The sequence below is a fragment of the Pseudophryne corroboree genome, chromosome 4 (genome assembly GCF_028390025.1).
Source record: "Pseudophryne corroboree isolate aPseCor3 chromosome 4, aPseCor3.hap2, whole genome shotgun sequence".
In the NCBI taxonomy this organism is placed as follows: domain Eukaryota; kingdom Metazoa; phylum Chordata; class Amphibia; order Anura; family Myobatrachidae; genus Pseudophryne; species Pseudophryne corroboree.
In genome coordinates, this window is record NC_086447.1 from 267,167,268 (window position 1) to 267,228,215 (window position 60,948).

The 60,948-nt window shown below is 48.0% G+C and overlaps 3 pseudogenes; all 3 read right to left on the reverse strand.

The window, feature by feature from the left end:
- Positions 1 to 40,015: 40,015 nt before the first annotated feature.
- On the reverse strand, positions 40,016 to 40,135 carry LOC134912153 (5S ribosomal RNA; annotated as a pseudogene).
- A 3,029-nt stretch (positions 40,136 to 43,164) lies between these two features.
- Positions 43,165 to 43,284, reverse strand: LOC134912211 (5S ribosomal RNA; annotated as a pseudogene).
- Positions 43,285 to 46,312: 3,028 nt separating this feature from the next.
- Positions 46,313 to 46,432, reverse strand: LOC134912331 (5S ribosomal RNA; annotated as a pseudogene).
- Between the last annotated feature and the right edge of the window lie 14,516 nt (positions 46,433 to 60,948).

Below are 60,948 nucleotides of genomic sequence, written 5' to 3' on the forward strand. Positions count from 1 at the left end.
GCGTGACACTGCAGTGCCACTCCTAGATGGGCCAGGTGTTTGTGTCGGCCACTAGGGCCGCTTAGCTTAGTCACACAGCTACCTCATTGCGCCTCTTTTTTTCTTTGCGTCATGTGCTGTTTGGGGAGTATTTTTTTGAAGGGCCATCCTGCGTGACACTGCAGTGCCACTCCTAGATAGGCCAGGTGTTTGTGTCGGCCACTAGGGTCGCTTAGCTTAGTCACACAGCTACCTCATTGCGCCTCTTTTTTTCTTTGCGTCATGTGCTGTTTGGGGAGTATTTTTTTGAAGGGCCATCCTGCGTGACACTGCAGTGCCACTCCTAGATGGGCCAGGTGTTTGTGTCGGCCACTAGGGTCGCTTAGCTTAGTCACACAGCTACCTCATTGCGCCTCTTTTTTTCTTTGCATAATGTGCTGTTTGGGGAGTATTTTTTTGAAGGGCCATCCTGCCTGACACTGCAGTGCCACTCCTAGATGGACCAGGTGTTTGTGTCGGCCACTTTTGTTGCTTAGCTTAGCCATCCAGCGACCTCGGTGCAAATTTTAGGACTAAAAACAATATTGTGAGGTGTGAGGTGTTCAGAATAGACTGGAAATGAGTGGAAATTATGGTTATTGAGGTTAATAATACTATGGGATCAAAATGACCCCCAAATTCTATGATTTAAGCTGTTTTTTAGGGTTTTTTGAAAAAAACACCCGAATCCGACAAAAAAAATTCGGTGAGGTTTTGCCAAAACGCGTTCGAACCCAAAACACGGCCGCGGAACCGAACACAAAACCAAAACACAAAACCCGAAAAATTTCCGGTGCACATCATTAATAAATACAGGTATAAGGTAGTTACAACATGTTAATTTACACCCAGTAATAACAGTTGGTGCCGACAGGGTCACCCACATACTACTGTGTTTCCCATACAGTGTTTAATTTTGACAAACATACAACTACCGACCAGCCGACACTGCATCTACCGAATCAAGTATCCACAGGCGTCGGCGATGCCGACAGTGATCCCCACAGCTGGTTGTGTCGACAAGTACCCACAGGCGTTGGTGATGCCGACAGTGATCCCCACAGCTGGTTGTGTCGACATATGTGGACTAAAATGCTATAGTGGGTATATCTGACAGGGAACACACAGAGATATATGCACAACACAATGATTACATGCCCATTTCTAAAATAGTGCTATATTTCCATCTATATAGCACTCAAACACTGTGCCCCCCCCTCGTTTGCACTGTATACATTGCTTTTGGCGGGGACATTGAGAAAATGGCGCTGAATCCTGTTGTGAGGGCTAAGCCCCGCCCCTTCTCGGCGCGCTTCAGCCCCTCTTTTAATAAAGCTTTTTATGCTGGCAGGGGTCCGTATACAGTGTCTATGCACTGTATACATGCTTTTCCAGCCTTATTTGAGGTATATATTGCCACCCAGGGCGCCTCCCCCTGCGCCCTGCACCCTTGTAAAGCCGTTGATGTGAGAGCAATGGTGCGCAGCGCGGCCGCTGCTATATACTGGCGGGGTTATCGTACACGGTGCCGAATATGCGTCTTGTGCCAGTGTAGAGACCATCAGTAACTTGCTGCCCAGGGCGCTTCCCCCCAGCGCCCTGCACCCTGTGAGTGCCGTTGGTGTGTGGGAGCATGGAGCGCAGTGCGACCGCTGCGCTGTACCTCCATTACTGAAGTCTTCTGCCGTCACTGAAGTCTTCTGATCTTCACATACTCACGCGGCTTCTTTCTTCTGGCTTCTGTGAGGGGGGTGACGGCGCGGCTCCGGGAACAAGCAGCTAGGCGAACCAAGTGATCGAACCCTCTGGAGCTAATGGTGTCCAGTAGCCTAAGAAGCAGAGCCTTTAACTCACAGAAGTAGGTCTGACTTCTCTCCCCTCAGTCCCACGATGCAGGGAGCCTGTAGCCAGCAGGTCTCTCTGAAAATAAAAAACCTAACAATAAAGTCTTTTAGAGAAACTCAGTAAAACTCCCCTAGTGTGTGTCCAGTCACTCCTGGGCACAGAATCTAACTGAGGTCTGGAGGAGGGGCATGGAGGGAGGAGCCAGTTCACACCCATTCAAAGTCTTATAGTGAGCCCATGTCTCCTGCGGATCCCGTCTATACCCCATGGTCCTTACGGAGTCCCCAGCATCCTCTAGGACGTATGAGAAAATTCTATTTTCTCTTATGTCCTAGAGGATGCTGGGGTCCATTTTAGTACCATGGGGATATACCAAAGCTCCCAGTACGGGTGAGAAAGTGCTACTGTTCCTGCAGAACTGACTGACCAAATCTAAGGTCGTCAGCAGCCAAGGTGTCAAACTTGTAAAACTTAGTGTTTGCCCCTGACCAAGTAGCAGCTCTGCAGATTATGTAATGCCGAGACCCCCCGGGCAGCCGCCCAGGATGAACCGACCTTCCTAGTAGAGTGGGCTTTTACCAAAGTCGGTAACAGCAATCCTGCCGTGGAATGAGCGTGCTAAATGGTACCTCTGATCCAGCGTGCAATAGTCTGCTTTGAAGCAGGACCCCCAATCTTGTTGGGGTCATAGAGGACAAACAAAGATTGTTTTCAATATTCGAGCCGTTCTTGTAACATAAATCTTCAAAGCCCTGACGACATCCAGGGTCTTGGAAACGGCTGAGGTGTCAGAAGCCACTGGCACCACCACTGGTTGGTTGATAAGGAAAGAAGACACCACCGTAGGAAGAAAATGCTGACGTGTTCTCAGTTCAGCCCTATCTTCATGAAATATCAAATAAGGACTCTTGTGAGACAGAGCCCCTAACTCAGACACACGCCTACCTGAAGCCAAGGCTAACAACATGACCACTTTCCAAGTTAAAAACTTCAACTCCACCTCATGTAGAGGCTCAAACCAGTCCGATTTAAGGAACTACAACACTACATTAAGGTCCCATGGCGCCGCAGGAGGCACAAAGGGAGGTTGGATGCACAGATCCCCGTTCACAAACGTCTGTACCCCAGGGAGGGAAGCCAATTATTTCTGAAAGAAAATGGACAAGGCCGAAATTTGGACCTTGATAGACCCTAATCTCAAGCCAGCATACACACCCTCCTGTAGAAATAGGAGAAGCCGTCCCAATTGAAACTATATTGCAGGAGACTTCTTGGATTCACACCAAGATACATATTTTCTCCAAATACGATGGTAATGTTTGGACGTTACCCCTTTCCTGGCAAGAATAAGTGTGGGAATGACTTCAGAAGGAATACCCTTACGGGCTAGGATCTGGCGCTCAACAGCCATGCCGTCAAACGCAGTCGCAGTAAGTCTTGATAAACTAACGGCCCCTGCTGAAGCAGGTCCTCGCGAAGAGGCAGTGGCTGATGATCTTCCAGTAGTAACACCTGAAGATCTGGATACCAGGCCCTCCTTGGCCAGTCAGGGGCAATGAGGATTGCTCGAACCCCTGTTCTTCTGACAAGTTTGAGAACTTTTGGAATTAGTGGAAGTGGAGGGAACAGATACACTGACTGAAACACCCACTGGATCACCAGTGCGTCCACCGCTATTGCTTGTGGGTCTCTCGACCTGGAACAATATTTCTGAAGCTTCTTGTTGAGACGTGAAGCCATCATATCTACTTGAGGAACGCCCCAACGACTTGCTACCTCTGCAAAGACTTCTGGGTGGAGGCCCCATTCTCCTGGATGGAGATCGTGTCTGCTCAGGAAGTCTGCTTCCCAGTTGTCCACTCCCGGAATGAAAATCGCCGACAGAGCTTTTGCATGTCTTTCTGCCCAGAGGAGTATCTTTGTCACCTCTGCCATTGCCGCTCTGCTTTTTGTTCCGCCTTGACGGTTTATGTACGCTACAGCTGTTACATTGTCTGACTGAATCTGAATGGGCCGACCTTGCAGAAGGTATGCCGCTTGATGAAGGCTGTTGTACACAGCTCTCAATTCCAGAATGTTGATGTGAAGAAGAGTTTCCTGACTTGACCATCTTCCTTGGAAGCTTTCCCCTTGCGTGACTGCTCCCAAACCTTGGAGACTTGCATCCGTGGTCACCAGGATCCAGTTCTGAATCCCGAACCTGCATCCCTCTAGGAGGTGAGAAATTTGTAACCACCACAGGAGCGAAACTCTGGCTTTCGCCGACAAGATTATACTTTGATGCATGTGGATATGCGACCCGGACCACTTGTCCAGTAGGTCCCACTGGAAACCCTGGCATGGAATCGCCCATATTGTAGCGCCTCGCAAGCTGCTACCATTTTTCAGCAGGCGAATGCACTGGTGAATCAATATTTTTCATGGTCTCAAAATTTGTATGACCATGCTCTGGAGCCTTTTCCACCGGTAGAAATACTCTCTGTACCTCGGTGTCCAGTATCGTTCCCAGAAATGATAACCTCATTGTTGGTTCCAACTGTGATTTTGGAAAGTTGATGATCCAACCGGGCTGTTGAAGCACTGTCAGGGACAATGTTATGTTCTGGAGTAACTTGTCCCTGGATCTCGCTTTTATGAGGAGATCGTCCAAGTATGGAATTATGTTGACTCCTTGTTTGTGAAGGAGAACCATCATCTCCGCCATCACCTTGGTGAATATTCTTGGAGCCGTGGAGAGCCCGAACGGTAATGTTTGGAATTGGTAATGACAATCCTGAACCGCTAACCTCAGGTATGCTTGATGTGGTAAATGGGGGCATGCAAGTAAACATCCTTGATGTCCACTGACACCAGAAATTCCTTTTCTTCCAAGATGGAGATCACCGCTCTCAGGGACTCCATCTTGATCTTGAACCTTTTCAAATAAAGATTCAGAGATTTTAGATTTAAAATCGGTCTGACCGAGCCATCCGGCTTTGGCGACACAAACAGGCTTGAATAAAAACCTTGGTTCTTTTGTTTGGCAGGAACCAAGGAAATTACCTTGTCTTGGCATAATTTTTGTATTGCGTTCAGGACATTTGCGGGGTCCTGAGCAGAAACTGGCAAGGCTGATTTGAAAAATCGGCATGGGGGAAGGTCTTGAAATTCCAACCTGTAACCTTGGGATACTATCTGTAATATCCAAGGATCCAAATCTGAGTGAAACCAGACCTGGCTGAAAAATAGTAGACGTGCCCCCACCCGATCGCACTCCCGCAGGGGAGCCCCAGCGTCATGTTGTGGCTTTTGCAGAAGTAGTTGCGGACTTCTGCTCTTGGGAGCCTGATGGTGTTGTAGATTTCCTACCCCTCCATCTACCTCTTCCTGCGAAGAAGGGGGTACTCTTTGCCTTTTTGTACTTGTTGGGCTGAAAGGACTGCATAGTATGAGAATGATATACTTTTTTAGGCGGCGCAGCTGCTGACGGCAGAAAAACTGACTTGCCCGATGTACTAGTTGATATCATGGCATCCAGCTTCTCACCAAAGAGGGCTTCTCCATTGTAAGGGAGCGCCTCAATATTTCTTTTGGATTCTGCATCAGCATTCCATTGGCAAATCCAGAGTGCCCTGCGGGCTGAAATCACCATAGCAGAGACCCTTGAACCCAGTAAGCCAACGTCCTTCATAGCCTCCACCAAGTAACCTGCAGAATCTTTGATATGACCTAGAATTAGAAGCATATCATCCTTATCGACAGTGTCAATATTAACAATCAAGTTGTCTGCCCATTTTTCCACTGCGTTACCTACCAACGCAGAAGCAATTGTGGGCCTGAGTAACGTACCAGTAGCTACATATATAGACTTTAAAGTTGTCTCTAGCTTGCGGTCAGCATGATCTTTTAAGGAAGCTGACCCTGGGGCAGGCAATACGATTTTCTTCGACAGCCTCGAGACTGATGTGTCTACCATTGGGGGTGACTCCCACTCACGCCTGTCCTCTTCAGGGAAAGGGTACGCTACCAGCAACCTTCTAGGAATAGCAAACTTCTTTTCCGGGTTAGCCCAGGATTCCTCAAAGAATGCGTTTAAGTCCTTAGATGGAGGAAAAGTCACCACCTGTTTTTTATTTAATTTAAAATAATCTTTTTCCCCAGGTGCAGGTGTTGTATCAGTAAACTCTAACACCTCCTTTATGGCGACTATCATACCTTGAATGCTCTTAGCCAGTTTGGGGTCTACCCCTCTCAAATCCCCAGTGTCGACTTCAGCGTCGGAATCTGTGTCAGTGTCCCTTTGCATAATTTGGGCCAGAGACCTTTTCTGGGAACTGGAGGGGTCCCGAGTGGATGACGTGGAGGAATCAGCAAACAATGCATCTTCCACAGACTGTCTCCAATACTTTGTCTGCTGTACAGACTTAGAGAATTTCTTTGCCAGTTTAGACATATCACTCTGCAACTTTCTCACCCACACAGGCACTCTTGTGCCTCCAAAATGGGTTCCTCTGGGGAAGAACTTTCTCTAGACATGTTACACGCATGTACAGTCACACCACTCACACTCAGGGGAGCTATTGGGGACAGCTCTAACCTAATGTCTGTCAGAGGGACCCAGAGGGATTTGCCAGTCCACACCACGCGCCCTATATGTATTGCATACAAGAAAGATATATAATTAAAATTATATATATATACATACATACACACACACACACACACACACACACACACACACACAACACAGCGCTTTATATCCAATTTGAAGTCCGCAGACCTCAATACATTATGTGCTCCCCTCCCTCTATAACACCCTGGTACTTGTATCAGCTATGTGAGGAGAAGCAGCGTTCAGGATCAGCGCTCCGGCGTCTCTATGAGGAGAAAATGGCGCCAATTGAGTGTGACTAACAAATCTGAGGAGAAGCCCCGCCCCCTGTAATGGCGCCGTTCAGCCACAGCGATACAATATTTATACTGGCAGGGGTATGTACACCCACGGCTCCCTTGTGTGTACTTTAGTGCCAGTGAGAGTAAGGATTTAACCATGTCCCTCAGAGCGCGCACCCCCCCCCCCACGTGCTCTGCACCCTGTGCTGAGAGACATGTTTGTGCGCAGCATCCCGCGCTGCGCTGGTACCTTTATGCCACCATGATGACCGAAGAACCCCTCTCTGCAGGTCTCCGGTAAATACTCACCAGCCTTCTGACTTCTGGCTCGGTTAGGGGGTGGCGGCAGTGCTGTGGGAGTGAGAAACGGCCCTGCAGCCAGGCAAGGGCTGTGTTCAGTACCCTTCAAGAGCTAATGGTGTCCCGTCAGCGGAAGCAGAGCCATTGAACTAATGGAGAAGTTGGTTCCTACTTCCCCCCCTAAGTCCCACGAAGCAGGGAATCTGTTGCCAGCAGATTTCCTGATTAAAAAAAAAACCTAACAAAGTCTTTTTCAGCAAAACTCAGTAGAGCTTCACTAATGTGCAGCCAGTCTCCCGGGCACATTTTCTAAACTGAGGTCTGGAGGAGGGCATAGAGAGAGGAGCCAGCTCACACTGTTGAAAAGTCTTAAAGTGCCAGAGGCTCCTGCAGAACCGTCTGTACCCCATGGTACTAAAATGGACCCCAGCATCCTCTAGGACGTAAGATAAAAGAATTTACTGGTAGGTAATTAAAATCCTATTTTCTCTTACGTCCTAGAGGATACTGGGGTCCATTTAGTACCATGGGGATGTACCAAAGCTCCCAAACTAGGTGGGAGAGTGCTGTGGTTCCCGCAGAACTGATTGACCAAACTGAAGGTCCTCAGAGGCCAAAGTATCGTGCTTGTAGAACTTACCAAACGTGTTCGAACCTGACAAGTAGCTGCTCGGCAGAGCTGTAAAGCTGAGACACCCTGGGCAGCAGCCCAGGAAGTACCCACCAACCTAGTAGAGTGGGCCTGTACAGATTTTGGAAATGGCAAACTTGCCATGGAAAAAGCATGCTGGATAGTAAATCTGATCCAGCATGCAATAGTCTGCTCTGAAGCAGGACACCCAATCTTATTGGGATCATAAAGAACAAACAGCAAGTCCGTCTTACTGTGATGAGCTGTTCTTTTCACATACACCTTCAAAGCTCTCACAACATCCAAAAGACTTTGAAGTAGCAGAGGTGTCGGTGACAAGCTGGACCACAATAGGTTGGTTGATGTGAAACGCAGACACCACCTTAGGCAGAAAATAAGTTCAGCTGTGTCCTCATGTAAAATTAAATAGGGGCTTTTGTGAGATAAAGACCCCAGCTCCGACACACGTCTTCCTGAAGCCAAGGCCAACAGTGTGACGGTTTATTACGCAAGATATTTTACGACCACCTCCTGCTCAAACCAGTCTGATTGGAGGAAATGCAGCACCACATCGAGATCCCAAGGTTCCGTGGGAGGCACAAAGGGAGGATGGACGTGCACAACACCTTTCAAGAACATCTGGACCTCAGGGAGAGAAGATAATTGTTTCCGAAAGAAAATGGACAAGGCCGAAATCTGGACTTTTATGGAGCCCAGACGTAGGCCCACATCCACTCCTGCTTGTAGAAAAAACAGAAACCATCCTAGATGGAATTCCACCGCAGAAAATTTTCTGCTCTTACACCAGGAGACGCATTTCTTCCAAATACAATGGTAATGCTTAGATGTTACCCCCTTCCTGGCTTGGATCATAGTCGGGATAACCTTGTTAGGGATCCCTCTCCTGGCTAGAATCAGCCGTTCAACTTCCATGCCATCAAACGTAGCCGCGGTAATTCCTGATAGACGAACGGGCCCTGTTGCAGAAGAGCCTCGCGAAGAGGTAGAGGCCACGGATCTTCGAGGAGCATGTACACCATGGAGTCATCAGGGCGTCTACCGCCACCGCCTATGGGTCTCTCGACCTGGAAGAATACCGCCTGAACTTCTTGTTGAGACGAGAGGCCATCATGTCGATCTGTGGATATCCCCATCGACTTGTCAAGCACCTGAACACTTCCGGGTGAAGGCCCCACTCCCTCGGGTGTAGGTCGTGTCTGCTGATGAAGTCTGCTTCCCAGTTGTCTACTCCAGGAATGAAGACCGCTGACAACACCACAGGGTTTCTCTCTGCCCAGAGGAGAATTCTTGACACCTCTGACATTGCTGCTCTGCTTTTCGTTCCGCCCTGTCGGTTTATGTACATTACTGCCGTCACATTGTCCAACTGGACCTGAATGGCCCGATCTTGAAGATGTGAGACCTGCAGAAGGGCGTTGTATATGGCCCTAAGTTCCAGAATGTTGATTGGAAGGACGACTTCCTGACTGGACCATCTTCCCTGAAACTGCATCCCCTGAGCGACTGCTCCCCAACCTCTGAGGCTTGCATCTGTGGTTAGCAGAATTCAGTTCTGAATTCCAGAACCTCTGACCCTCAACAAGGTGAGAAGACTTTAGCCACCACAGAAGGAAGATCCTTGCTTTTGGCGACACACGGATCCTCTGGTGCATGTGAAGATGCGATCCGGACCATTTGTCCATCAGATTGAGCAGGAAGGGTCTTGCATGAAACCTTCTGTATTGAAGAGCCTTGTAAGAGGCCACCATTTTCCCCAGAAGGTGAATGCATAAATGCACCGATATCCATGTTGGCTTCAGGACATCCCGAACCATCGACTAGATTACTACTGCCTTTTCCAATGGAAGGAACACCTTCTGCGACTCCGTATCCAGTATCATTCCCAGGAATGGGAGCCTCCATGTTGGCTCTAGGTGAGATTTCGGAAGGTTCAGAATCCACCCATCATCCTGGAGAAGTTTGGTTGAGAGCAATGCTGTCCAGCAACCTTTCCCTGGATGATGCTTTTATCAGGAGATCGTCCAGGTACGGAATTATGTTCACTCCCTGTTTGCAGAGTAGAAGCATCATATCTGCCATCACATTAGAGAACACCCTCAGTGCCATGGAGAGGCCAAATGGCAGGGCCTGGAACTGGTAGTGACAGTCCAGCAGTGCAAACCATAGATAAGCCTGATGAGGTGGCAAGATCGGAATGTGAAGGTATGCATCCTTGCTATCCAGAGACACTAGGAATTCCCCCTCCTCCAGACCTGAGATCACGCTCTCAGAGACTTTATCTTGAATGTGAACACTAGTAAGTACGGGTTCAAGAACTTGAGGTTCAAAATTGGTCTTTCCGAACCGTCCGGTTTTGGTACTACAAACAAGTTGGAGTAGTACCCCTTGTTTAGCTGATGAGGTGGAGTTTGTACCAGTTTTTGGATGGCATATTGTAAAGTTATACTTGCCTCTTGTGAAACTGGCAAGCCTGATTTGAAGAATCTGTGAGGTGGGAGTTCTTGGAACTCCAGTCTGTAGCCCGGGGAAATAAGATTTATGACCCAGGGATCCTGGCACAAATTTGACCAGATTTGACTGAAGAATTGTAGGACATGCTCCCACCTGATAGCCTTCCAGGCATTGTGGTCCATTGTCACGCTGAAGTCTTTGAGGAAGCAGAGCCTGAGCTCTGTTCCCAAGTACCTGCTGTTGCTGATTTATGTGGTTTACCTCTTGCGCCGCTGGAGGACGTAGAAGCACCTCTGGATTTGCCCTTGAACTTGGCCATCCGAAAGGACTGTAACTTAGAAGCTGAATAAGTCTTCTTGGTTGGGAGGGCTGTGGAAGGAAGATACGTAGACTTACCAGCAGTAGCTGTGGAGATCCATTTCTCTAATTCATCTTCGAACAAGGCCTCTCCTGTGAATGGAAGGCCTCCCCTTTCCAGGAATCCGCGTCAGCAGTCCACTGGCGTAGCCACAAGTCCCTGCGTGCTGCCACTGCCATTACGGTGGTGCGTGCATTAAGCACGCCTATTTCCTTTATGGCTTCCACCATAAAGTTCGCAGATTCCTGTATATGCTGCAGGAGTAAGACAACTTCCCCCTAGATAAGGAATCTAACCCCTCAATTAGGTTACCTGACCATTTAGCAATGGCTTTAGTGATCCACGGATATGCAATAGTGGGTCTTTGGGCCACCCCAGCAGCTGTGTACAATGATTTGAGTGTAGTCTCAATTTTACGATCAGCCGTGTCTTTCAGGGAGGCTGCACCAGGAACAGGCAATAAAATTTTACGTGACAGCGTAGAGACTGATGCGTCCAGTATCGGTGGATTTTCCCATTTTTTCCTATCCTCAGAGGAAAAGGAAAAGATGAGAGCAACCTTTTAGGGATCTGAAACTTCTTATCAGGATTAACCTATGGTTCTTCAAACAGGGTATTCAATTACTTTGATGCAGGAAAAGTGACTGAGGACTTACATTAAAATAAGATTCCTTACACTCCTCTGACACCTTATCAGGAATATGCAGAACAACTCTGATAGCCTCTATAAGAGCCTCTATTCCCTGTGACAGAGCTGCATCCCCCCCCCCCTCCTCCATGTCTGACCTGTCAGCATCAGAGTCAGACTGCAGGATACGGGCCAGAGATTGTTTTTGTGGACAAATGGGAGGGGACTGAGATGCTGTCTTTGGGACTGAGTCTCTGTTCATAAACCCATACACAGTCCGCTTTAAGTATTGCTTCTCTTTCTCATTGCGGGACAATTTTGTACAAAGAGTTGAGATCATTCCCTTAAGAGAATTAATCCATTCCGGTTCAGCCCCGCTAGCCTGTGAACCCCGAGTACCCAGTAGTGAGCCCCCTGGTGAAGAGGAACACTCCGCTGTACAAGAAACACACTCTTTGCCTGACATAATGTAATGTGACAGCACACACACAGGAAAAGGTTAAGCACAATTAACCCACAAAGAGTCATTCAGGGAGACACAGTTGTTTGGAGCCAGCCCACACAGCGCCCTTATCGCTAATGCCAAGCTTAGCCGGGTCGCAGACTAAGTACCCTGATAGGGGACTTAGTACACTAATAGTCGCTCCCCCCCCCCTGCTATGACCCCCTGGTACCGCTGAGGTAATCTGGAGTCACACTGGAGGAGCTGCGTGTCCCTGTACTGTCAGCGCCTGTGTCCACTGCAGAGGGAAAATGGCGTTGGTGAACTGTTGGATCCTCTGATAGTGAAGCCCCGCCCCTTCAATGGCATGCAGTCTTCCCGCATTTTTTGTACTGGCTGAGGAATCTGGTGCTTAAAATGGAGAGAACCGTTTTAAGGCTGTGGTGACAATATGGGTATTGTGTACAGTGTACTGGGACGCAGTTGTGTACTGTGTCCATAGATGCATTCTGCCCCATTAAGATGCCGTGCGTCTCCGTACCCTCATGCCGCCATAATGGCCTGTGCCCTTCTAGCTGGGACACCGGTTCAGTACTCACCACTCTTCAGTCTTCTGGCACTGTTGGGGGTGGCGGCATGCTGCGGGAATGTATGCTCGCCGTGGTTGGGCTTGCGAATAGTTTCCTCAGGAGCTCAGTGTCTTGTCAGCGGGGATCGGGACCATTGACCCTTCATGTCCCACGAAGCAGGCAGGCTGGTGCCAACCAGCCCTGCCTGAAAACATATAAAATAAATGCAGAAAACTCTTCAGGAGCTTCCTTCAGGGTGACCGGCTCCTCCAGGCACATTTTCTAAACTGAGTCTGGTAGGAGGGGCATAGAGGGAGGAGCTAGCCCACACTATCAAATTCTTAAAGTGCCCATGGCTCCTGGTGGACCTGTCTATACCCCATGGAACTAAATGGACCCCAGTATCCCCTAGGACGTAAGAGAAATACTGTTTGTACATGGCTAGGTAATTGGCTGGATAACAGGGTACAACGAGTAGTGGTCAATGGGATGTTCTCCAGCTGGGCACCAGTAGTCATCGGTATACCACAAGGGTCTGTACTTGGCCCGCTACTGTTCAATATATTTATTAATGACCTAGGAATAGGCCTGGGAAGCAAAGTATCAATCTTTGCAGACGATACTAAACTGTGTAAGGTAATTAATTCAGAAATAGATGTGGAGTCTCTACAGAATGACTTATTTAAACAAATCCTGGGCGTCTAAATGGGGAATGAGGTTCAATATTGAAAAATGCAAAGTTATGCATTTTGGGATTAAAAACAAACTTGCATCCTATTCACTGTATGGGGAAAATATAGGGGTAACAGTAGCGGAAAAAGATTTGGAGGTGCATATAAATAATAGGCTCAATAACAGTACACAGTGTCAAAATGCAGCGAAGAAGGCAAGTAAAGTCTTTGTTTGCATAAAACAGGGTATTGAGACAAGGTACGAGGTTTTAATACTGCCACTGTACAAATCATTGGTACGTCCGCACCTGGAATATTGTGTTCAATTCTGGGCACCATATTATAAAAAGGATATTGGGGAACTCGAAAGAGTGCAAAGGCGCGCTACTAAACTGATTAAAGGGTTAGAGATACTAGAGTACGAGGAAAGGCTTATTAGGTAAAATATGTATACAAGAGAAAAGAGGCAACTAAGAGGAGATAACGAGATTTATGGTAAGAACTTACCTTTGTTAAATCTCTTTTTGCAAGGTACACTGGGGTCCACAAGGATTGGGCAATGGGGTGTAGAGTAGGGTCTCGATCCGAGGCACCAACAGGCTCAAAGCTTTGACTGTTCCCAGAATGCACAGCGCAGCCTCCTCTATAACCCCATCTCCCTGCACAGGAGCACAGTTTTTAGTTAACCAGCCCAATGCAGTAGCAGGAAAAGAGACGACAACGGTTAGTAGCCACATACACCACACTCTCACGACAAGAGAAGTGTCAGCTTATTTGGGTGGTATGGCGTTAGCCACTAAGTGGCGTTAGCCGCTAAGTGCGTCAGGGGGGGCGCCTTGTGGAGCCCAGTGTATCTCGCAGAAAGAGATTTAACAAAGGTAAGTTCTTACCATAAATCTCGTTTTCTGCTGCGGGGTACACTGGGCTCCACAAGGATTGGACAATGGGGATGTCCTAAAGCAGTTCCTTATGGGAGGGGACGCACTGTAGCGGGCACAAGAACCCGGCGTCCAAAGGAAGCATCCTGGGAAGCGGCAGTATCGAAGGCATAGAACCTTATGAATGTGTTCCCGGAGGACCACGTAGCCGCCTTGCACAATTGTTCAAGGGTCGCACAACGTTGGGCCGCCCAAGAAGGTCCAACAGACCGAGTAGAATGGGCCGTAATGTGAGCAGGAGCTGATAGACCAGCCTTCACATAAGCATGTGCAATCACCATTCTAATCCATCTGGCCAGGGTCTACTTGTGAGCAGGCCAGCCACGTTTGTGAAATCCAAACAAAACAAAGAGAGAATCAGGTTTCGAACAGAAGCAGTTCTCTTCACGTAGATACGGAGAGCCCGTACCACATCCAAAGACCTCTCTTTGGGAGACAGATCAGGAGAGACAAGGGCCGGAACCACAATCTCCTGATTAAGGTGGAAAGAAAAAACCACCTTAGGTAAATATCCGGCGCGAGTCCTAAGAACCGCCCGGTCACGGTGAAAAATCAGATATGGGGAACTACAAGACAGGGCACCCAGATCCGACACTCTTCTAGCAGAGGCAATAGCCAGCAAGAACACCACCTTAAGGGAAAGCCACTTAAGGTCAGCTGAACACAGGGGTTCAAACGGAGGCTCCTGCAACGCCTCCAAAACCACGACAAGTCCCAAGGAGCCACAGGCGGGACATAGGGAGGTTAGATACACAACACACCCTGAGTGAAAGTATGAACATCAGGTAAAGTCGCAATTTTTCCCTGAAACCACACCGACAAGGCAGAAATATGAACCTTGAGGGAGGCCAGACGCAGGCCTAAATCTAGGCCCTGCTGCAGAAAAGCCCAAAAGTTTGGCTGTACTAAACTTGGAAGCGTCATAATTATTAGATGTGCACCAAACAAAGTAGGAATGCCAGACCCTATAGTAAATCCGAGCAGAAGCCGGTTTCCGGGCCTGCAACATAGTTTTAATGACCTCTTCAGAAAAACCGTTAGCCCTCAAGACGGAAGCTTCAAGAGCCACGCCGTCAAAGACAGTCGGGCTAGGTCCTGGTAGATGCAGGGGCCCTGAACGAGGAGGTCTGGGCGTTGTGGAAGTAGAATTGGACGCTCTGACGATAGGCCCTGCAGGTCTGAGAACCAGTGCCGTCTGGGCCACGCCGGAGCTATGAGAAGCAGATTTCCTTTTTCTTGCTTGAACTTCCGAATTACCCTGGGCAGGAGTGACACCGGAGGGAATACGTACGGCAGCCGAAACCTCCACGGCACCGCCAGCGCATCCACGAATGCTGCTTGAGGATCCCTTGTCCTTGCTACGAAGACCGAAACCTTGTGATTGTGTCGAGATGCCATCAGATCTACATCTGGAAGACCCCACTTTTCCACTAGGAGTTGAAACACTTCTGGATGGAGGCTCCACTCGCTGGCATGCACGTCCTGACGACTGAGAAAGTCCGCTTCCCAATTCAGGACTCCCGGAATGAATATTGCTGATATGGCCAGTAGATGGCGTTCCGCCCAACGTAGAATCCGTGAGACTTCCTTCATTGCTGATCGGCTTCGAGTGCCGCCTTGATGATTTATGTAAGCCACAGTGGTGGCGTTGTCCGACTGTATTTGAACAGGACGGTTCTGAATTAAATGCTGGGCCAGGTTCAACGCATTGAAGACCGCCCGCAATTCCAGAATGTTGATCGAGAGGAGAGACTCCTCCTTGGTCCACCAACTCTGAAGGGAGTGTTGCTCCAGCACCGCGCCCCAACCTCTTAGACTGGCATCTGTTGTCACCAGGACCCAGTTGGATATCCAGAAGGGACGGCCCCTGCACAACTGTTGGTCCCGGAGCCACCAAAGTAGCGACAGACGGACCTCCGGAGTCAATGAGATCATGTGAGACCTGATCCGGTGAGGCAGGCCGTCCCGCTTGGCTAGAATCAGCCTCTGGAGGGGGCGAGAATGGAATTGAGCATACTCCACCATGTCGAATGCTGACACCATGAGGCCCAGCACCTGCATTGCCGAATGTATCGACATCTGCGGACGAGAAAGGAAGCAACGAATCCTGTCCTGAAGCTTCAGGACTTTCTCCTGAGACAAGAACAACCGCTGGTTGTGAGTGTCCAATAGCGCTCCCAGGTGCACCATGCTCTGAGCAGGGACCAGGGAGGATTTCTTTCAGTTGATTAGCCACCCGTGGGCTTGTAGAAACCGGACCGTCATATCCAGATGACACAGGAGAAGTTCTGGGGAATTTGCCAGGATTAACAAGTCGTCCAGGTACGGCAGTATCCTGACCCCTTTACGGCGGAGTACCACCATCATCACCGCCATTACTTTGGTAAAGACTCGCGGAGCCGTTGTCAAACCAAAAGGTAACGCCCGAAACTGGTAAAGAATATTTGCCAATAGCGAAGCTCAGGTATTGCTGATGTGACGCTGCTGTAGGAATATGCAGGTAAGCATCCTGTATATCCAGGGAGACCATGTAGTCCCCAGGTTCCAAGGCCAGAACTATAGAGCGAAGGGTTTCCATACGGAACTTGGAAACCTTCACAAACCTGTTCAATGCCTTGAGGTTGAGAATGGGCCGGGAGAATGGGCCGGTTTCGGGACTAGAAACAGCGGAGAATAGTACCCCCGGCCCCTCTGAGCAAGAGGCACCTGTACTACGACTCCTGTATCCAGGAGGGTCTGTAACACCGAATGCAGAGTGTTTGCCTTTGTCTTGTCCGTCTGTCTGGCAAAATCGATGCGGGGGTCGGTTTTTGAAGGCTATGGCGTAACCTCGAGTGACTACTTCCCGTACCTAGGCATCTGAAATGGTCTTCAACCATTCCTGGGTATACCCTAGAAGCCGGCCCCTCACCCTGGGATCCCCCAGGGGGAGGCCCGCCCCGTCATGCGACAGGCTTATCGGTCTTGGAAGCTGGCTGACGGGCAGCCCAGGCTCTTTTGGGCTTCCGCTTACCAGGTTTGGAAGTGCGGACCTGCTTGTGGTACGCCTGACCTTTTGCTTTACCTGAAGGGCGAAAGGACGTACCTTTAGCCTTCGACACAGAAGGAGCGGTACTTGGCAGACAGGCAGTTTTGGCAGTAGCCAAGTCAGCCACAATCTTATTTAAGTCCTCTCCAAACAGAATATCTCCCTTAAAAGGAAGTACCTCCAGGGTTTTTCTAGTGTCCAGATCCACAGACCAGGATCTCAGCCACAATATCCGGCGAGCCAGGACTGACGTAGAAGAAGCCTTGGCTGCTAGGATACCGGCATCAGAAGCCACCTCTTTAATATAGCGAGAAGCGGTGACAATACATGACAAGCATTATCTAGCATGGTCAGAAGAGATTTCAGCTTCTAACTCCAAGGCCCATGCTTCAATAGCCTCTGCAGCCCATGTTGCTGCAATAGTGGGCCTTTGTGCAGCACCCGTAAGGGTGTAAATCGCTTTCAGACAACCCTCCACACGTTTATCCGTAGGCTCTTTTAGAGACGTGACGGTAGTGACAGGTAGACCTGAGGAAATCACCATCCTAGCCACATGTGAGTCTACTGGAGGAGGTGTTTCCCAATTTTTAGACAGCTCTGGTGCGAGGGTATAGCGAGCCAGCATCTTCTTTTGAGGCACAAACTTCTTACCCGGATTTTCCCAGGGTTCCTGACGTATATCCACTAGGTGGTCAGAGTGAGGTAAAACTTGTTTAACCACTTTCTGACGCTTGAACCTATCTGGTTTCTTAGGAGGGACGGATGGCTCGGGATCATCCGTAATCTGTAAAATTAACTTAATAGCCTCCAAAAGATCAGGAACATCCACATGTGAACTACCCTCTGTCACGATCCGGGTATCTGGACGCCATTTCTTACCTATCAGATGCCTCCTAAGGCTGGCTCAGCGCTCCAGGACCGGATCCCATCTGTTATCCTGATGTGCACATTCCCGCATCCTCTCCTGTCTCTCTGGACGCAGTCACAGCAACGCCTTATACATCTGGCATGGCGTCTCCCGCGGCCTCCGCCGCCGTCCCTGAGCTTCTGCATTTAGAGTGGCGATTACGTCAGCCGCGGCCTCCGCTGTGTCCGCGTGGTCGGATGTGCATCTGTCAGCCTGACGTCTCCTGTCTCTGGTGGCCGGCGCCGCCATTACTGTTTTCCAGACCACATGGATTACAATCCAAACTTCCCTCCAAGTGTCTGCATGGGCGCAGCCATCTTGGATTCTGTCAGCTGATCCTTCCTACCAATCCGTTGTCAGTATTATTAATTTGCATAATTGCCTAGCCAATGCCTTCCTTGCTGCAGGTATAAATAGGTTGTGCCTGAGCAAGGAAGGCGTCAGTGCTTTGGTTGTCAAACCTAGTTCCAGTTTGTCTCTCTCCTGTGATTGTCTTCCAGGTTCCAGCTCCTGTCTCCAGACTTCTGCTATAGAGACCCGCACCAGCATTCCATCTGCGGTGTAGCCTGACTCTCCGATCCATTCTGGACTCACCTGTTTCCAGCTACAACATCACCTGCTTCCAGCTCAGCTTCCAGCAGTGTACAGCTTCTCTTAAAGGGCCGGTGTCCTTTCTGCAGTTTACCACTCTCCACCGGTATTTATTATTTCTCCGCTCTCAAATTCTACATTTCATCTATATTGCATCGCTCTCAAGCTTTACTTATTATTTAACTGGTTCCAGCCAGTATCCACTCCGTGCCAACACCTGTCTGGTTCTAACCAGTACTCACAGCAGCATTTTATCTACAGCAGTCCAGCTTTCCCTGGAACACCAGCTGGTACGACCCTGGGCTTTCCTCATTGCTACAGTTGAGCCTGGTAAGGACTTTCCAACTTGCAGATAATAAGAACTGTCTCATACCACCAGAGCTCTGTGGCCCCTGCCACCCTGTAGTACCCAGGAACTGTATTATTATTTCTCTGCTGATTTTTATGTTTCTTTTTACTGCTACTGTGATGCATGGAGTTTGTCATAAATAAATATCATTGACTTTTACTCAAGTTGTCGTGGTCACGCCTTCGGGCGGTTTCTCTTCATGTTACTTACATGTCCAGGGGCCTGATACAACCTCCCAGGTTCCGGTACATCTCAGCCCCTACAACTGAGGCTGCCTTCCATCAGCTCAGGCCCTCAGTTGTGACAGTAAGCACTGACCTAATGAATCCAGCCGGAGACCAGGATCAAGCGGCCAGGCCGATGCAAGAACTGGCAGCCCGACTTGAACATCAGGAGGCTGCACAGGGCCACATCATCCGCTGTCTCCAGGATCTCTCTACTCGGCTGGATGGGATTCAGACAACTCTCCGTGGATCAGACGCATCTGGGGCGTCAACCACAGTGACTCCAACTATAACCCCACCCACCTTACCCGTTTCTGCTCCACGTCTTCATCTTCCAACGCCAGCAAAATTTGACGGATCTCCAAGATTCTGCAGGGGATTTCTCAACCAGTGTGAGATTCAGTTTGAGCTACAACCTGGCAATTTTCCCAGTGACCGTACAAAAATTGCCTACATCATCTCTCTTCTCAGTGGCTCCGCCCTTGACTGGGCATCACCGTTATGGGAGAGGTCCGACACCCTGCTATCTTCTTACACTGCATTCGTGTCAACATTCAGGCGCATCTTTGACGAGCCAGGCCGGGTAACTTCAGCTTCGTCTGAGATTCTCCGTTTACGCCAGGGATCACGTACTGTAGGACAATATCTTATACAGTTCCAGATCCTGGCATCTGAACTGGCATGGAACGACGAGGCCCTGTATGCTGCATTCTGGCATGGTTTATCCGAGCGTATTAAAGATGAGTTAGCTACCAGAGACTTACCCTCCAAGTTAGATGAGCTAATCTCACTTTGTACGAAAGTTGACTTACGTTTCAGAGAGAGAGAGCAATTGAGCGTGGAAGATCATCTGCTCCAAAATCTTCTGCTCCTCCTCCTCGCCAACTGTCACCAACTAAAGATGAACCCATGCAAATTGGCCGTTCCCGTTTAACTCCTGCTGAGCGCCGAAGACGTCTCTCTGAGTCTCTTTGTCTTTACTGTGCAGCTCCGTCTCACACCATCAATGCCTGTCCCGAACGTCCGGGAAAACTCCAAACCCTAGCTCGCCAAGGAGAGGGCCGGCTAGGAGTAATGATCTCCTCTCCATCTCCTCATGATTGTAATCTCCCAGTCTCGCTTCAAGTTGCTCAACGTTATCGGAACGTCATTGCCCTCTTTGATTCCGGAGCAGCTGGGAATTTTATTACTGAAGCCTATGTTAAACGGTGGTCCCTACCCACCGAGAGACTTCCTTCCTCCTTTTCCTTAACTGCCGTGGATGGCAGTAACATTTTTGATACTGTTATTGCTCTAAGGACTCTACCAGTTCGTCTGAGAGTGGGAGTTCTTCATTCCGAACTTATTTCACTTTTAGTGATTCCAAGAGCCACACATCCTGTGGTCCTGGGCCTTCCATGGCTCCGTCTTCACAATCCTACAATTGATTGGACAACTACGCAAATTCTGGCATGGGGTCCCTCCTGTGCTGAGACATGTTTGTTTAAAGTGTTGCCTGTCTGTTCTTCCTCCCCCAGGTCGTCTGATGTTCCACCTCCTCCATATCAAGATTTCACGGATGTGTTCAGTAAAGCTTCTGCTGATATCCTTCCTCCTCATAGAGAATGGGACTGCCCGATTGATCTCGTTCCAGGGAAGGTTCCACCTCGAGGCCGAACTTATCCGTTGTCTCTGCCTGAGACGCATTCTATGGAGGAATACATTAAAGAGAACCTAGCAAAGGGGTTCATTCGACCTTCTTCTTCTCCAGCCGGCGCAGGCTTCTTTTTTGTAAAAAAGAAAGACGGTGGTCTGCGGCCGTGCATCGACTACAGAGGTTTGAACGACATTACCATCAAGAACCGTTATCCTTTACCCCTGATTACTGAGCTCTTTGACAGAGTTAGCGGAGCTACCATCTTTACAAAGCTGGACTTGAGAGGTGCATACAATCTCATCCGGATCCGTGAGGGTGACGAGTGGAAGACCGCATTTAACACCCGTGACGGACATTATGAGTACCTCGTCATGCCCTTCGGATTGAGCAATGCTCCAGCTGTCTTCCAGCATTTCGTCAATGAGATCTTCAGAGACATTCTATACCGTCATGTCGTGGTCTATCTAGATGATATCCTCATTTTTGCCAACAATTTAGAGGAACATCGTTTTTGGGTAAAGGAGGTTCTGTCCCGTCTCCGTGTCAATCATCTCTATTGCAAATTAGAGAAATGCGTCTTTGAAGTCAACTCCATTCCGTTTCTAGGGTACATTGTGTCCTGTTCCGGACTAGAGATGGATCCTGAGAAACTACAAGCAATCCAGAATTGGCCGGTACCCTTAACCCTCAAAGGGGTCCAGAGGTTCTTAGGGTTCGCCAATTATTACCGAAAGTTTATACGAGACTTTTCCACCATTGTGGCGCCTATTACTGCTTTCACCAAGAAGGGTGCTAACCCGTCCAAGTGGTCTGAAGAAGCCATGCAAGCTTTTCATCTTTTAAAACAGAGGTTCATCTCTGCGCCTGTCCTGAAACAGCCTGACATCGACTCTCCTTTCATCTTAGAGGTGGATGCCTCCTCCGTTGGAGTAGGAGCGGTGTTATCTCAGAGGGCTAAAGATGGCCATTTACATCCTTGCAGTTTCTTCTTACGGAAGTTCTCCCCAGCGGAGCGCAACTATGCCATTGGCGACCAGGAGTTGCTAGCCATCAAGCTCGCTCTAGAGGAATGGAGATATCTGTTGGAGGGAGCTTCTCATTCTATCACCATCCTTACAGACCACAAGAACCTTCTATATCTGAAAGGCGCACAATGTCTCAACCCTCGTCAGGCCAGATGGGCACTTTTCTTTTCCAGGTTCGACTTTAAACTCCAGTTCTGTCCGGGCTCTCAGAATCGCAAGGCCGATGCCCTTTCCCGCTCATGGGAGCAAGAAAATGAGTCAGAGTCTTCAGACAAGCATCCTATTATAAATCCGTTGGCATTCTCCACGGTAGGGATGGACTCTACGCCCCCATCAGGGAAAAGTTTTGTGAAGCCGACACTAAGGAAGAAGCTCTTGCATTGGGCCCATGCTTCCCGCTTTGCCGGACATACAGGTATCCAAAAAACCCTGGAGTTTATCTCTAGGTCCTATTGGTGGCCAACTCTGAAAAAGGACGTTTTGGAGTTTATTGCATCTTGCCCAAAGTGTGCTCAACATAAAGTATCCCGCCAGTCGCCTGCGGGGCAACTGGTTCCACTATCTGTTCCCCGTCGACCATGGACCCATTTGTCGATGGATTTTATTACAGATTTGCCCATGTGCAACAAGTTTAATACCATCTGGGTGGTAGTTGACCGGTTCACCAAGATGGCACACTTCATTCCTCTCACCGGTCTTCCGTCAGCTTCCAAGTTGGCTCAAGTATTCATACAAGAGATCTTTCAACTCCACGGTCTTCCAGAAGAAATTATCTCAGATCGAGGAGTTCAATTCACAGCCAAATTCTGGCGAAGTTTATGTCAAGTCCTCCAAGTCAAGCTAAAGTTTTCCACGGCTTACCATCCTCAGACCAATGGTCAAACTGAGAGGGTGAATCAGGACTTGGAGTCCTTCCTCCGCATCTATGTGTCCTCCTCTCAAGATGACTGGGTTCAATTACTTCCCTGGGCCGAGTTCTGTCATAACAACCAGTATCATTCTTCATCTTCTTCAACACCATTCTTCACCAACTTTGGATTCCACCCTAAAGTCCCTGAGTTCCAACCGCTTCCAGCAACTTCTGTTCCCGCAGTGGATATCACCTTGCATCAGTTTGCCAATATCTGGAAGAGCGTACGATCTGCTCTGCTCAAGGCATCGTTCAGGTACAAGAAGTTTGCGGATAAGAAGCGTCGGGCAGTTCCTGCTCTCAAGGTGGGTGATCGGGTATGGTTATCCACGAAGAATTTGAGGTTAAGAGTTCCCAGTATGAAGTTTGCACCTCGCTACATCGGTCCTTTTAAAATTGATCAAGTCATCAATCCTGTTGCTTACAGACTCCAGTTGCCTCCCTTCTTAAAAATACCCAGGACATTCCATGTTTCCCTGTTGAAACCGCTAATCTTGAATCGGTTTCATTCCTCACTTCCTCCAACTCTGAAAGTCCAAACTCAATGAGGCGTTGAGTATGAAGTAGCCAAGATCCTGGACTCACGTCACCGTTACGGTCAACTTCAGTATCTTATTGACTGGAAGGGTTATGGCCCTGAGGAACGTTCTTGGACCAATGCTTCTGATGTCCATGCTCCTGCCTTGGTCCGGAGATTCCATTCCAAGTTTCCTCAAAAGCCAAAGAAGTGTCCTGGGGCCACTCCTAAAGGGGGGGGTGCTGTCACGATCCGGGTATCTGGACGCCATTTCTTACCTATCAGATGCCTCCTAAGGCTGGCTCAGCGCTCCAGGACCGGATCCCATCTGTTATCCTGATGTGCACATTCCCGCATCCTCTCCTGTCTCTCTGGACGCAGTCACAGCAACGCCTTATACATCTGGCATGGCGTCTCCCGCGGCCTCCGCCGCCGTCCCTGAGCTTCTGCATTTAGAGTGGCGATTACGTCAGCCGCGGCCTCCGCTGTGTCCGCGTGGTCGGATGTGCATCTGTCAGCCTGACGTCTCCTGTCTCTGGTGGCCGGCGCCGCCATTACTGTTTTCCAGACCACATGGATTACAATCCAAACTTCCCTCCAAGTGTCTGCATGGGCGCAGCCATCTTGGATTCTGTCAGCTGATCCTTCCTACCAATCCGTTGTCAGTATTATTAATTTGCATAATTGCCTAGCCAATGCCTTCCTTGCTGCAGATATAAATAGGTTGTGCCTGAGCAAGGAAGGCGTCAGTGCTTTGGTTGTCAAACCTAGTTCCAGTTTGTCTCTCTCCTGTGATTGTCTTCCAGGTTCCAGCTCCTGTCTCCAGACTTCTGCTATAGAGACCCGCACCAGCATTCCATCTGCGGTGTAGCCTGACTCTCCGATCCATTCTGGACTCACCTGTTTCCAGCTACAACATCACCTGCTTCCAGCTCAGCTTCCAGCAGTGTACAGCTTCTCTTAAAGGGCCGGTGTCCTTTCTGCAGTTTACCACTCTCCACCGGTATTTATTATTTCTCCGCTCTCAAATTCTACATTTCATCTATATTGCATCGCTCTCAAGCTTTACTTATTATTTAACTGGTTCCAGCCAGTATCCACTCCGTGCCAACACCTGTCTGGTTCTAACCAGTACTCACAGCAGCATTTTATCTACAGCAGTCCAGCTTTCCCTGGAACACCAGCTGGTACGACCCTGGGCTTTCCTCATTGCTACAGTTGAGCCTGGTAAGGACTTTCCAACTTGCAGATAATAAGAACTGTCTCATACCACCAGAGCTCTGTGGCCCCTGCCACCCTGTAGTACCCAGGAACTGTATTATTATTTCTCTGCTGATTTTTATGTTTCTTTTTACTGCTACTGTGATGCATGGAGTTTGTCATAAATAAATATCATTGACTTTTACTCAAGTTGTCGTGGTCACGCCTTCGGGTGGTTTTTCTTCATGTTACTTACATGTCCAGGGGCCTGATACAACCTCCCAGGTTCCGGTACATCTCAGCCCCTACAACTGAGGCTGCCTTCCATCAGCTCAGGCCCTCAGTTGTGACACCCTCCCCATCAGCAGTATCTGTGTTAAAATCTGTGGGGTCAGTGTAAGTGCCGTCTTCATCAGATGAGGTGTCAGTGACAGCAGTGGATTGTGAGGAGATAAGAGCTCACTTAGAGGACCCCTTGGGCTTGGGCGAGTGAGGGGCAGACTTTTTAGTAGTCAGGGACTGGTTAACTTCTTCAATTGAGCAGTTAAATCATCCGCCCATGGCGGGTTAGCTGCAGGGACTACATACGGTTGTACCGGCATAGGGGGTCCCATAGGGGGTGTTAGTTTATTAACTAGCGTATGTAGAAGCATGGAAAAAGCGGCCCACGGTGGGTCATTATGTACCTCCATTGCCACAGTCCCACTGGGGGGGGTGGGGTGGCAAGGAGCCCCCAGAACCAGAGCCCACAGCTGCTATGTTCTCCTCATAGGGATCTGTGGCTTCAGCAACACCACCAGTGCGTTCAGCCCCAGAACCTTTACCCTAAGAAGCAGACATGATATAACTCGCAGTATCGGTAACACAGTACAATTGGCAGCAGCACAATACCTCTTACCCAAACCCCTGCGCAGTGTAGTCAGCACTAGCAGAGATAAAGGAGAGATATGGTGACTAAATCACAGAGAAAAATACGTATTGATAATGTCGATATTATCTTAGACCGCAAAGCTATACCTCTAAATACACTATTACCGTGGAGCCGCTATGGCCGCTAGACTAAATACACGTGCTACGCATTTTGTACGCTATTTGCATACAGAGTCCTGCACGTGGTACGCACTTGGCGTACACACGCCGCGCTGAGTGTACGGAGTACACACAGCGAGTGCACACACAATTGGTAACCTTTAAACCTTGTTAATGATACAATGTAATAATATGATCACACTTTAAACCCTTAACAACAAAGTACTGCAACGATGTTATACCTTAAACCTTAAGTAGCGCTGACGGTACAAAGTCCCCGCAGTGCGTACACCTTATCAATACTTATACACCTTATACAGATAAATACACTTTAAACCCCTTGCAGGAAAGTGAAGACACCACATTGATTTGTAGTTGCAACCACAGGGTTCTAAGGCCTCAGTGGATTAATTCCAAAAGGTAAAACAATACAAATCATACACTACAGGCTAACAAGTAAATCTAAACAGAATAATGGCTACAGAGAATGTACATACGTGAGAATTTTCGCAAGCGCAACCTGGCTGGGTCCTCCGCTGGTCATACAGATAGCGCTCAGAGTCTTCTGACCGGCCAGGCAACAATGGTCTTTTTATACACAACATGCATACACAATACAATGGTCACTGTAATCTCATTGTCCATTGGACACAGGGATGTGTCTCTACATTACAGAAGAGGTCATAGGTGGATTTGAATAGATGGGCGATGTCTTTCCCCAACTGCTCTTGTGGGTGGTATCCTCTGGATTCCCGCCGCATACATAATTTACAGTAAATACAGTTAATGTTTATATTCTACTTCTGCACATAACTATACGCTGGAACATGCGATCTTTCTCTAACTAACACCGGAATGTTACCCTCAAAATACCCTACAGCTGGATACTAGACATCACCTTCCAACCTTTATCTGACCCTCCCTATCATGCAAAGGCGAATCCCTCTGTCCTGGAACTGTTTAAACTATTAATACTCGCTGACATGGTGAAAGGGAACTATGGGTACAAAATGCACTATTTGGGTTAAATATGTAATGTTCTAATAACCCTCTACGCGCTCACAAACTCCGCCGTAAATACCCATATCACGCGCATGATCGCCGGAGCGATCCTACGCAAATTGCGGATATGTGCATGCACGGTGGACTGAGTGCACGAGCAGCGGGCATGTGCATGGGGTTAGTACAAGGCATATGCATTACAATATTTTTCGACTTTGACAGTATTAAAGTATATCTTTGTGAAAATCCTATATAAATATAAAACCTGTCGCACCAAGCCCCCTCAGGTTATAGAATATAGGGATAGCAAGTTGAGTTAAGGACACGAAATGGACACCACTCAGCGAGCTAATGCACACACACAGATAGTTACATATTGTACAATGCAGAGGTTATTACTAACAATACTACTGAACTGGAATAGCTTATATATAGCTATGTAGTCAATAGATAAAACACTGCACAGTAAGAACTGGATCTATATCACAGGGTAATTGTACTAGAAAACCCTGACTAAATGCACGCTTTCTTAACTAACACTGTCTAAAAAGGCATGTAGAATACTTAAGTGTCATGTAAAGTCACAGCACTGGCAACTAGGCGGCTTTACACAGGAGGATTTGCCCAAGCAGTCCCAGGAACAGTGAAGCTGAGAGATAATGGCGCCCAGACACTGACAGGGAGTGAGGGAGAGACAGATATGCAGCTCCAGGGCGGTAACATTTGCGGGAAATGGCGCCCTGGGGCTGGGGAAGGGGCTTCAGGTCTAAGCCTTATCCTCCTGCTGGCAAAACCACCGGGTACTGTGGGCTACTATTGAAACGGTTTAGAGAGAAAACCTGACCTGCACACATGCCCTGGTGATCTAGTGGGATCACATGTACTGCCACAGTGTCCACCGCCAGCACGCGCGACCCGCCTCCCACTGACCGCGCCGGATCGCAATAAATTATGGGTCCCGCAAGCGGGACCCACTCACCACCTCCCAAAGTGTGGCCACGCGATCCCGGAGAGCCCCCGTCGTGTGTGCCTGACCATGAAGAAAACCGGAGCCTCCTGTTGTAGTTACCCGGCAACCAGGGCTCGGGAGTGTACAGCGCCGCTGGGGAGAGCTGGAGCTGCAGCAGTGAATGTCTCTGACATTTACACACCGCTGCTGCCCTTGTAGTCTTCACTTTTTCTTCAAAAAAAGCTCTTCTTAGGGCTGCCTGGTACAGCCCCTCTGTTATGCGCCTGCTATCTGCGGCACCAACTACAAAACTGAGCTCCTGTGCAGGGAGGCGGGATTATAGAGGCGGCGCTATGCATTCTGGGAACAGTCAAAGCTTTTCAGCCTGTTGGTGCCTCGGATCAAGATCCTACTCTACACCCCTATGTCTATCCTTGTGGAGCCCAGTGTACCCTGCAGCAGAAAATAGGATTTTGGTACTTACCGGTAAATCCTTTTCTCTTAGTCCGTAGAGGATGCTGGGGACTCCAAAAGGACCATGGGGTATAGACGGATCCGCAGGAGCTTGGGCACACTATAAAGACTTAAACTGGGTGTGAACTGGCTCCTCCCTCTATGCCCCTCCTCCAGACCTCAGTTAGAAAACTGTGCCCAGGAGAGATGGACATTTCGAGGAAAGAATTTATTGTTATAACACAGTGAGTGTCCTACCAGCTCACACCTCAAACACACCGTAGAACTTGGCATTCAGTAGAATACCAGCCCACAGCATGAACAAAACACAGCCACATGCTGAGAAAATACGTAACACCAACCGTGTGTTCCACATAAGCAACAATAACACCCCGCATGCCATTGCATGGACAACGGTATCAAACGCCTGACAGAGAAAACCACATCACCAGGGTGTAATCCAAAGCAATAACTGCAGACACAGTACGCACTGGGACGGGCGCCCAGCATCCTCTACGGACTAAGAGAAAAGGATTTACCGGTAAGTACCAAAATCCTATTTTCTCATACGTCCTAGAGGATGCTGGGGACTCCAAAAGGACCATGGGGATTATACCAAAGCTCCAAACCGGGCGGGAGAGTGCGGACGACTCTGCAGCACCGCATGAGCCAACAAAACGGTCCCCAACAATCAGGAAATCAAACTTGTAGAGCATAGCAAAAGCGTTTGAACCCGACCAAGAATCCTCTCGGCAAAGTTGACCTGACGAGACTCCCCGGGCATCCGCCCGAGAGTAAGCCCACCTTCCCAGAAGAATAGACCTCCACCTACTTCGGTGACGGCAATACAGCCGTATAATAATCACGCCAAACCGCATCACAGATTCAGCCTGTAACAGACTGCATAACACAGTCTTCTAAACCACGCTGGGAAACATGCCATAGAACAGAGCTCCTGTTCCTCCACACTGAGCCCGATTGGCGACCTACATACTCAAATCCCCAGCTAGATCAAGGAAATTTGAAACTGCTAATGCCTAAAAATTACCAGCAACAAAAAAGATGGATTTCTGTTAAATCCAGAAACCACTCTAGGTAGAACTACCAACCTAGTACCCAATTCCTCACTAGCCACCTGAAAAATCAAACCAGGCTTTTGTGAGACAAAAAAACACCACTTTCGAAACCGATAAAGCCAATATCATGACCACCTTCCGAAAGAGAAACTTTGTAAAGAAAGGTATTAGGCTTGCCTCCACACCGGCTTGTAAAGTATGGATAAGCCAGACAAAGCTGAAAAACTTCCATAAAAGTCTTTGTGGAAGACACCGAGACATCTAGGTACTCCAACTACGTTGGTAACCCTTTGTCGTTAGTTCTTTCGTAGCCTGAAGAATTGAGGAAATGACTACACCATGAATACTCGTTCGGCTTAGGACATGGCATTCAACCGCCTCGCCGTCAGATGCAGCCACGGTAAGTCATGCTACACTCCCTGATCTTGTTGTAACATTACCTCACGTAGAGAAAGAGGGCCGTAAACTTCTATGAGTAAATCATGAAAACTGGATAGCCAACCCTCACTTCTAGACCGGATTCAAGAGGATCACCGGAACCTTCCAACAACTTCCGCACACCACCATGAGAAAAGTGAAAGTGGAGAAGCCACATAGACCGACTAAAGACACCCACGGTGTCATGAGGATGTCCACTACTATATCTTGAGCGTCCCTTGACCTGGAAAAATCTCCTTGAGGCCTCTCGTTGAAGCGAATCGCCAACATATCCAATTGCAATACTCCTCAAAGACTCGACACGTCTGGGAATGCTTCTCGATGATGACCGAATCTTCTCCGGCTGGATATCACGTCGGCAGAGGAACTCTATTTCCCTGTCATTACCTCCGGAACGAAGGTTGCTAATATAGCGTTTTCCAGACCTCCCCTTCAACCGCAAACTGTGCAACTTCTGCCAATACCGCTTGCTCCATGTTCCGCCCTAGCGGCCTACCTACGCCACTGCTGACAAGTCGTCCGGCAGAACTAACACGGGCAGCCCTAGAAGAAAACGTTCGTCGAAAAATAGCTCTTAATTCCAGAAAGCTTACAGCAGACCAGCTTTTTAACTTGACTATAGGCTCTGGAAATTCGTCCCTTGCAAAGGACTGCTCCCCAGCATCGGGGAGCTGCATGCACGGCTACCAGGGTCTAAAGCTGGATCCCGGACCTTCATTCCTTTAGAAGAAGAGAACCGGCCAGACACCACAGGAGCGATGTCCTGGTGGTTAGGATTATATTCCGGAGCATTTGCAGGTGAACTCCAGACCACGTTCCCAACTGGTCCCCTAAAAACCAATCTAGTAATAGATCTGCTCACTGGAAAAAAACTCTTAGGCCGCAGCCATCTGCTTTATGACGGAAGAAATTGATGAGGTGTCACCCCCAAAACCGATCCGACTCTGGATCCTCAGACCTCTTTCCACAGGAAAAAAACATTGAACCAAAACCAGTCAGCATCTACTCTGAACCCCAATTTCAACATCTGCGTCATTGGGAACAACAGCCAATCCCTGTGTCAAAAACAGTCAGAGAGACCCAATGATTTGTACCTTAATATAGGGACAGCCAGAGACTGTCCTGAACCTGACGCACCACTGTATGGCGTCGCGTACTACCTCCCCTCCCAGAGGGGAGCGGCAAAACTATTAGAAAAACAGTAAGGGAAAACAACTGGAACCCAGAATGTCCTCCTTTATATTCTATGAATAACTCACAGGTCCTAGTCTAATTCTGGACTAACTGAAACTTATCAGACAAGTGGTCACCGGAGTGGGAACCCGCCAGATCGAATCAGCGACCAGTGGTTGAAGTAGTAGAAAAAAAAAGAAAACGACCTCCACTTCTGCGAACCTAACAAGGCTGAAGAACACTTACCTTTTCGCCTTTCACTGTCTGCACAGAAAAGGAAAAACAAGAATGGTATCGAACCGGTTACAAATGACTGCACCCCATAAAAGAATGCATCACCAACCGTCGTGAAGTAGGCTAATTCACGAAATTAGGCTTACCAGAGGAATCCGCCGAGAATTACCAAACAGAGGCCACACCCACAGCTGTACACCTCCCTCCAGCTTTCCCTGGTACATCCTCTGCAATTTTACGGTCACACCTCCTGCTGTCACGTGGCAGCCTGCTGTAATGTTATAATTTAGAACAAACATAGGCAAGGTTACCCACTCTGGGTAGGGTAATACTGTCGGATGCCTACCCAAATACCAAACTTTCTCAAAAGTATACAGTGCAAATAAGGACAAAAAATAGAAATAAAATTTCACTTAGCTGCCTGTGTATGATCTTTTGCGAACGGGCTCTGCGTCGACCAGGAGTTGACTGTCATAATTTTCTCTCCGTGTTGTGAAGAGAATAATATTCGGACTCCTCGAGAGGATCGAAACCAACTCATCACGGCCAATCTAGAGCTTAATCAACAGAGCGGTCAGGACAGGATAAGAATACCATTATTTCAGCATTCATTGATAAACATCCTGCTACACACGATATAACACATATATCCAAAACATGCATATATAAATAAACCCATATCTACCTATATAAACATATAGACGTAACCTATATGCAAGTGGATTGTCCCGACCAGCCAGGTCCCTAGAGACAGTAATGTGTTGGGAATGTGTATGACCATGTACTGACATGTACCCGATGTGGAATTACCTGTAACGTTATGGTGGACAGAAACTTAGTAAATGTCGACAGCAAGGGATAGTAAGCGGGCAAAAATTAATAATAATAATAACAATAATAGCTGGGAACCCCGAGAGGTCTGAGGGAATCATACAAAAACAATTTTGATAAGACTCCCCCCCCAAACACCTGAATACATATATTCATATATATATATATATATATATATAGGTACAATGCAATAACAGCCTGCCAATTCTTTCACCCAGGAAATACCGTTGATGCCGACAGGGCATCACAAACCATTGCGACTTCCCTCCTGTGTTCACTGTTTTAAGCACACACAAAAATAACTTGGCAACACTTAATTCACCGAATCAAGCACCACCGCGTGCCGGCGCAGCCACCAGATTTTTTCACAACCGCTCGTAGCTAAGCCCCCACACCGTCGACATATATCGACTAACCAATAGTGGGTAGACTAACAGGGACAGTGAATGTATGTAGTACAACCAGGATAATGCAACCCATATCCAACATCATGCTATATGACAACCATATAGCAGTATAACCACTGTGCTCCCCCCCCCCCCCCTCCATCTTACTATACAGCAAGTTCTGGGGGGGAATGTGAGGAAAATGGCGCTGACTCGTTCCAAGGACTAAGCTCCGCCTCCTCCCAGCGTTTTTTCACCCCATAAGTGAAACCATCATATACTGGGCCCTTATATAGTGTACATTCACTATAATCATACATATATATATATATATATATATCCTTAAACACTCACGCTCAGGGCGCCCCCTTGCCCCCTGCACCCAAGTAAACCGTTGGTGTGTGGGAGCACCGGAACGGCGCACGACTGCCTTTATGCCCAGCGGTATCGTGCGCGGCGCCGGGGACTAGTCTGCAGCCCAGGGCGCTCCCCTCCGTCCCGGCGCCCTGCACCCCTGGAGCCGGCGTCGGAGGAAGCTGGCGCGTGGCGCACGGGAACATGCTGGCGGGGTCCGGGGCACAGCGCCTCGGCCCCGCCGGACGTTTTACTGTAAAATAAGTTGCCCAGGGCGCTCCCCTCCCCAGCGCCCTGCACCCGGGAGAGCCGGCGGCGGGAAAGAAACGGCGCGCAATGCGCCACGATGAGCTGCCGGGGGACCGGGACCCGGAGTCCCGGCAGCACCAGTTATAAGATAAAATGGCCACAGTAATATGCTGGCCAGGGTGCCCCCCCCCCCAGCGCCCTGCACCCGGGGAAGCTGGCTGCGGGGGGGGGGGGATGTGCTATATGCTGACGGGGGTAGGATCTACAGTGTCCAGGCACCGATCCACTTTTATGTCAGTCCCTAAGGAAAACCCAGTAACCTGCTGCCCAGGGCGCTCCCCCCCAGCGCCCTGCACCCTGAGAATGCGTTGGTGTGTGGGAGCATGGAGTGTAGCACGATCTGTTACCTCCGTTACTGAAGTCTTCTGCAGTCACTGAAGTCTTCTGTTCTTCACATACTCACCCGGCTTCTTTCTTCTGGCTTCTGTGAGGGGTTTGACGGCGTGGCTCCGGGAACAAGCAGCTAGGCGCACCAAGTGATCGAACCCTCTGGAGCTAATGGTGTCCAGTAGCCGAGAAGCAGAGCCTTGAAACTCACAGAAGTAGGTCCTGCTTCTTTCCCCTCACTCCCACGCTGCAGGGAGCCTGTAGCCAGCAGGTCTTCCTGAAAATAAAAAACCTAACAATAAAGTCTTTCAGAGAAACTCAGGAGAGCTCCCCTAGTGTGTGATCCATCACTGCTGGGCACAAAGTCTAACTGAGGTCTGGAGGAGGGGCATAGAGGGAGGAGCCAGTTCACACCCAGTTTAAGTCTTTATAGTGTGCCCAAGCTCCTGCGGATCCGTCTATACCCCATGGTCCTTTTGGAGTCCCCAGCATCCTCTAGGACGTATGAGAAATTATTAATATCTTCATATATGTAAAGGGTCATTATAAGGAGTTAGCAGGGGATTTGTTTATTAATAGAACTCTGTATAGGACACGTGGACACTCATTGAGGTTAGAGGAGAGAAAATTCTGTACAAAACGTAGGAAAGTGTTCTTCACTGTAAGTGCAATAAGGATTTGGAACTCTCTGCTGGAGAAAGTAATAATGGCGGACTCTGTAAATGCATTTAAAAACAGATTGGACAGCTTTCCAGCTGAAAAAATTATCCATGGCTATAGCATTTAATATTTCGACATTAAGTATCTGGGAGTTGTACGAAAATAAGATTTTAAACCTACCGGTAAATCTTTTCCTTCTAGTCCGTAGAGGATGCTGGGGACTCCGTAAGGACCATGGGGGGTATAGACGGGCTCCGCAGGAGACATGGGCACTCTAAAGACTTTAGAATGGGTTTGCACTGGCTCCTCCCTCTATGCCCCTCCTCCAGACCTCAGTTAGACAAACTGTGCCCAGAGGAGATGGACAGTACGAGGAAAGGATTTTGGTTAATCTAAGGGCAAGATTCATACCAGCCCACACCATCCACACCGTAAAACCTGGAATATACGCAACCAGTCAACAGTATGAAAAAAACAGCATCAGCCAACGACTGAACTTAACTGTAACATAACCCTTATGTAAGCAACAACTATATACAAGTCTTGCAGAAATATGTCTGAACTGGGACGGGCGCCCAGCATCCTCTACGGACTAGGAGAAAAAGATTTACCGGTAGGTTTAAAATCTTATTTTCTCTTATGTCCTAGAGGATGCTGGGGACTCCGTAAGGACCATGGGAATTATACCAAAGCTCCAGACCGGGAGGGAGAGTGCGGATGACTCTGCAGCACCGATTGAGCAAACATGAGGTCCTCATCGGCCAGGGTATCAAACTTGTAGAATTTTGCAAAAGTGTTTGAACCCGACCAAGTAGCTGCTCGGCAAAGCTGTAAAGCCGAAACGCCTCGGGCAGCCGCCCAAGAAGAGCCCACCTTCCTAGTGGAATGGGCCTTTACCGAATCTGGTAACGGCAATCCAGCCGTAGAATGAGCTTGCTGAATCGTGTTACAGATCCAGTGAGCAATAGTCTGCTTAGAAGCAGGAGCGCCAACCTTGTTGGCTGCATACAGGATAAACAGTGCCTCTGTTTTCCTAACCCGAGCTGTCCTGGCTACATAAATTTTTAAGGCCCTGACTACATCCAGGGACTTGGAATCCTCCAAGTCATTCGTAGCCACAGGTACCACAATAGGTTGGTTCATGTGAAACGATGAAACCACCTTAGGCAAAAATTGAGGACGAGTCCTTAATTCTGCTCTATCCTCATGGAAAATCAGATAGGGGCTTTTGTGCGACCAAATCGGACACCCGCCTTGCAGATGCCAAGGCCAACAACATGACCACCTTCCAAGTGAGAAATCTTAACTCAACTGTTTGAAGAGGTTCAAACCAGTGAGATTTTAGGAACTGTAACACCACGTTAAGGTCCCATGGTGCCACTGGAGGCACAAAAGGAGGCTATATGTGCAGCACTCCCTTTACAAAAGTCTGGACTTCTGGGAGAGAAGCCAATTCCTTCTGAAAGAAAATTAATAGGGCCGAAATCTGTACCTTAATGGAGCCTAATTTTAGGCCCATATCCACTCCTGTCTGTAGAAAGTGGAGAAAACAGCCCAGATGGAAATCTTCCGTAGGAGCATTCTTGGCTTCACACCAAGATACATACTTTCTCCAGATACGGTGATAATGTTTCGCCGTCACTTCCTTCCTAGCCTTAATCAGAGTAGAGATGACTTCTTCCGGAATGCCTTTCACAGCTAGGATTCGGTGTTCAACCGCAATGCCGTCAAATGTAACCGCGGTAAGTCTAGGAACACGCAGGGCCCCTGTTGCAACAGGTTCTCTCTGAGAAGAAGAGGCCATGGATCTTCTGTGAGCATTTCCTGAAGTTCTGAATACCAGGCCCTTCTAGGCCAATCTGGAACAATGAGTATTGCCTGCACTCTTTTTCGTCTTATGATTCTCAATATCTTTGAGATGAGTGGAAGAGGAGGGAACACATAGACCGACTGAAACACCCACGGTGTCACCAGGGCGTCCACTGCTACTGCCTGAGGGTCCCTTGACCTGGCACAATACCTCCAAAGCTTCTTGTTGAGGCGTGAAGCCATCCTGTCTATTTGAGGAAGTCCCCAATGACTTGTTATCTCTGCAAAAACTTCTTGAAGTCCCCACTCCTGGATGGAGATCGTGTCTGCTGAGGAAGTCTGCTTCCCAGTTGTCCACTCCCGGAATGAAGACTGCTGCCAAAGCGCTTATGTGATTTTCTGCCCAGCGCAGAATCCTGGTGGCTTCCTCCATTGCCACTCTGCTCCTTGTTCCGCCTTGGCGGTTTACATGAGCCACGGCTGTGACGTTGTCTGATTGAATCAGAACCGGTAGGTCGCGAAGAAGATTCTCCGCTTGACGTAGGCCGTTGTATATGGCCCTCAATTCCAGTACGTTGATGTGTAGACAAGCCTCCTGGCTTGACCATGTCCCCTGAAAGTTTCTTCCTTGTGTGACTGCTCCCCAACCTCGGAGGCTCGCGTCCGTGGTCACCAGAACCCAGTCTTGAATGCCGAACCTGCGACCCTCTAGAAGATGAGCACTCTGCGGCCACCACAGGAGAGACACCCTGGCCCTGGTGGACAGGCTTATTTTCTGATGAATTTGGAGATGGGACCCGGACCACTTGTCCAGAAGGTCCCACTGAAACGTCCTTGCATGAAACCTGCCGAAGGGGATGGCCTCGTAGGTCGCCACCATTTTCCCCAGTACTGGAGTGCATTGATGGACCGACACTCTTCGGTTTTAACAGGTCTCTGACCATGTTCTGGAGTTCCTGGGCTTTTTCCGTTGGGAGAAAAACCCTTGTTTTTTTCTGTGTCCAGAATCATGCCTAAGAACGATAGCCGAGTTGTTGGAACCAACTGAGACTTTGGTAGATTTAGAATCCAGCCATGTTGCTGCAGCACTCCCAGGGAGAGCGCCACGCTTTTCCGCAACTGATCTCTCAATCTCGCTTTTATCAGGAGATCGTCCAAGTATGGGATAATTGTGACTCCCTGCCTGTGCAGGAGCACCATCATGTCCGCCATTATTTTGGTGAAAATCCTCGGGCCGTGGAAAGCCCAAACGGCAACGTCTGAAACTGGTAATGACAGTCCTGTACAGCGAATCTCAGGTACGCCTGATGAGGGGGATATATGGGGACATGAAGGTATGCATCCTTTATGTCCTGTGACACCATAAAATCCCCCCCCCCCTTCCAGGCTGGAGATTACTGCCCGGAGCGATTCCATCTTGAATTTGAACTTTTTCAAGTACAGGTTCAGGGATTTTAAATTTAGAATGGGTCTGGCCGAGCCATCCGGTTTCGTGACCACAAATAGGGTTGAATAGTACCCTTTTCCCTGTTGAACCCGGGGAACCTCGACAACCACTTGTTGTTGACACAATTTTTGAATTGCAGCTAAAACTATCTCCCTTTCTGGGGAAGAAGCTGGTAAAGCAGATTTGAAAAACCGGCGAGGAGGCACGTCTTCGAATTCCAGCTTGTAACCCTGGGATACAATTTCCATTGCCCAAGGATCCACGTCTGACTGTACCCAGATGTGGCTGAAGAGTCAAAGACGTGCCCCCACCTGCGCAGACTCCTTCAGTGGAGCCCCAGCGTCATGCGGTGGCTTTAGTAGAAGCCGGGGAGGACTTCTGCTCCTGGGAACTAGCCGTAGCCGGCAGTTTTTTCCCTCTACCCTTACCTCTGGTGAGGAAGGAAGAGCTCTGACCTCTTCTGGACTTATGCCACCGAAAGGACTGCATCTGATATTGCGTCGTTTTCTTTTGCTGTGGGGAAACATAAGGTAAAAAAGTAGATTAACCGCAGTAGCTGTGGAAACCAGGTCAACGAGACCTTCCCCAAATAAATCCTCACCTTTGTAAGGTAAAACTTCCATATGCTTCTTTGAGTCGGCATCACCCATCCATTGGCGGGTCCACAGGGCTCGCCTAGCAGAAATCGCCATGGCGTTGGCTCTTGAACCTAGTAGCCCAACGTCTCTCTGAGCGTCTCTCATATATAAGACTGCATCTTTAATATGACCTAAGGTCAATAAAATGGTATCCCTATCTAGGGTATCAATGTCAGCTGACAAGGTATCTGTCCAAGCTGCTACCGCACTACAAACCCAAGCCGATGCTATTGCCGGTCTGAGCAAAGCACCCGTATGTGTATAAATTGATTTTAAGGTAGTTTCCTGTCTGCGATCAGCAGGATCCTTGAGGGCTGCTGTGTCTGGAGACGGCAGCGCCCCCTTTTTGGACAAGCGCGTTAACGCCTTGTCCACTCTGGGCGAGGATTCCCACCGTAACCTGTCCTGCGCAGGGACAGGATATGCCATAAGAATTCTTTTGGGAATCTGCAGTTTCTTGTCTGGAGTTTCCCAAGCTTGTTCAAATAACGCGTTCAGCTCATGAGATGGGGGAAAGGTTACCTCAGGTTTCTTTTCCTTAAACATGTGTACCCTCGTGTCAGGGACAGAGGGGTCATCTGTGATATGTAAAACATCCTTTATTGCAATAATCATGTAATGATTACTTTTGGCCACCCTTGGGTGTAACCTCGCATCATCGTAGTCGACACTGGAGTCAGAATCTGTGTCGGTATCAGTGTCTGCTACCTGGGACAGGGGACGTTTCTGAGACCCTGAAGGGCCCTGTGACACAGTCAAAGCCATGGATTGACTCCCTGTTCTATCCCTGGACTCTGCTTTGTCCAACCTCTTATGTAATAAAGACACATTTGCATTTAAAACATTCCACATGTCCAACCAATTCGGTGTCGGCGTTACCACAATCATTTGCTCCACCTCCTCCTTAGATGAGCCTTCCGCTTCAGACATGCCGACACACACGTACTGACACCCCCACACACTCAGGGATATATTTATATGGAGACAATTCCCCACTAAGGCCCTTTGGAGAGACAGAGAGAGAGTATGCCAGCACACACCCAGCGCCACCTGACTCTGGAAACAGAATTCCCAGTTAAACAGCGCTTTTATACAAATATATGTATATACACTCACTGCGCCCACTAAATGTGCCCCCCCCCCTCTTTTTTGCCCTCTGTCACCGTGTTCAGCAGGGGAGAGTCCGAGGAGCCAGCTTCTCTGCAGTGTGCTGTGGAGAAAATGGCGCTGGTTAGTGCTGGAGGATCAAGCCCCGCCCCCTCAGCAGCGGGCTTCGGTCCCGCTCAAATTCACAATACTGGCGGGGGATTATTTAATATACTGCCTCCCCAGTATATCTATATACTTTAGCCAGTCCCAAGAGGTTTAATATTGCTGCCCAGGGCGCCCCCCCCCTGCGCCCTGCACCCTTCAGTGCCCGCCCCTGTGACAGGAACTGAGTGCTGCAGGATAATGTCACTTTGCAGCACACGGCTCCTGTCAATGAGGAGAAGCCAACATTTTGGTGTCACCCCCATAGTGATGCCACTGCCCACAACCCCCTCTCTGTGCATCTGGCTGTTGCCTGATGTATGTAGTAAAACATTGTATTAGTACAGAGATGCCTCAGATAATAAACTTGGCTGAGTGAAAACAAAATAGGGTCCTTTTAAAGTGTTACTATGTTAACCCTGGCAGCTCCCCTGTGACTATATCGATGTTTACAGAGTGTAGGTTGACCCATTAGCAGATTAGGAATGGAAAAAGGTGCAATCATAATTACCTGGAATGCCGACTATGTTAAGGAGGGAGAGGGCGACATGCCGGCACCTCTCTTTGGTCAACCAATAACTGAGACAAGATAACTTAGTTTCTTGGGCAAATCAAAAGGTTAAGAGAATAGCTTTTTTGGGACCGCACTAGTCTTGCAATAAGGTTGTAATGCCCTCTGAAAAACTGATTTATGACGCTAAATTGCGTTATGGATACAGCAACTTTGTGCATAGGGAGAAAAAATCCTTTTTGCAATTATTTGTTGCTATCAGTGGTGCTCCCTAGAGTCAAGAAGAGTATCAACAAAGAAAACCCAACAAAGAAGAAAAGTTGGAAAGTAGACTCTTGTGTGGGAGCACTCAATTCAGAGGATTATATTAATCAATTCTGATAAAACATAATTTTATTAATTCATTAGAAATATAATTGTAGGAGTGAGTTATACGTAAGATAGTGTAGCTACGCGAAAATATAACACTATGGGGGTAATTCCAAGTTGATCGCAGCAGGATTTTTGATAGCAATTGGGCAAAACCATGTGCACTGCAGGGGAGGCAGATATAACATGTGCAGAAAGAGTTAGATTTGGGTGGGTTATTTTATTTCTCTGCAGGGTAAATACTGGCTGCTTTATTTTTACACTGCAATTTAGATTGCAGATTGAACTCACCACACCCAAATCTATCTCTCTCTGCACATGTTATATCTGCCCCCCCTGCAGTGCACATGGTTTTGCCCAACTACTAAAAATTTCCTGCTGCGATCAACTTGGAATTACCCCCTATATTTTGTGCAATTAATGTGGTTTTCGATACCACAATAGGGACCGGAGATCAAATATTTGGGCTATTGGTTTTACTGAGATAACAGTAACACCTCTGTATAATATATGACCATCATTTATTCTACAGCAGTCCTATTCAGGATTAAATAGTCGTAGAGAATTGAATCATAGGTCATACAGAACCGAATGCCAATTGGTATTATTAGGGATCACTCTAGATCGGGCAGAAGAATATTTTGCAGTACCAGGGTGTTCCAGGGTGGTCTCCCATCCGAGTACTGACCCGGCCCTCCACTGCTTGGCTTCCAAGATCAGACGAGATCGGGCATCTCCAGTGGGGTATGTCCGCAATTTCTTAATCTGCCCGTTCAGTCAATCCCAATACCCATATCGATCGAGTTGTATATCAGAGGTGAACTGAATCAGTCGTGTATTTAGTATTTGAGTTTATCTCATGCCCATGAAAATGAATTTGTAGCAATATTAGTCATAATGCATAAACAAAATTACATTAAGGACAGTTAGCATATGAAATCCGGGATATGATGATGATATATACTCGGGCAGTAATTATAGCAAACCTGTTGCTGTATATAATATATGAGGCAGTAATTATAGCAAACCTGTTGCTGTATATAATATATGAGGCCTCAAATAATTTATGCCACATACGCCACCACAGCAGAAAATACTGCACACAGAGATAGTTGAGTAGTAATTTGCTGCAAGTGTGCAGCTGGATATAATCAGGCAACAATTGTAGCAAACCTGTTGCTGTGTGCAATATATAGTATATATGACCTCTAACGATTTATACCACACACGCCACCACAGCAGAAAATAATGCACACAAAAACATTTATAGTTGAGTAGCAATTTGCTGTAAGCGTGCAGCTAATGAGCCTCTTTAGGATTCCTTGTTCAAAAATCTGCCGTATCTAGGAATCTAGTAGTTTACTCCTAGTACCTTATTAGATACCATATAAGTCCAGCACCTCTTGGAGCAGTTGGAAAATGTGTATGTGCTAGGGTAGTCAGATAGCTATGAAATTTAGACTATCAGTGATAAGCATATAGAACATTGTACAATGCACATACACATATAGGCAGCATCTAAATATTTTAAGGCAAGTTAATAGCCTATTTGGGCTGTGGTGAATATGTAGAGAAAAAATATATTTTATGTATTAATACGATACCACTCCCACGGGGCTGCCTGTAGAGAGCTGCCGTTTGATATCTCCTGTGAATGACAGGATCCTGGAGGTGTAGTGAAGTCGAAGTGGTGGTCGGCTATTTCCTATGCTGGAGAGACACTGTGCAAGGCAGAGCAGTTGGCAGAGCAGTCGGATGTGATAGTGTTGCACCTTGGCGGGAAGGGTCAAGTCGCTAGACATTATTAGGATGGCTCGGGAGGACATTGCGTGGATAAAAGGGCAGTGGAGCAACGTTCACATAGTATGGTCAAAAATCATCCCAAGGCTAGCCTGGAGGGGAGCCAGTTTATGGTCATGAGTTGACAGGGCCCGTAAGAAGGTAAATGCAGCCATCAGCAAGTTGGTCACAGCCAGTGGCGGTAGTGTCATTCAGCACAACGAGCTTGCCGGGAAATGCAGAGGTTTGTACAGGAGCGATGGGGTGCACCTGTCCGACATAGGCCTGGACATTTTCAACAATTCCTTGCAGGACGCCATGGAGCGAGTAAGGTGGGGCTTCGGTCCCCGCCCTGCAGGGACCTCGTGTGGTAGGGAGGGAGCGGTGCACAAGGCATGAAAGTAGGAGATTGACAGAATGCCTCGCATATTCACCAATAGGTGGCCGCACGCCTGGTTCCAGCATTAATACGGCAATGGCCATACGGGTTGCGCGCCAAGGTAGGGTGCTGTGCAGATGGTAGCTGGTCCCAAAATGGTAGGAGGCGTGGTCCCGTAACCACATGGTGGGGTCGGGCACGCCCTGGGTAATAACAAATTGTAGGGGGCGGGGCCCAGGGGCAAACGCAGGATTTGCACAAGGGGGTTTCCAAAGAGGGGTGGAGCCAACCACGGGGGTGGAAACTGAGGTGACCCGGTATATGCTGGGTCTGTTAAACTAGTGTAGATAGATAGACGCAGCGGTGCATATATAAATGAGCCAGCACAGGGTAATAAATGTGAGCTCCCGCTCCCCGTTACTTGTGTAGCGGGAAGGTGACAATACGCTCCGGCTATCATCGCAGGCTATGGGAAACAGCTGCGGGAGGCTGCGCTATGCTGAGACGAGTACAGCAACGCCACACTATGCAGCCTCCTGCAGCAAGGATGTTAGAGGACACTTTTGTATATATGTGTGTGGTGTGTGAATATATGTGTGTGTATGTATGTGTATGTGTGTGTGTGTATATATATATATATATATATATATATATACACAATATGTATATATACTGCATATAAATACATATAAGAAATTGAATTTTTTTTTACAGGAGGAGCTACAAACACAAGTACTGTATTTTGAAACAATCTAAACATGTAATACTTACAAGTGACTGAGCCTCCAAGAATGGGATCTGGCACTCAGAAAGCAGCAGCAAGTTGAGGGACTCAGGACTGAGACAGAGTTAAGACTGCAGAAGCTGCAGTGCCAAGATACTGTACATGGCAAACTTAGTGCACAGCCCGCGATTCCCGGGTCATTGGAAGGGGCAGAGCATATTGTCAGGGGGTGGGGCTTAAATCGCTGGCCGCGGCGACTGCTCTTTTACCTAAAAAAACCAATCTGGTCTGTCAGGGGGGGAATTTCTGGGTACTCAGAAACCCCCCCTGCGTGCGCTAGTGGGGCCGCATACCCATGTAGGCAGGGCGGCCACGTCTCAGGTGGTACAACATTGCGTGAGCATGGTGCACCGCTTCCCTTGTTTTCGTGCCCTGCGGTTGTTTTGGTTGTGAGTATGTATTTAATCAATAAAGCTGTGACCTTTTGATTTGCAACAAAGAAAACCCAACAAAGAAGAAAAGTTGGAAAGTTGACTCTTGTGTGGGAGCACTTAATTCAAAGGATTATATTAATCAATTCTGATAAAACATAATTTTATTAATTCATTAGAAATATAATTGTAGGAGTGAGTTATACGTAAGATAGTGTAGCTACGCGAAAATATAACACTATATTTTGTGCAATTAATGTGGTTTTCGATACCACAATAGGGACCGGAGATCAAATATTTGGGCTATTGGTTTTACTGAGATAACAGTAACACCTCTGTATAATATATGACCATCATTTATTCTACAGCAGTCCTATTCAGGATTAAATAGTCGTAGAGAATTGAATCATAGGTCATACAGAACCGAATGCCAATTGGTATTATTAGGGATCACTCTAGATCGGGCAGAAGAATATTTTGCAGTACCAGGGTGTTCCAGGGTGGTCTCCCATCCGAGTACTGACCCGGCCCTCCACTGCTTGGCTTCCAAGATCAGACGAGATTGGGCATCTCCAGCGGGGTATGTCCGCAATTTCTTAATCTGCCCGTTCAGTCAATCCCAATACCCGTATCGATCGAGTTGTATATCAGAGGTGAACTGAATCAGTCGTGTATTTAGTATTTGAGTTTATCTCATGCCCATGAAAATGAATTTGTAGCAATATTAGTCATAATGCATAAACAAAATTACATTAAGGACAGTTAGCATATGAAATCCGGGATATGATGATGATATATACTCGGGCAGTAATTATAGCAAACCTGTTGCTGTATATAATATATGAGGCAGTAATTATAGCAAACCTGTTGCTGTATATAATATATGAGGCCTCAAATAATTTATGCCACATACGCCACCACAGCAGAAAATACTGCACACAGAGATAGTTGAGTAGTAATTTGCTGCAAGTGTGCAGCTGGATATAATCAGGCAACAATTGTAGCAAACCTGTTGCTGTGTGCAATATATAGTATATATGACCTCTAACGATTTATACCACACACGCCACCACAGCAGAAAATAATGCACACAAAAACATTTATAGTTGAGTAGCAATTTGCTGTAAGCGTGCAGCTAATGAGCCTCTTTAGGATTCCTTGTTCAAAAATCTGCCGTATCTAGGAATATAGTAGTTTACTCCTAGTACCTTATTAGATACCATATAAGTCCAGCACCTCTTGGAGCAGTTGGAAAATGTGTATGTGCTAGGGTAGTCAGATAGCTATAAAATTTAGACTATCAGTGATAAGCATATAGAACATTGTACAATGCACATACACATATAGGCAGCATCTAAATATTTTAAGGCAAGTTAATAGCCTATTTGGGCTGTGGTGAATATGTAGAGAAAAAATATATTTTATGTATTAATACGATACCACTCCCACGGGGCTGCCTGTAGAGAGCTGCCGTTTGATATCTCCTGTGAATGACAGGATCCTGGAGGTGTAGTGAAGTCGAAGTGGTGGTCGGCTATTTCCTATGCTGGAGAGACACTGTGCAAGGCAGAGCAGTTGGCAGAGCAGTCGGATGTGATAGTGTTGCACCTTGGCGGGAAGGGTCAAGTCGCTAGACATTATTAGGATGGCCCGGGAGGACATTGCGTGGATAAAAGGGCAGTGGAGCAACGTTCACATAGTATGGTCAAAAATCATCCCAAGGCTAGCCTGGAGGGGAGCCAGTTTATGGTCATGAGTTGACAGGGCCCGTAAGAAGGTAAATGCAGCCATCAGCAAGTTGGTCACAGCCAGTGGCGGTAGTGTCATTCAGCACAACGAGCTGGCCGGGAAATGCAGAGGTTTGTACAGGAGCGATGGGGTGCACCTGTCCGACATAGGCCTGGACATTTTCAACAATTCCTTGCAGGACGCCATGGAGCGAGTAAGGTGGGGCTTCGGTCCCCGCCCTGCAGGGACCTCGTGTGGCAGGGAGGGAGCGGTGCACAAGGCATGAAAGTAGGAGATTGACAGAATGCCTCGCATATTCACCAATAGGTGGCCGCACGCCTGGTTCCAGCATTAATACGGCAGGGGCCATACGGGTTGCGCGCCAAGGTAGGGTGCTGTGCAGATGGTAGCTGGTCCCAAAATGGTAGGGGGCGTGGTCCCGTAACCACATGGTGGGGTCGGGCACGCCCTGGGTAATAACAAATTGTAGGGGGCGGGGCCCAGGGGCAAACGCAGGATTTGCACAAGGGGGTTTCCAAAGAGGGGTGGAGCCAACCACGGGGGTGGAAACTGAGGTGACCCGGTATATGCTGGGTCTGTTAAACTAGTGTAGATAGATAGACGCAGCGGTGCATATATAAATGAGCCAGCACAGGGTAATAAATGTGAGCTCCCGCTCCCCGTTACTTGTGTAGCGGGAAGGTGACAATACGCTCCGGCTATCATCGCAGGCTATGGGAAACAGCGGCGGGAGGCTGCGCTATGCTGAGACGAGTACAGCAACGCCACACTATGCAGCCTCCTGCAGCAAGGATGTTAGAGGACACTTTTGTATATATGTGTGTGGTGTGTGAATATATGTGTGTATGTATGTGTATGTGTGTGTATATATATATATATATATATATATATATATATACACAATATGTATATATACTGTATATAAATACATATAAGAAAATGAATTTTTTTTTACAGGAGGAGCTACAAACACAAGTACTGTATTTTGAAACAATCTAAACATGTAATACTTACAAGTGACTGAGCCTCCAAGAATGGGATCTGGCACTCAGAAAGCAGCAGCAAGTTGAGGGACTCAGGACTGAGACAGAGTTAAGACTGCAGAAGCTGCAGTGCCAAGATACTGTACATGGCAAACTTAGTGCACAGCCCGCGATTCCCGGGTCATTGGAAGGGGCAGAGCATATTGTCAGGGGGTAGGGCTTAAATCGCTGGCCGCGGCGACTGCTCTTTTATCTAAAAAAAACAATCTGGTCTGTCAGGGGGGGGGATTTCTGGGTACTCAGAAACCCCCCCTGCGTGCGCTAGTGGGGCCGCATACCCATGTAGGCAGGGCGGCCACGTCTCAGGTGGTACAACATTGCGTGAGCATGGTGCACCGCTTCCCTTGTTTTCGTGCCCTGCGGTTGTTTTGGTAGTGAGTATGTATTTAATCAATAAAGCTGTGACCTTTTGATTTGCAACAAAGAAAACCCAACAAAGAAGAAAAGTTGGAAAGTAGACTCTTGTGTGGGAGCACTCAATTCAGAGGATTATATTAATCAATTCTGATAAAACATAATTTTATTAATTCATTAGAAATATAATTGTAGGAGTGAGTTATACGTAAGATAGTGTAGCTACGCGAAAATATAACACTATATTTTGTGCAATTAATGTGGTTTTCGATACCACAATAGGGACCGGAGATCAAATATTTGGGCTATTGGTTTTACTGAGATAACAGTAACACCTCTGTATAATATATGACCATCATTTATTCTACAGCAGTCCTATTCAGGATTAAATAGTCGTAGAGAATTGAATCATAGGTCATACAGAACCGAATACCAATTGGTATTATTAGGGATCACTCTAGATCGGGCAGAAGAATATTTTGCAGAACCAGGGTGATCCAGGGTGGTCTCCCATCCGAGTACTGACCCGGCCCTCCACTGCTTGGCTTCCAAGATCAGACGAGATCGGGCATCTCCAGTGGGGTATGTCCGCAATTTCTTAATCTGCCCGTTCAGTCAATCCCAATACCCGTATCGATCGAGTTGTATATCAGAGGTGAACTGAATCAGTCGTGTATTTAGTATTTGAGTTTATCTCATGCCCATGAAAATGAATTTGTAGCAATATTAGTCATAATGCATAAACAAAATTACATTAAGGACAGTTAGCATATGAAATCCGGGATATGATGATGATATATACTCGGGCAGTAATTATAGCAAACCTGTTGCTGTATATAATATATGAGGCAGTAATTATAGCAAACCTGTTGCTGTATATAATATATGAGGCCTCAAATAATTTATGCCACATACGCCACCACAGCAGAAAATACTGCACACAGAGATAGTTGAGTAGTAATTTGCTGCAAGTGTGCAGCTGGATATAATCAGGCATCAATTGTAGCAAACCTGTTGCTTTGTGCAATATATAGTATATATGACCTCTAACGATTTATACCACACACGCCACCACAGCAGAAAATAATGCACACAAAAACATTTATAGTTGAGTAGCAATTTGCTGTAAGCGTGCAGCTAATGAGCCTCTTTAGGATTCCTTGTTCAAAAATCTGCCGTATCTAGGAATATAGTAGTTTACTCCTAGTACCTTATTAGATACCATATAAGTCCAGCACCTCTTGGAGCAGTTGGAAAATGTGTATGTGCTAGGGTAGTCAGATAGCTATAAAATTTAGACTATCAGTGATAAGCATATAGAACATTGTACAATGCACATACACATATAGGCAGCATCTAAATATTTTAAGGCAAGTTAATAGCCTATTTGGGCTGTGGTGAATATGTAGAGAAAAAATATATTTTATGTATTAATACGATACCACTCCCACGGGGCTGCCTGTAGAGAGCTGCCGTTTGATATCTCCTGTGAATGACAGGATCCTGGAGGTGTAGTGAAGTCGAAGTGGTGGTCGGCTATTTCCTATGCTGGCAGTGTCCGCTGCTCCACAGCGTGTGGTAGCTGTGTGCCTCCCGGCTCTCAGCGGCTAGATGCGGCTGGACGCCGTTGCCCGGGTAACTGTCCTGGAGTTCCGGTTGGTGCGATCACGTGTGCGCACCACGTGATCGCATGGGGAGATGACGTACGTTTCGCAGTGTAGCTTGATCACAGAACAGTTACCTCCTTCCACCTGTCTGGCCATGACTCTGCACACCATTCGCCCTGCCAATATGCCCCAAAACCTGTGGCCCCCGCCGCGTCCGTGAACAATTCCAACGCGCGGCTTAACTGCGCAGCCTTAGGCCATATGCGCACCCCATTGAAGTGCTGCAAAAACCCCTCCCATACCAACAAATCATCTTTCAGGTCCCTGCTGATGTGTATGAGGTGGTGTCTTCACACCAGCAGTGGCCCTTTCTAAACGTCTCTTGAAAATTCTACCCATGGGAATTACCCTGCAGGCAAAATTGAGGAGGCCTAGCAACGATTGCATCTTCTCTAGGGTGACTTTGTTAGCCCTGGCACATGCCCTTACTTCGTAGCCTAGCTTCTGCACCTTCTCTGCCGGAATCCGGCACTCCATTCTCACCGTGTCTATCTCTATGCCCAGGTAAGAAATGATTGTTTATGGGCCTTCTGTCTTTTCCGTGGCAATTGGAACCCCGAATTTGCCTAGCATACGCTCTAGCTCCTGCAGCAACTGCCCGCATTGATCTGATTGCGCTGGATCCGCCAGGAGAAATTCATCTAATGCACCACCGCCTTGCGCCCTGTGCGCACCTCCAGGCACCAGTGAAGGAATGAGCTGAATGTTTCGAACAATGCGCAGGCCCATGGGCAGGCACTTGTCTATGAAAAAATAACCATCAAAGCAAAACCCCATGAGATGGAAACTGTCTGTGTGCAGGAGGAGCAATCTAAATGCTGATTCAATGTCTAGCTTTGTTAACAATGCTCCTTTCCCCTGCCCTTTCACCATAGCAATCCCCTGATCAAATGACTGGTATTGCATTGAACATTGCTCCTCGTCTAGGGTGTCATTTACTAACTCCCCTTCCGGGAAAGATAGGTGCTGAATGAGCCTGAATTTCCCTACTGCTTTCTTCGGTACTAGGCCCAAAGGGGAAATGACCAAGCCTGGCAGCGGAGGGGCCTTGAACGGACCCGCCAATCTATCTAGGGCCAATTCCTTAACAATTTTTTCGCGTGCCGCCTCTGGCAGCACGCAGATGGAGTGCAGGTTCTTGGTGCATGCGCTTGGGGCGATGGGCTTCCTTATGGGTATCCTAAAATCCCACAGGAAGCCCTCCTGTAGCAGCTTGGCTCCTGCCCACATGGGGTATCTGGACAGCCACTCCCAGATTCCCCCTAGCCTCACTGGGCTAGTTACTTTTGCCAGAGACAGTCGTTCTGGATACCTTCTCACCTTGCTGTCCTTTCTGCTTAAAGCACTCTTTTGCTGGGTGACTCCCGTTACAGAGGGTGCAAGCGTGTTTAAATCTACAGGAGGGTCTGGTACAACGATCATCATTAAAGGCATAGCATTTAAGCTGGTCTTGCTTGGCCGTGCCAGGCCTCCCTGCTAGCTTTTGTGTTGCGCTACCCTTCTCGACTCCGCCCCTAGCTTGCGCTTTAAACCATAGCCCAATGTCTCTTGCTCCAAACTTAATTGGCTTCTGTCCCTGCGCTCTGAGCCTGAACGCCTTGTCATATCTGCACCAAGCTTGCCCCCCTTGATCCTTATACATGGAGTAGATGAGGTTAATGTACTTCAACATATTCATTGCCATGTCGGGGTACGCGGCCACATAACAGCCTGAGTACGCCAACATTCCAGTTACCCAGTGCTCAATAGTTTTATAGGATTTTTTCTGCCAACTCCCTTTCTCGCTACATTTTTCCTTCTCCATCCAGCCCTCCTCAGTAAGGGAGCATATATCTATAAAGTCTCCCTTCACAATCTCCTTCCTGAGCCGCATGGGTAGGTGTGAGTCTAGCGCGTCTAGCTCATGGTCTATTGCTCCTCACTGCTGCAAGAAACCCGACTTAACCGTCTCAGCTTGCCCTATTCTGCTCAATACCGCGTCAGCCCCTGGGGCTGCCAACTTCTTTTTCTTAATATTCTCACATGCCAAGTGTAGCCGCTCCTTTAGCTCTTTACACTTCTCATCATCCTCTGACCCAGACTCACTTTTCCCACCTTTGGTCTGCTCGCTAACACTAGCCCCCAATGCCCCCGAGCTCTGCAGAATGCTATGCCAACCGCCCTGCGCTAAATTGGAAACTGCAAAACTTTGTGCGCCATGTCATTTACGGCATAAGCATTAGTTAACTCACCGTTCCCGTGTGCTGACGATACGTTGCTTCCCAGCGCCGCGCTTGCATGGGCGACGGCCTCTGTTCTCAGCCCCTCTGCTGCGCTTGCTGCGGCGGACGACTGTGCTGCTTCCCGGTTGGAAGAGGCCAGTGCCACAATGCTCTTGGGTACGCCTTGGTCCGCTGTCCCCCCTCCTCTGGCTTCCATCAGAAAAGCTTACATCGCTTGTTGTCCGCTGGAGGGGGCAGTGAGGTCGTGGTAACCCCTCCTGGGGGGGGGGGGCTGGGGAGATCAAACAGGGGGAATGGGTGAAGTACCCCTGCCTACCCTCCCGAGATCTGTTGTCCTCTGATGTTGCCCGGTGATGCTCCATATATCCTTGGCGGCTGGGGGTGAATCCTGGCTGCCGTGCGGGGCTGTTGTATTTCTGGGTTTCCGCAAGAAAGACCCACTTTCCCCTCATCTCTGGTGACCTTGCTTGGCTCCATCTGCTGCTTTCGCTATCTCCCCTGTGCCTCGAAACGTGATGGCTGGCTGTCCGTGATGTAGGCGAGCGTTGCGGATGATATGATCCTGAGGGTGGCTGTTTTTGCCCCTGCAGCACCATGCTGCTGCCCCGCTTCTCCTCCCCTGATTCGTGCCCTCTGCCAACACGTCCACCAGCATGCGTTGGCTCTCTGCTTCCGCCGCTGCATCCTTGTCCCTGGCAGTGCTTACCCCTCTGCACGCCGCTCTCTTGCTCGAATGCCCTGCCTGTGTCCGTCCTTCCGCTCTCCGACCACCAGGTGGTGCCCCTCTGATCCCTTTCCTCTTGCTGTGCTATGGTAGCGTCTAGATTCTCTTCGTGCAGAGGACCTTTCCCATAACCCCCTGGGTCCATGTCACAATCAATTTGGAATAGAAAAGTGTGGCGAGCGAAGCGAGACACCGAGCCCGATGCGTGTCGAGCGTCCAATAGAGATGAGCGGGTTCGGTTCCTCTGAATCCGAACCCGCCCGAACTTCAGGTTTTTTTACACGGGTCCGAGCTGGCTCGGATCTTCCCGCCTTGCTCGGCTAACCCGAGCGCGCCCGAACGTCATCATCACGCTGTCGGATTCTCGCGAGGCTCGGATTCTATCGCGAGACTCGGATTCTATATAAGGAGCCGTGCGTCGCCGCCATTTTCACACGTGCATTGAGAGTCATAGGGAGAGGACGTGGCTGGCGTCCTCTCCGTTTAGAGAAGAGAGAGACACAGTATTTTGGGGAGCATTATTAGGAGGAGTACTACTATACTGTATACTACTATACTACTTGCTGAAGTGATATTTATAGATTAGATAGTGTGACTGTAAGTGTATTATCTGACTTGTGGGGGAGACACTGACAGTGGGGAGCAGTTAGAGTCTGAGAGCAGGACTCAGGAGTACATATAACGTACAGTGCACACTTTTGCTGCCACACTGCCATTGTTGTGACCACACTGACCACCAGTATAATAATATATTTTGTGATTGTCTGCTTAGGCCTCGGAGTACTAGTTGCAAGTTGCAACGTGACCTGAAGTGACCACCAGTTTAATAATCAATCACCACCAGTTTAATATATATATATATATATATATATATAATTGTATATAATATATATATATTATATAATATTGTATACCACCTACCCGTGGTTTTTTTTTTTTTTCATTCTTCTTTATACATACTACTATAGTAGCTTACTGTAGCAGTCTGCGGTGCTGTGCTGACCTGACAGTGTCCAGCAGGTCCGTCATCAGTCATTACATAATAAATATATATAGTACCTGTCCGGCTGCAGTACTAGTGATATTATATTGATTTCATCTCATTATCAATAATTTATCATCCAGTCTAGACTCTATATTAGCAGCAGACACAGTACGTTAGTCCACGGCTGTAGCTACCTCTGTGTCGGCACTCGGCAGTCCATCCATAATTGTATACCACCTACCCGTGGTTTTTTTTTTTTCTTTCTTCTTTGTACATACTACTATAGTATAGTAGCTTACTGTAGCAGTCTGCGGTGCTGCTGAGCTGACAGTGTCCAGCAGGTCCGTCATCAGTCATCATTACCTAATAAATATATTATCTACCTGTCCGGCTGCAGTACTAGTGATATTATATATACATACATATATATATTGATTTCATCTCATTATCAATCATCCAGTCTATATTAGCAGCAGACACAGTACGTTAGTCCATGGCTGTAGCTACCTCTGTGTCGGCACTCGGCAGTCCATCCATAATTGTATACCACCTACCCGTGGTTTTTTTTTTCTTTCTTCTTTGTACATACTACTATAGTATAGTAGCTTACTGTAGCAGTCTGCGGTGCTGCTGAGCTGACAGTGTCCAGCAGGTCCGTCATCAGTCATCATTACCTAATAAATATATTATCTACCTGTCCGGCTGCAGTACTAGTGATATTATATATACATACATATATATATTGATTTCATCTCATTATCAATCATCCAGTCTATATTAGCAGCAGACACAGTACGTTAGTCCATGGCTGTAGCTACCTCTGTGTCGGCACTCGGCAGTCCATCCATAATTGTATACCACCTACCCGTGGTTTTTTTTTTCTTTCTTCTTTGTACATACTACTATAGTATAGTAGCTTACTGTAGCAGTCTGCGGTGCTGCTGAGCTGACAGTGTCCAGCAGGTCCGTCATCAGTCATCATTACCTAATAAATATATTATCTACCTGTCCGGCTGCAGTACTAGTGATATTATATATACATACATATATATATATATATTGATTTCATCTCATTATCATCCAGTCTATATTAGCAGCAGATACAGTACGGTAGTCCACGGCTGTAGCAACCTCTGTGTCGGCACTCGGCAGTCCATCCATAATTGTATACCACCTACCCGTGGTTTTTTTTTTCTTTCTTCTTTGTACATACTACTATAGTATAGTAGCTTACTGTAGCAGTCTGCGGTGCTGCTGAGCTGACAGTGTCCAGCAGGTCCGTCATCAGTCATCATTACCTAATAAATATATTATCTACCTGTCCGGCTGCAGTACTAGTGATATTATATATACATACATATATATATATTGATTTCATCTCATTATCATCCAGTCTATATTAGCAGCAGACACAGTACGGTAGTCCACGGCTGTAGCTACCTCTGTGTCGGCACTCGGCAGTCCATCCATAATTGTATACCACCTACCCGTGGTTTTTTTTTTTCTTTCTTCTTTGTACATACTACTATAGAGTATAGTAGCTTACTGTAGCAGTCTGCGGTGCTGCTGAGCTGACAGTGTCCAGCAGGTCCGTCATCAGTCATCATTACCTAATAAATATATTATCTACCTGTCCGGCTGCAGTACTAGTGATATTATATATACATACATATATATATTGATTTCATCTCATTATCAATCATCCAGTCTATATTAGCAGCAGACACAGTACGTTAGTCCACGGCTGTAGCTACCTCTGTGTCGGCACTCGGCAGTCCATCCATAATTGTATACCACCTACCCGTGGTTTTTTTTTTTCTTTCTTCTTTGTACATACTACTATAGTATAGTAGCTTACTGTAGCAGTCTGCGGTGCTGCTGAGCTGACAGTGTCCAGCAGGTCCGTCATCAGTCATCATTACCTAATAAATATATTATCTACCTGTCCGGCTGCAGTACTAGTGATATTATATATACATACATATATATATTGATTTCATCTCATTATCATCCAGTCTATATTAGCAGCAGACACAGTACGGTAGTCCACGGCTGTAGCTACCTCTGTGTCGGCACTCGGCAGTCCATCCATAAGTATACTAGTATCCATCCATCTCCATTGTTTACCTGAGGTGCCTTTTAGTTGTGCCTATTAAAATATGGAGAACAAAAATGTTGAGGTTCCAAAATTAGGGAAAGATCAAGATCCACTTCCACCTCGTGCTGAAGCTGCTGCCACTAGTCATGGCCGAGACGATGAAATGCCAGCAACGTCGTCTGCCAAGGCCGATGCCCAATGTCATAGTACAGAGCATGTCAAATCCAAAACACCAAATATCAGTAAAAAAAGGACTCCAAAACCTAAAATAAAATTGTCGGAGGAGAAGCGTAAACTTGCCAATATGCCATTTACCACACGGAGTGGCAAGGAACGGCTGAGGCCCTGGCCTATGTTCATGGCTAGTGGTTCAGCTTCACATGAGGATGGAAGCACTCAGCCTCTCGCTAGAAAACTGAAAAGACTCAAGCTGGCAAAAGCACCGCAAAGAACTGTGCGTTCTTCGAAATCCCAAATCCACAAGGAGAGTCCAATTGTGTCGGTTGCGATGCCTGACCTTCCCAACACTGGACGTGAAGAGCATGCGCCTTCCACCATTTGCACGCCCCCTGCAAGTGCTGGAAGGAGCACCCGCAGTCCAGTTCCTGATAGTCAGATTGAAGATGTCAGTGTTGAAGTACACCAGGATGAGGAGGATATGGGTGTTGCTGGCGCTGGGGAGGAAATTGACCAGGAGGATTCTGATGGTGAGGTGGTTTGTTTAAGTCAGGCACCCGGGGAGACACCTGTTGTCCGTGGGAGGAATATGGCCGTTGACATGCCTGGTGAAAATACCAAAAAAATCAGCTCTCCAGTGTGGAGGTATTTCAACAGAAAAGCGGACAACAGGTGTCAAGCCGTGTGTTGCCTTTGTCAAGCTGTAATAAGTAGGGGTAAGGACGTTAACCACCTCGGAACATCCTCCCTTATACGTCACCTGCAGCGCATTCATAATAAGTCAGTGACAAGTTCAAAAACTTTGGGTGACAGCGGAAGCAGTCCACTGACCAGTAAATCCCTTCCTCTTGTAACCAAGCTCACGCAAACCACCCCACCAACTCCCTCAGTGTCAATTTCCTCCTTCCCCAGGAATGCCAATAGTCCTGCAGGCCATGTCACTGGCAATTCTGACGATTCCTCTCCTGCCTGGGATTCCTCCGATGCATCCTTGCGTGTAACGCCTACTGCTGCTGGCGCTGCTGTTGTTGCTGCAGGGAGTCGATGGTCATCCCAGAGGGGAAGTCGGAAGACCACTTGTACTACTTCCAGTAAGCAATTGACTGTCCAACAGTCCTTTGCGAGGAAGATGAAATATCACAGCAGTCATCCTGCTGCAAAGCGGATAACTGAGGCCTTGACAACTATGTTGGTGTTAGACGTGCGTCCGGTATCCGCCGTTAGTTCACAGGGAACTACACAATTTCTTGAGGTAGTGTGCCCCCGTTACCAAATACCATCTAGGTTCCACTTCTCTAGGCAGGCGATACCGAAAATGTACACAGACCTCAGAAAAAGACTCACCAGTGTCCTAAAAAATGCAGCTGTACCCAATGTCCACTTAACCACGGACATGTGGACAAGTGGAGCAGGGCAGGGTCAGGACTATATGACTGTGACAGCCCACTGGGTAGATGTATGGACTCGCGCCGCAAGAACAGCAGCGGCGGCACCAGTAGCAGCATCTCGCAAACGCCAACTCTTTCCTAGGCAGGCTACGCTTTGTATCACCGCTTTCCAGAATACGCACACAGCTGAAAACCTCTTACGGCAACTGAGGAAGATCATCGCGGAATGGCTTACCCCAATTGGACTCTCCTGTGGATTTGTGGCATCGGACAACGCCAGCAGTATTGTGTGTGCATTAAATATGGGCAAATTCCAGCACGTCCCATGTTTTGCACATACCTTGAATTTGGTGGTGCAGAATTTTTTAAAAAACGACAGGGGCGTGCAAGAGATGCTGTCGGTGGCCAGAAGAATTGCGGGACACTTTCGGCGTACAGGCACCACGTACAGAAGACTGGAGCACCACCAAAAACTACTGAACCTGCCCTGCCATCATCTGAAGCAAGAAGTGGTAACGAGGTGGAATTCAACCCTCTATATGCTTCAGAGGTTGGAGGAGCAGCAAAAGGCCATTCAAGCCTATACAATTGAGCACGATATAGGAGGTGGAATGCACCTGTCTCAAGCGCAGTGGAGAATGATTTCAACGTTGTGCAAGGTTCTGATGCCCTTTGAACTTGCCACACGTGAAGTCAGTTCAGACACTGCCAGCCTGAGTCAGGTCATTCCCCTCATCAGGCTTTTGCAGAAGAAGCTGGAGACATTGAAGGAGGAGCTAACACGGAGCGATTCCGCTAGGCATGTGGGACTTGTGGATGGAGCCCTTAATTCGCTTAACAAGGATTCACGGGTGGTCAATCTGTTGAAATCAGAGCACTACATTTTGGCCACCGTGCTCGATCCTAGATTTAAAGCCTACCTTGGATCTCTCTTTCCGGCAGACACAAGTCTGCTGGGGTTGAAAGACCTGCTGGTGAGAAAATTGTCAAGTCAAGCGGAACGCGACCTGTCAACATCTCCTCCTTCACATTCTCCCGCAACTGGGGGTGCGAGGAAAAGGCTCAGAATTCCGAGCCCACCCGCTGGCGGTGATGCAGGGCAGTCTGGAGCGACTGCTGATGCTGACATCTGGTCCGGACTGAAGGACCTGACAACGATTACGGACATGTCGTCTACTGTCACTGCATATGATTCTCTCACCATTGAAAGAATGGTGGAGGATTATATGAGTGACCGCATCCAAGTAGGCACGTCACACAGTCCGTACTTATACTGGCAGGAAAAAGAGGCAATTTGGAGGCCCTTGCACAAACTGGCTTTATTCTACCTAAGTTGCCCTCCCACAAGTGTGTACTCCGAAAGAGTGTTTAGTGCCGCCGCTCACCTTGTCAGCAATCGGCGTACGAGGTTACATCCAGAAAATGTGGAGAAGATGATGTTCATTAAAATGAATTATAATCAATTCCTCCGTGGAGACATTGACCAGCAGCAATTGCCTCCACAAAGTACACAGGGAGCTGAGATGGTGGATTCCAGTGGGGACGAAATTGATAATCTGTGAGGAGGGGGATGTACACGGTGATATATCGGAGGATGATGATGAGGTGGACATCTTGCCTCTGTAGAGCCAGTTTGTGCAAGGAGAGATTAATTGCTTCTTTTTTGGTGGGGGTCCAAACCAACCCGTCATTTCAGTCACAGTCGTGTGGCAGACCCTGTCACTGAAATGATGGGTTGGTTAAAGTGTGCATGTCCTGTTTATACAACATAAGGGTGGGTGGGAGGGCCCAAGGACAATTCCATCTTGCACCTCTTTTTTCTTTAATTTTTCTTTGCGTCATGTGCTGTTTGTGGAATGTTTTTTGGAAGGGCCATCCTGCGTGACACTGCAGTGCCACTCCTAGATGGGCCCGGTGTTTGTGTCGGCCACTAGGGTCGCTTATCTTACTCACACAGCTACCTCATTGCGCCTCTTTTTTTCTTTGCGTCATGTGCTGTTTGGGGAGGGTTTTTTGGAAGGGCCATCCTGCGTGACACTGCAGTGCCACTCCTATATGGGCACGGTGTTTGTGTCGGCCACTAGGGTCGCTTATCTTACTCACACAGCTACCTCATTGCGCCTCTTTTTTTCTTTGCGTCATGTGCTGTTTGGGGAGGGTTTTATGGAAGGGCCATCCTGCGTGACACTGCAGTGCCACTCCTAGATGGGCCCGGTGTTTGTGTCGGCCACTAGGGTCGCTTATCTTACTCACACAGCTACCTCATTGCGCCTCTTTTTTTCTTTGCGTCATGTGCTGTTTGGGGAGGGTTTTTTGGAAGGGCCATCCTGCGTGACACTGCAGTGCCACTCCTAGATGGGCACGGTGTTTGTGTCGGCCACTAGGGTCGCTTATCTTACTCACACAGCTACCTCATTGCGCCTCTTTTTTTCTTTGCGTCATGTGCTGTTTGGGGAGGGTTTTTTGGAAGGGCCATCCTGCGTGACACTGCAGTGCCACTGCAAGATGGGCCCGGTGTTTGTGTCGGCCACTAGGGTCGCTTATCTTACTCACACAGCTACCTCATTGCGCCTCTTTTTTTCTTTGCGTCATGTGCTGTTTGGGGAGGGTTTTTTGGAAGGGCCATCCTGCGTGACACTGCAGTGCCACTCCTAGATGGGCACTGTGTTTGTGTCGGCCACTAGGGTCGCTTATCTTACTCACACAGCTACCTCATTGCGCCTCTTTTTTTCTTTGCGTCATGTGCTGTTTGGGGAGGGTTTTTTGGAAGGGCCATCCTGCGTGACACTGCAGTGCCACTCCTAGATGGGCCCGGTGTTTGTGTCGGCCACTAGGGTCGCTTATCTTACTCACACAGCTACCTCATTGCGCCTCTTTTTTTCTTTGCGTCATGTGCTGTTTGGGGAGGGTTTTTTGGAAGGGCCATCCTGCGTGACACTGCAGTGCCACTCCTAGATGGGCCCGGTGTTTGTGTCGGCCACTAGGGTCGCTTATCTTACTCACACAGCTACCTCATTGCGCCTCTTTTTTTCTTTGCGTCATGTGCTGTTTGGGGAGTGTTTTTTGGAAGGGCCATCCTGCGTGACACTGCAGTGCCACTCCTAGATGGGCACGGTGTTTGTGTCGGCCACTAGGGTCGCTTAGCTTAGTCATCCAGCGACCTAGGTGCAAATTTTAGGACTAAAAATAATATTGTGAGGTGTGAGGTATTCAGAATAGACTGAAAATGAGTGGAAATTATGGTTTTTGAGGTTAATAATACTTTGGGATCAAAATGACCCCCAAATTCTATGATTTAAGCTGTTTTTTAGTGTTTTTTAAAAAAAACACCCGAATCCAAAACACACCCGAATCCGACAAAAAAAATTCGGTGGTTTTGCCAAAACGCGGTCGAACCCAAAACACGGCCGCGGAACCGAACCCAAAACCAAAACACAAAACCCGAAAAATTTCAAGTGCACATCTCTAGCGTCCAATGCTGCATAGAAAAGAAAATACCCCAGACGATCGGAGAACGAAGAAAACATTTAGGAGCTGTAAGGGCGGAAGTTCTCTCATGCCCACTCGTTTTGTCACGTCCAGGTCCTTTGCACGAAGGCAACATAGACAACCGCTGTGTTACATGTTCCCCGGACAGGAAGTGCCTCTGTGTATGCTGACCACATGTTCCCTGTACCGAGTTGGTTGATTTCTACTCCTCTCAGGCCGACCTACTGCATTCCGTGCTGCCTGATTGATGCCCTGGACTGCTGGGGCTGTGTGATTAACCTCCATGCCCTCTCACTGTGTATGATGTGTCCCTGCTTTTCTGCCTGGACGTGGCTGGATGTAATCTGATGCCTCTGCTGTTGACCCTGATTAGATGTGGATGCAGCCCAAACACCCTTGCTGCCTGTGCCCTGGACTCTGGCTTGTCCTTTGTTCTGACTGGAGGTAAGCTGATGCTGCTATGTCTTGTCCCTGCCGGGGGGTTGAATGCACTCAGCCCCCCCCCCCCCCCCCCCCCTAAAATGAATCCTACTAACCCTCACTGGCCAAAATGATCAGCCAGGTGCTAATAGGGGGACTGGTGTGCTGGCTGCCACCTCCCCCCCATCCCCCCTACTTGGGGGTTCCCTCCATTGCCCTCATGAGCTGCTTTGCGCCCCTCTCCCTTATCTGGCTGCGGTGGCCATCTTTGGCTACCTTCACCCCTTTAATCCCCAAAGACAAACAAGTTTGTAAAATGTAAGAAGAATAGGAGATCATTCTTTTCAGTGCTACTAAAACATTGGAATATCAGTAGGAAGCATTACCAATAAAAAAAAGTATATAGACTTCTCTATAAAAGAGCAAAAAGCCCATAGAAAACAGCACAAGCTGGAACGATGCCTTCTAAATAATACAACATCACTTCTGAAAAGCTGCCATTTTTGTGAAGCCAGATTATTGTGTGTTACACTATGTCTGGCTCTCCACAGCTCCGAAGAGTATTGCATCCGCTACTCAAACTGTGTCTGCTCCATTACACATCCCGCTCATGCGCCATGTGTTATAGCAGAAGAGACTGAGAGGAAGAATGCCGCACAACAGATGCATGCGCAGAAGATGATGAATATGCCCCACAGTGTCTAACACGCATGCTCACACACACACACACACACCCACATATACTTTGAGGCTAGCAGTTCACTTCACAGACTCTGGAATCCTGGAAGATGCAGTAGGATCCACTCTTCCTGTCTCCATGATGTCTGCACCAGGACTGGGCCGTTTAGCCCTGCTACTGCTTGTTTAGCCTCATCCAACGTCTGGAACTCCTCTCTCTGGCTCCAGCTCTACATCTGCAGGCAGCAGAAGGGACCTGCAGCATCTTATAATAGACAAATTCATGCATACATATAAAATATAATGTTCTCAAACTTGGTCCCCACGCAACCACCTAATACCCCTTTCACATTGCATCAAAAACCCGGTATATTGCAGAGTTTTAGCCATGTCAACCCGGGTCAAGCTGCAATGTAAAAGCACCATAGTGAATTTACTGGGTCAAACAACCCGTGTTAAAAGAAGGATCCTACACGGTACGGACCCGGTTCATTTGGCAGTGTGAAAGCCTCAGACCCGGTATATTCAACCCTGGAATCTTAAAAACAGGCTTTTAATACCTACCGGTAAATCCTTTTCTCCTAGTCAGCAGAGGATGCTGGGGTCCACTTCATGACCATGGGGTATAGACTGTTCCGCAGGAGCCATGGGCACTCTTAAGACTTTTCAATGGGTGTGAACTGGCTCCTCCCTCTATGCCCCTCCTCCAGACCTCAGTTATAGGAACTGTGCCCAATGAGAAGGACATTTCTAGGAAAGGATTTACTTTAATACTAATGGTGAGATACATACCAGCTCACACCTCAACCATGCCGCACCACATGGCATTCAACATAACACACGCCAACAGGCATGAACCAATTACAGCAACATGCTGAAACTAAGATAACACAACTTGTGTAACTCTAATCACTAAACTGCAGGTAAAGTACGCACTGGGACGAGCGCCCAGCATCCTCTACGGACTAAGAGAAAAGGATTTACTGGTAGGTATTAAAATCCTATTTTCTCATACGTCCTAGATGATGCTGGGGTCCACTTCATGACCATGGGGTTTATACCAAAGCTCCAGTATGGGCGGACGAGTGCGGATGACCCTGCAGCACCGATTGACCGAACTTGAGGTCCTCATCGGCCAAGGTGTCAAACTTGTAGAATTTTGCAAATGTGTTTGACCCTGACCAAGTAGCTGCTCGGCAAAGTTGTAATGCTGAGACCCCCCGGGCAGCCGCCCAGGATGAGCCCACCATCCTAGTGGAATGGG